Consider the following 71576-nt stretch of genomic DNA (forward strand, 5'->3'; position numbering starts at 1 on the left):
GCCTTCCCCTCCTCATTTGCATTCACACATGTGTATGAAAGCCAAAGATTGGTGTTGGACGTCTTCCTCTCCATCTTACTTTTAAAGATAGATCTCTCAATAAACCTGGGCATCATCATTTATTCAGCTAAACAGAGTGACCAATGAACTCCAGAAATCTGCCTGCCTCTATCTTTTCTCACATACACACACACACACACACACACACACACACACACACACACACACACACACAGTGTCCTGGGGATTATAGGTATGTGCCTAGATTTTATCCTAAATGGGTGCAGGGATCAAACTCAGGCCCTCATGCTTGCAAAGTGTGTACTTTATTGACTGAGCCATTACCCCAGCCTGGTGGTCATCTTATTAAAAACCTCATTACTTTGAACATTATTTTGCTATTATTATTATTATACATTACATAATTTGTCATCTTAACCATTTAAAGTGTACAGCTCAGTCATCTGTGTACTTAATCCCAGTACTCCGGTGACAGAGAAAGGCATTGCTCTGTGAATTTGAGGCCAGCCTGGTCAGCATAACCAGTTCCAGTCCAGCCAGCCAGGCCTATACAGTAAGACCATATCTCAAAAAAGACAGACAGACAGACACAAAGAAAGAAAGGGAAAAGAGAGAGACAGAAAACCACAAAACCACGCAGTTCTGTAGTATGAAGTCTATTTACCGTCTTATACCATAGATGGCTAGAAATTTTTCATTTTGCAAATATGAAATTGAACACAATTTCCTCAGTTTTTCCTTCCTAGTTCCCTGAGGCAGGATAGAAAGAGGAAAAAGTTAAAGCGACATGGACTGGAAAGATGCTCCTTTGCTTAAGACCTGGCCTGTGTCCTTGCTGGCAGAGCCAGAAGCTTCAGCGTGAAGTACAGAGCCAAAACAGCCTATAGAGATGCCTAAAGGCACCAACAAGGCTGTGCTGACTCAGGTCTTGAGTTTAACTGTATATAAACACCCTCTCCCTCTCAGCCTCACATCATAAACCACCTTACTATTTCATGTACCAAAGGAAATCCTTTAGGATAACAACACAAACCAGGGTGTGTTTTTCTCTTTCTTTCTTCCTTCTTTCCTTCCTTCTTTCCTTTTGCTTAACCTTACATGTTACTTAATTTTTATTTTTTATTTTATTTTTTGTTTTTTGTTTTTGAGACAGGGTTTCTCTGTGTAGCCTTGGCTGTCCCGGACTCTCTCTGTAGACCAGGCTGGCCTCGAACTCACAGCGATCCACCTGCCTCTGCCTCCTGAATGCTGGGATTAAAGGCCTGCGTCACCACGCCCGGCTTGTTACTTAATTTTTAAATGTTAATCTTTAAGCTTGGTTTTAAATTCGAGCAAAGTTACATACATAGAAAGCCACGGAGTTGCTGGGCGTGGTGGCACACGTCTTTAATCCCAGCCCTCGGGAGGAAGAGGCAGGGGATCTCTGTGAGTTTGAGGCCAGCCTGATCTAGAAAGTGAGTCCAGGACAGCCAGGACTACAAGAGAAACCTTGTCTTGAAAAAAAGAAACAAAAAACCAACCAAAGAAAGCCACAGAATCACTGCAAAGCCACCTCACGTGGCTTTTTCTCTTGAGAAGACTGACAGACTGAGTTGATTCCCTAGGCCCTACCCAAGCTGTCCTTCCTTTGTCCTAAACACATGCGTGCACACACACACACACACACACACACACACACACACACACACACACACACACACACACCACGGAACACACACACACACAAAATGGAATGTCTAAACATTGAAAATAAATAGTAGATGTCCATGCTTCACTGTGAAGGATGCATCACTACTTAGTACATTCACTAAGGTTGCCTCTGGCTTGTCCTGGCTTCGTTTCTGCAGTCCAGTCAGGGATCCAAGCTTCCTTGACCCGAGGTCACTAAGGGGGAAGGAACTTCTTTGGCTGTTGGTAGCAGTGCCAGGCTACCTCTTCTAGTCTCCACTGTCAACCCCAGTCCTTGGGAACCACTACGTTAGTTTGTTTCTAAGAAGAGATTATTTTAATCATATTTTACAAATCAAAGAAGCAGAGTCCGCAGCAGTGGTAACTGTACACACTAGCGCCGCACTAGAACGAGCCAGACAAAATCCCGACACAGCCGGAGGAGGGACTCATGAGGCCCCGCCCCTAGCTGAGGTGCTATTGGTTGCTGCCAGAGAAGTGTCAGTTTTCTTTGGGGAGGGGGATATGACCTCACAGTACAGTAGCCTGACCTACATCCAAGCGCATACAGGGAGCACTAAGTGGATTCAGTTAGTTAAAACAAAATAATAAGAGCATCAACATCAGTTAAGAAGGAAAAGTGAGACGGGGAGGGACGAGAGGAGGAGAGCGGGGACAGACTCGATCAAAATACATTATGTGTATTTATGAAATTCTCAAAAGAGTAAAAAAAAACAGTCATAAAACAAACCAGGATTCACAACATAAGTTATGGAACTCAGGACAAAATAAAAATGTTAAATTCTGTGTTGGGCTGGAGAGACGGTTCTGTGGTGAAGAGTACATGCGGCTCTTGCAGAGGACGGAGTTCGGTTCCCAGCACCCACAACAAGCTGCTGACACCACCTGGCACTTCAGCTCCAGCGGGTCTGAAGCCCGTGGCCTCCTTGGCCACTTGTACATTTGCGTGCACAGACCCAACTAAAACTCTGTTTACAGAATGTGCAGAGAATGTCAGGTTGTTTAGCCGCAGAGAATTGAGCCACACTCGAGGGGCCCTTCTGAATACAGTCACACAGAAGTCATGAGGCAAGGCTATGGACACCTAAAGCCATAAAAGATAAGTGACCTTCCTGAGGTCACACAGCAACTGGGGTGAAGATGCAAGCCTGTGAAGTCCTGTGACTCGGAGGTGGGGAATGCGGTGCAGTTGGTGGAGCTATCCTCCGGGCTTTGGTCCTCATTGCCACCCATACTGTCTGTGGTGATAAGCCCCTAGAAGGATCAGGAATTCAAGGTCAGCCTCAGCTACAGTGTGAGCGTCAGTCTAGCCTGGGCTACATGAGACCCTGTCACAAAGGAAGAAAAAAAATTGCCTGACTTCTTTTTTCTTCCTATGTTGGCTAATGTGAAGCTGCTGGTGGCATGCTCACACTCCAGGCCCCAGGCTCACTCACAGTCTCATGTCCGGTCCCATGTCTGACTTCAATATGAGCAAATGAGAATTCTACACGTCACAGCCTAGTAGGGATGAACACTAGGGTTGCTTTCCTGAGTTATAGATACCCTTAGGTCCTGTTTAGTACTTTCATTAAACTGCTGAACCCAGAAAGCCCCTCTCTCAAAAGTCTTTAAAAGTCGGGCCATGGATATGACTCAGTGGTTAAAGCTACCGAGGTTAAAGTGTGAGGGCTGTGGCTCGGATCCCCAGAATCAGCATAAATGCTGGCCAAGCTAGACACCCACCCATAATCCCAGCCTCAGAAAATACAGGCAAGGGCTCCAGGAGCAAGCTGGCTGGGAAGACTAGCCATATCGTCCAGCTCTGGGTTTGATTGAGAGAGTCTGTTTTAATGAATAAGGTGGAAGGGCCATATACAGGGTGATTAATCTGCCCCTCCCCCACCCCCACGTGCATGCCAACCCATGCAGGGCACCCCCACATGTGCCCACACACAATGCAAACATGTATACACATATAGCCCACCACACACATATAAAAGAAGAAAAAAAAGGAATACAGTCTATAAAATCAAATCGCTTGATCAAAGTACATTATATGTATTTCTGAAATTCTCAGACAATAAAAACAAAAAAGTTTTTTTTTTTTAATTATCATAAAACAAGCAAGGATCCAAGCATAAGTTATGGAACTCAGAACAAAATAAAAAATTTAAGCTCTGTGTTAGGCTGCAAGTCCTGTTTGTTCTGCAAGTTGGATCTCCTGGCTTCTCCCAGCGCCAGGGGCCTACGTCACTAAAGAGTGCCTCGCTTATAACCGGGCCCATCTCTTCTCTCTATAGAAGCACAGGGGGAATCTTTATTGTTTAAAACAAGAACCATATTTTGGGTCTGGAGATATGGCTCAGCAGTTAAGAGTGCACGTCGCTCTTGCAGAGGACCCAGGCTGGGTTCCCAGCATCTGTACTGTATTTCACCACTGCCTGTGACTCCAGCTCCAGAGATTTGGAGGCGCTCTTCAGGGACGCCTGCACACACATACACAGAGAGCGGAAAAGAAAACTTCAAAGGGTCAGATATTTTTTTTCTTTTTAGATTTAGTTTTAGTTTTAGTTTTGTTTTTTTTTTAAACACAGAGTTTCTCTGTGTAGCCTTGGTTGGCCTGGACTTTGTAGACCAGGCTGGCCTCGAACTCACAGACATTTGCCTGCCTCTGCCCCCTGAGTGCTGGCATTACAGGCGTGTGCCACCACGCCCAAAAAAGGGTCAGATTTTTAAATGTAAGTGAAAATGAATTTTACTCACGATTAAAGAGCCAGGCTTGATAGCAGATGCCTGTCACCCAGCACTTGAGAAGAAGAGGGTTCCAGGCTAAACTGCATAATACATGATACCCTGCCTTAACACAAACAAACAAAAAAACTAACTAGATTAGTTAAAATTAGTCTAAGCTAAATTAATTAGGCTAATCTAATCCTAGATTTAAGAAGCAAGGCTAATTCTACACCTTTGGAAAGGACCACGTTTGTGTGTGTGTGTGTGTGTGTGTGTGTGTGTGTGTGTGTGTGTGTTTGTGTGTGTGTGTGTGTTTCTGTGTGTGTTTGTGTTTCTGTGTGTGTTTGTGTTTCTGTGTGTGTGTGCTCGTGAGTGTGTGTGTTTGTGTGCTAATCTTTGTGAGGGCCCTTTTGGCAGTTGAGGAAGGAGAGAAAGAAGCATGACGTCAAATAAATGACTGACTCATGTTTCCGGTGGTGCTGATATGAATCCTTTGAGTGGGTTTAACTCACCAAACTAGGGTCTCAAAAACTCAACACCTACCAAAGCCACACAGAAGTGGCTTGCAAGAATTCCCTTTCTCACGTTCATGAAGAATAAAGAAACATGGACAAGAGGTAAATAAAGGCAACCTAGATTTATTAAGAAAAAGAGAGGGCTGGAGGGACCTATCAGCCATTAAGAGTACTAGTTGCTCTTCCAGAGGACCCTGGTTCAGTTCACAGCATCCTGCATTGGCTCACAAATGTCTGTAACACCAAGGGCTCCCATACCCTCTTTTGGTCTCCTTGGGCACTACAAATATGGTGCACAGACATACATGTGGGGAAAACACCCACACACATAAAATAAAAATAAATAAATCTCTGAAACTATTTTATCATATTTATTTATTTTATGTGTGTTAGTGTTTTGTCTGCACATATACTATGTGTACCAAGTTTGTGCCTGGTGCCAGAGGAGGTCTGAAGAGGGGGTGAGGGAAGGTCAGATCCTCTGGAACTGGAATTACAGGCTGCTGTGAGCCATCATGTGTGTGTCGGGAACTGAACCCAGGTTCTCAGCAAGAATTACAAGTGTTTTTAACCACTGAGCCATCTTTCCAATAGTCAGTCCAAATCTCTCTCTCTCTCTCTCTTTCAAAAAAAAAAGTGGAAAAAAAAAAAAAAACCAAAACCCTGGCAGTGGTGGCATACGCCTTTGATCCCAGCACTCGGGAGGCAGAGACAGGTGGATTGCTGTGAGTTTGAGGCCAGCCTGGTCTACAAAACAAGTCCAGGACAGCCAAGGTTACACAGAGAAATTCTGTCTCAAAAAAAAAAAAAAAAAAAAAAAAGTGAAAAAGAACACCCCTGAAAGCTGGAAGTGGTGTTGCACGCCTTTAATCCCAGAACATGATAGGCAGAGACAGGCAGATCTCTATGAGTTCAAGGCCAGCCTGGTCTACAAAGAGAGTCCAGGACAGCCAAGGCTACACAGAGAGAGCTTGTCTGGAAAAACAGAAGACAAAAAACAAAACACAAGAACACCCCTGAGGGTAGGAGCTCTTCCAAGATGGAAACACAAACAACACCTGTGCTGTTGGGTGGGCTTCCCTGAGGTATGGTAGGACCTGGATGAAGAGGGAGGTGACCTCTGTTGTTATATTATTTTTGAGTAAATCATAGGTTGAGCCAGTAAGGAATTCATACACCTACTTGTGTTGTTCCTTCACGTCAGCCAGATAATTCTCTGTGCATTTGGCGGAAGGGTCAGTTGTGCTCCATGCCGACTCAGGATCCACCAATTGGGCCTTGCTCTTTCTTACTGCCTAAGGGAGCTGGCTTTTGTCTCCTAATGGCATCGTGTCACTCTTGTTCTCTTCCTGTGAGTTGAACTGCTTAGTCCTGATTTTCAGTTAAATAATGAATGCCTGTGGCCCTACTCATCTGCCCAGGAGCAGATCCTCTGTGACAACACAGCTCCTGCGGGCTTCCCCCTGGCCATCGACACGAACTCAAAGGTAATTGCTATCCTGAAGTGCTTTTTAAAGTTGTTTTAAATGTGAACCAGCTTAGGAATGCAGTGTTCAGTTTTGCATGCCTTTGGAATTCATTAAAATATAGTTTCATAACATGTCATCTAGGGGCTGGAGAGAGAGAGCTTCCTCAGCAGCTAGGGGTTCTTGCTGCTCTCCTGGAGCACCAGAATTGGGATCCTGACACCAACTCACAACTGTCCATATCTCCAGTTCAGGGGGATCCGACGCCCTTCTCTGGCCAATTCCAGCAAGCGGTACACATAAAATCAACATACATGTACACACTTGAGCTTGTGCACATAATTATAAAACATATTTGTAATTTGTCATATATTTTTGTTAGGGGTTTTTTGTTGTTGTTGTTTTGGGGTTTTATTGTTTTTAGTGGTTTTATTTTGTTTTGGTTGTTTTGTTAACCGTAGCCCAGACTAGCCTCAGATTTTATGATGATGGTGATGGTGATGATGATGATGATGTTTTTCTGTTACACAGAGCACTGACTGCCCTGGACTCACTTTGTAGACCAGGCTCGAACCCACAGAGATCTGCCTGCCTTTGCCTTCCAAGTGCTGGGATTAAAGGCATGTGCCACCACGCCCAGGTTAGCCTCAGATTTATAAGAACCTCCTGGCTATGTTTTGTTTCCTTTTGGAGACAGAGTTTCACTACATAGCCCAAGCTAGCCTCACACTCAACATTCTTGCCTCAGTGGGTATAGCATGTGCTATACTCAACAGTATGCCTTCTTTGTTTGTTTGTTTGTTTGTTTGTTTTTCAAGACAGGGTTTCTCTGTGTAACAGCCTTGGCTGTCCTGGAACTTGCTCTGTAGACCAGGTTGGCCTCGAACTCACAGAGATCCAGCTGCCTCTGCATCCTAAGTGCTGGGATTAAAGGCCTGCGACACCACACCTGCTCAATATGCCAATTTGGGGGGGGGGGGAGAGTTCAAGACAGGGTCTCTCTGTGTTGTTACCTTTGGCTGTTCTGGGCTCCCTTTGTAGAATATGCCATTTTTTGATGCTTGTTTACACTATGCTTTTAATTTAAGAAGCTGGCCCCGACGTAGTAGAGCACACCTTTAATCCCAGCACTCAGGAAGCAGAGGCAAGTGGGTCTCTGTAAATTTGAGCCAGCCTGGTCTTCAGAGCCAGTTCCAGGATAGCCAGAGCTGTTACACAGAGAAACCTCATCTTGAAAAACCAAAAAGAAAAGAACAGAAATACGGGTTCAAGCCGGAGTGGTGGCACACACCTTTAATCCCAGCAGTTGGGAGGCAAAGGCAGGTGGATCGCTGTGAGTTCGAGGCCAGCCTGGTCTACAAAGTGAGTCTAGGACAGCCAAGGCTACACAGAGAAACCCTGTCTCAAAAAGAAAAGAAAAAGAAAGAAAAGAAAAGAAATGTGAGTTCAATACGGAGCTCCCTTTAGGGCCAGCACACAAAAAGATCACAAGGCAGAATGCAGCTAAGTTAGTGAGCTTATCACATGAGCAGAAAAGCCCGATGTGTTGTGAGGGTGGCTTCTGAGGAGGACTTTCCCTAAGTGCCGCAGCAGTAGCTATGGATATGGTTGAAGGGATTTAAAACTACTTAATCGGAGAGGTGGATCAGAGGTTAAGAGTGCTGTCTGCTCCTCCAGAGGTCCTGAGTTCAATTCCCAGCAACCACATGGTGGCTCACACCCATCTGTAATGTGATCTAATGCCCTCTTCTGTCATGCAGGCAGAGCACTGTATACATAATAAAATAAATAAATCATTAAAAAAGAAGGAAACTACTTAATTTACAACAGTGGCTTAGATATTAAGGAAAGCGTGTATTGGCATAGTTCGTTTTCCTTTACCAAGGATTGTTTTATAGCCAGGCAGTGGTGGTGCACCCCTTTAATCCCAGCACTTGGGAGGCAGAGGCAGGTTCAAGGCCAGCCTGGTCTACAGAACGAGTTCCAGGATAGCCAATGCTACACAGAGAAAGCCTGTCTCAAAAAAAAAAAAAAAAGTTTTATTATTTGTGTGTGTGTGTGTGTGTGTGTGTGTGTGTGTGTGTGTGTGCACGCGCGCGTGCGCGCTCATGCACATGTGGATGCAATTGCAAATAAGGGTCAGGTGACCATGGGGCTGGAGTTAAAGGTGCTTGTGAGCCACCTGACCTGAGTGCTGGGAACCAAATTTAGGTCCTCTGGGGAAGCACTGAGTGCTTTTAACCACCAAGCTAGCTCTAGACTTAAGTTACTTTTGTCTGTTTTTTGTTTTCTTTTTGATTTATTTATGTGTATAAGTGTTGTGCCTGCATGTATGTCTGTGAACTGCGTGTGGACCTGGTGCCCGTGGACGTCAGATGAGGGGATCGATTCCCTTGGAACTGGAGTTTGAGACAGCTGTGAGCTGCCATGTGGGTACTGGAAAATGAACTCCAGTCCTCTGAAAGGACAGCAACTGCTCTTAACTGCTGAGCTATCTCTCCAGCCCCAAGTTATTTTTCTTATCCACAGAATTCTGTCCTTGAAGAGGAGATTTTATTGGTGTATTGTGCAAGTCTAAGCAATCCTTCTTTTTTCACTTTTTAGACAGTGTGTCCTGAAGCCCAAGCTGATTTGAACTCCTAATCCTCTTGTTGACACCTCTGAGTGTCAAGGTTATAGGTGTTTGTGTGTACTCACACCTTTCTTATACACAGACTTTCTTTTTTTTTCTTTTTCCTGAGACGGGCTTTCTCTGTGTAGCCTTAGCTATCCTGCACTCACTTTGTAGACCAGGCTGGCCTCCAACTCCAGCCATCCCCTGGCTCTGTCTCCAGAGGTCTGGGATTAAAGGTGTGCCCCACCCAGCTCAGACTTTCTAATACATAGATTTAGACCATGGGTCCTCGGCCAGTTTTAGAAATTTTGAGAAACCTCATTTCTGAGCAGGGCAGTAGTGGCATGCACCCTTAATCCTAACACTTGGGAGGCAGAGGCAGGTGGATCTCTATGAGTTTGAGGTCAGTCTGATCTAGGTCAGCCTGATCTACAGAGCTAGTTCCAAGGCAGCCAAGGCTACACAGAGAAACCCTGTCTTGAAAAAAGAAAGCCACGTGTGGTGGCACATGCCTTTAATCCCAGCACTTGGGAGGCAGGCAGATCTCTGTGAGTTCGAGGCCAGCCTGGTCCATAAGTGAATCCAGGACAGCCAGGGCTGTTACACAGAGAAACGTTGTCTCGAAAAACCAAAAGAAAGGAAGAAAGGAAGGAAGGAAGGAAGGAAGGAAGGAAGGGAGAGAGGGAGGGAAGGAGGAAAGAAGGAAGGAAGGAAGGAAGGAAGAAATCTCATTTGTGATGTTTCTTAGAACAGGGAGCGTAGCTCACGCACAGTTGGCCTGGGTGATTTTGCTGAACCACCAGATCTCAGCACCGAGTGACAGAAATCAACCAGGAGAATGAGAAGGTGCCCATTCTCTTTTCTTGTCCCTTTATTTTCTAACTAGTTATCCTGTTTCAATATAGTGTCAATTTGCAACTAGTTTCACCAAGTGTGCTTTCTTTCTTTCATTTTCCTCTTTTGAGAGTGTCCCACGTAGCAGGCTGGACCCAAATCTGCTGTACAGCTGAGGATGACAGATGCCTGCGATGGTTATTCTTGGTTGACAACTTGACTACATCTGGAATTAATTAAATTTTATAAATGGAAGGCACACCAGTGAGGGATTTCCCACTCCCTGCCTAACTTGAAGGAGAACTATCCACTTCTAATCCGGATCTTTGTTTGTTTTGTTTTTCGAGACAGAGTTTCTCTGTATAGTAGCCTTGGCTGTCCTGGATTTTGGCCTTGAACTCACAGAGATCCTCCTACCTCTGCCTCTAGAGTGCTGGGATTAAAGGTGTATGCCACCATGGCAGTTTGTTTTGTTTTAATAATTTTAATTTTATTTATTTTATGTGCACTGGTGTTTTACTTATACGTATATCTGTGTGAGCGTGTCAGATTCCCCTGGAACAGGAGTTACAGACAGTTATGAGCTGTCATGTGGTTACTGGGGAATGAACCCAGGTCCTCTATAAGAACAGCCAGTGAGCCAGGCATGGTGGCACACGCCTTTAATCCCAGCATTCAGGAGGCAGAGGCAGAGGCAGAGGCAGAGGCAGAGGCAGAGGCAGGCGGATCACTGTGATTTTGAGGCCAGCTTAGTCGACAGATAATCCCAGAACAGAGAAACCCTGTCTCGAAAAACAAAACAAAACAAAACAACAACAACAAGAGCAGCCAGTGATCCTAAACCATCAGCCCCTTTAATCCAGATTTGAAAGTGGGAAGACACACCCTTAATCTGGGCCACACCTTCTGTTGGAAACCTCTGTAAACAAGGATGTAGACAAAGGAAGTTTATACTCTTTGAACTCACAGTGATCCGCCTGCCTCCGCCTCCCGGGTGCTGGGATTAAAGGCGTGTGCCACCACACCTGCCTATGAAGCTTAGTATAAGGTCTTAGCTATGGGCTTCCAAGCAAGTCTATTCCTTCGCTAGCGTCGAAGAGTCTACTTCTTTGGGACTACAATTTCTACTAAAGACCAGCCTTGTAGACTGAGCAACTTTTGGATTCTTGGACTTTCTGTTCACAGCCAGATGCTGCATTTATAGGCTGGACATAGCCTATAAAAGAGGGAGACACTTACTACTTATGAAAATTAATCTGTAAGTGACTTATTAAATTGTGCTTCCATTTCTGGGGTTATCTCTGATGGTTAACTAACAGATTATTGAATGGTTCGGGGTGGAAGCCGAGAAAACTCACCAGAAGCTTAAAATGAAAGCTTTATTTTCTGAGCTCAGGGAGGTGGCCAGTTCAGGATCTGAACTACATCCTCAAGGGGAAGTTGTATTTAATATTTAAAGGCAAAAACTGCAATTAGCTCATGGTGGAGGGGCGGGGGGCAGATGGTAGAACAGGGTGGTCAGCTCTGACTCAGGTTATTTTACTAACAAGAAGTTGTAGCTAACCTTGAAAGTGTGCCTGGCAGTGTTTAGGGTACATCCAAAGTGTAACCAAGTATGTAGATAGTAAAATATGAATTATGACATCATTGAATGATAGATAAGAAGGGTGCAGACAGAGTGTAGCTTAGTATAAGGTCTGCTTGACCCCCCCTGGCAGGGAATTTTGCCAGTTGGTGGTCTTTGGGGTGGATTTAGGCTGTTTCTAACAAAATGGGGTCTGACAGTTTTTAACAGGATTTCTTCAATTGTCACCGTATTTCTATAGGTAACATCAAAATGTATCTATTGTTCAAAAGTCTGTTAGCTGAATACCTACTGTATCCAGATACTCTTTTAAGACTTGTGGCCACAATTGGGGGAAAATCCATGTTCCTAGCTGAGAGAATGGGAAAGACCAAAAATAAATAAACAAATTAATTAATTAATAAAATAAACAGTAAACTGGACATTGAGGCAAGAAGATTGTGAGTTCCAGACCAGTCTGGACTACATAGTGAGATCTTAGAACAAACAGGAAAATAATAATAATAATACTAAAATACTAAATAATAATAATAATAATAATAATAATAATAATAAATAATAATAATAATAATACCACCAAAAAAACCAGACTTGGCAGCTAAGAAGAAAATGAAGACCAAAACTTATGCCTCTCTTAATAAGATGGCTTTAGGAAGGCTTCTCTGAGGAGATGATTGATTTAAACCAAGTTGCATCATAATTTGGGGGTGTTGGCATTCAGGAAGTTTCTGGAAACTGCCACCTCTTGGATGTATGATTGTGTTCTCAGTTACCCAACTTCTGAGCCTAGCCTATAAAATTCAGAGAGGACATAGGGCACTGTGAATGATAGTAATTGTATGATTTTAGAGTAATTTTTATTATTTATGAATGTATAAATGAAATATATCCCTCATGCCACAAGACGAAAAAGAATGTCAACACTCCTAAGAGACTTTGTAATTAAAAACGCGGTTAGGACCCCGCGATGGAGCCAACACTGTCTTCTTTAAAAATTCGAAAAATGCGCTTTAGGTTTCTATACTATAAAGTGGAGATAATTTTTTGCTGTTGTTAATTTGACATTTATCCAGCCACCCCTTCTGAGACACAAATGTGCCAGGCGTGATCTTAAATATGGAAATGTATTCATGGGTTTAATCCACGGCCACCCAGCAAATCCTTTATTCTCTGACAGCGTCTTTGGAGACCGGAGTTAGATTAAAGCCCCCAGGGCTAACTTCGGACCCAGGCAACTCGGCTCCGGAAACTTGCAAACGTCAGCGGTCAGAGCGGTGCTTAGCCCAAGGTAAGAGTCGGACACAACTCTTAAGATGCTGTTGGTGGGGGATGACGGTCCATTCTCGCTGGCCGCGTTTGAGGAGCTCGGGGTACAGTGTTGGGAAGGGAGCCGGCAAGCGCCGGCACAGCAGCCAGCCCAACGACGAGACTCGTGGGCGGGTGGAATGAGTTGGTCACCCCCTAGGCACGCCGCTCCGCAGTCTGAGACTGCGAATCGCGGCCGCGGGAGCGCCCCTTCCAGGCCAGCCCAGTGGGACGGCCCGCCTCCCCTTCCGCCCCGACGCACGTAGTTTCTCCCGTTCTCCGCGTAGCTTCTGGTTCCACGCTCCGAGTCACAAAGCGCGGGGTCACGTGGGCGGGCCGGTGCGCTTTGTGACGCAACGGCCCCGCCCCCGGCCCGCCTATCGGCGCACGCCCAAGCCCCGCCTCGCGTGCGCCGCCCGTGCAGTCCCTGCTTAAGAGACCCCGGAGTGGGGGCGCTCGCCCGAAGCCAGGCCGCGTCCGCCATAGTGCCTGGCGCGGAGGTGTCGCCGGCGCTGGGTGCGGGCCGGAGAGCGGCCGGGGGAGGGGGCAGAACAGAAAAGAGAAATAATAATAATAATAATAATAAATAAAGAGGGAATCCAGCGAAGCCCTTGCCGCCGCCCGACCGTTTCCGGGCTTCCCGACGCGGTCGTGGGCTCAGAGGCGACAGGAGCGGGAGCAGCGCGAGGAGCGGCAAGAGGAAGAGTCGGGCAGCCTCGGCGGTGTCCCCGGGGTCCGCGAAGCCGCCGGCCGGGGCCCGGGGTGGTGAGGAAGGGCCTCGCGCCCTAGCTGGGCCCCGCACCGGCTTTGTGTCAGGCGGCGGCGGGGGGGAGGCGGAGCCGAACCCGGCGGCCGCTGGAAGGCCTCTCCTCCGCCGACCGCGCGATCTCGGCCTAGGCCGCGGGCCGCTCGTGGCCTCCGGGGAGCAGGCGCCAGGGTGTGTGTGCGGTGGGGGCCTGGGCCTGGGGACGCCGACGCCGGTCGTCCGGAAGCCGGGAGGAGGCGAGAGGCCGCTCGTGGACTCCGGGCCTAGGCCCTCTCCCCGCAACCTTCTCCCGGGGCCTGGGTCACCCCCATCCACGGAGAGAGACCAGCCGGGAGGTGCGGCCGCTATGGACCCCTGACCCCGCGGGGTCATTCGGACTCTAACGTGTGGACTGACCGCTACTGACTGCACCGCCTGCCCCGTCTCCTGCCGGCCCTTAGCATGAGCGAGGGGGATCCAGCCGGGTGACATTGTGCCGGTTGGCGGATCCTCGATTGCCCCTTTTCCTGTCCTGCTCCTCCCACATGAAGCGATTCTGAGTGCGGGGGGGGGGGGGTTCCGGATTATTGTTCTCAAGAACCCCCGCTTGTGGTTGGGGGGGTATTTAATCTGAAGCCTTAGGGTTCTTCGTTGTCTTTTGAGTGTTTTGTGTGTGTACATATTTTGCTCTTAAGTTTATAAATATACATATATTGAGAGTGTCCACGTCTCCTCGCTGAACCTTAGGAATCATTTGCCACAATGTCCTGTGTGCACTATAAATTTTCCTCTAAACTCAACTACGACACCGTCACCTTTGATGGGCTCCATATCTCCCTCTGCGACTTAAAGAAGCAGATCATGGGGAGAGAAAAGCTGAAAGCTGCCGATAGCGATCTGCAGATCACCAACGCGCAGACGAAAGAAGGTAAGAGGCACATGGGCAGCAGATACTTATTGGGTCGAGGAGGGTATTGAAAGTTGCTTGTTACAGGCCTAACCTCCATTCTTTCCCGTTGCAATACACAGTGTTTCATTGAAAGCCAAGGATTGCAGCACCCGACCTTGGAGTTTTAACTGGCCTGCTTGTTTTCTGAATGCTGGGGTCATCTGTAGAAGGCTAACTCAATCATGTTAATCTAGTTATTCTCAAAAGTCGTCGTGTCCCCCACCCTTTAATTCCTTAAGGCTTTTTTTTTTTTTTTTTTAACAGTGGGGATGGAGTAAAAAGAGAAAAGGGTTGTTATCCAACTCTGTTGGGTGTTTGCCTTGTGGAGAGCCTGTGTAAGGTTTCCCGTTAGTAGATAGAACTTGTTCTATAACCTAGTAGTGTTTTGAGGTTGATAGCAAATTGCATACCCCTGTTTGTTTGTTTGTTTGTTTGTTTATTGGGGTTGCTTGTGGAAAAGGTGTTTTTGAGGATTTAATCAGTGTTGGAATTGGTTTTGGAATATAAAATGTTCCAAGATGAACACTGAGGTTGTAATTCCAGAATTAGTGATACTTACTCAAGAGTCAGCATTCTGTAGCCCAGACTGGCCTCAAACCCCACTAGCCTTCTGTTTGAGCTTCCCAAGCATGAGGAGTGCAGGTGTTAACTCACACCCAGCAGCAGCTAAAGTCACCACAGTAGCCAGTAGCAGTTGAGGAAAACTTCAAAGTGCAAGCAAGGCCCTGGCTTCTTAACCCAGTCCCACCACAGAAAACAATATATATAATCAGGTTTCTGAAAAATAGTGGACTGCTACCAAGTGAGCCACTGATTATAATCCTTGAGTTCATTTTATTTTATTTTAATTAATTTATTTTGGTTTTTCAGGACAGAGTTTCTCTGTGTAGCTTTGGCTGTCTTGGACTGCTTTGTAGACCAGGTTGGCCTAGAACTCACATCCATCCACTTGCCTCCCAAACCCTGAGATTAAAGGCGTGCACCACCACGCCCAGTTTCTTTTTCAACTTTTTAAAAATTAATTTATTCATATTACATCTCAATGGTTCACACCTAGTTTTTAAAATAATATGGGGACTCCTTTCCTTCCTTTCTCTTTTTCTTTCAAGACAGGGTTTCTCCGTAGTCTTGGCTGTCCTGGAACTGGCTCTGTTTACTAGGCTGGCTTCAGCCTCCCTAGTGCTGAGATCAAAGGTGTGGACCCATTTGAACTCGAGATCCTCTTCAAGTGCTACTTGGAACGCAAAGAATGGATGTGTCACAGTCAGCTTTTCTGACTATCAACTTGTTTTGGTTTCTTTTTCTCAGTAATGCTCATGGGTGGGTTTTATTAGCTCAGACTTCTGACATTTACTGATAGGATGGGAAGAAGTAGAGTTAGTTCTGAATGGTGTCATTTTGTACCCCTCATTGGCCTGGACTACGTAGATCAGGCAGGCCTGTGACTCACAGAGATCAGCTTGCCTCTGCCTCCTGAGTGCTGGAATCAAAGGCATGCTCCATCAAGCTAAATTTGTTATAAGATGTAGTATCCAGTTTTTGTTGTTTTTTTTAGTTGAAGTTTTAGGGCTTACCTCATCAGCCTGTATTTTGGTCGGTAGGACAACTTTTGTCATGTAGAAGACCAGTTTTTCATTTGTAATTTAAACATAAGCATAATTATAATACTAAAAGAATAGTTTTTTCTTAATTGGAAATTGTATTTTTCTGTAATTTTTCTCTACTTAGAAGAAAAGTTGTTTATGGCATAGACAGCTAAGAAATAACCAAGTCCACCAAAAGCAGCTGTTAGTGTTGAAGTCACTTTATAAAACACGTGGCTTTTTAAGAGTTTGTAGCTATATTGCTATATAAATGCACCTTTGTGAACAAGAGGAAAGGTAATATATAAATGAAATTAGGGAATAGTGGGCACTTAAAATTATCATCTACATAGGTTTCATTTTTATTACAGTACTATACAGTTGAAACAGCTTTACTGTAATTTTTCAGACTATAAGATGCACCTGATCATAAGATGCACCCAGTTTTTAGAGCAGTAAAACAAGAAAAACAGTAAAAACAGCAACTGGACCGTAAGGTACACCCTAATTTCTCCCCCACTTTTTTTGGGGGGGGGAAAGTGCTTCTTATGGTCCGAAAATATGGTATTTATTTTACTACCAAACAACAGTTAAAGGCAGCTTTCAGACTGCAGTACGTCTAGATTGAAAAAAATCCTTGTCCACAAATTGACATTTTGTGACTTTGCAAAGGGAGTTCTTTGTCCCACAGTATGTTTTCTTTTATATGTTGCTCTTAATTGAGAAAGTTTGATGTTTGGTGGGTTAAGGGGAAGAAACAGTTCTAGGAGCTTTCTTTGTTTTTTGCACTCAGATTGGGGGAGGGTGTTGCTCATGGTACAGAAACTTAAGGAGTTGGGGAGACTGCTCGGCACTTTAGAAGGTACTTACTTTTCTGGTAGAGGACCCACTTGTGTCCCCAGCATGGGAAGTCAGAGCTCTTAACATCCCTTCCTAGGGCTCTGATGCCCCCTTCTGGCTCCACAGGCACCAGGCATGTTTGTAGGCACAGAAATGGCCTCAGTTTTACAAGGCAGTTGAATAAGAATTCTAGTTGGTTTAGAACCATCTAGTGAGTTAAAGATTCCAAAATAAATGCTTATGACAGTTTCTTTGATTGCCTACATCCTACGCCCTTGATGAGAGATTAAGCTGGAGATTCTAGCAAGTTTAGATTATTCATCTACCATGTATCTGCAAAACATTCTATTAGTTCTGGAAATCTGTTAGGTATAGAGGACCATAAACCCTTGGTAAAGCTACAATCTCTTGTGTCAGTTCTGTTTTGGACTTAGCCCTGCTTGTTTCTAAACTGCTATTTTATGGTGAATTCCTCCAAGTGGTTTTTTACAGAAACCTTGGTTGTTTTTTTTTGTTGTTGTTGTTGTTTATTCCAGACAGGGTTTCTCTGTGATAACCTTGGCTGTTCTGGACTCAGTTTGTAGACCCAGGCTGATCTTGAACTCAAAGCAATCCACCTGCCTCTGTCTCCCAAGTGCTGGGATTAAAGGGGTGAGCCACCACACCCGGCTGAAACCTTGGTTTTTATACTGACCCTCCCATCTACAAAGTGGTTGATTTGGAAGCTTAATATGAAGGGGTTTTAGGGCTTTTTTGGGGGGTGGTTTGTTTTTTATCCTTATTCTGGCTATCCATTCCTCAAATTCATCTTGTTTTTCATTTCATCTCCATGACTTCCGTTTTCACACAGAATTGACACTGGTAAACCTATTTTTTTTCCCTTCCTGGTGCTAAGGCAGTGCTCTACCAGCGAGTTAAATCTTCAACCCCTGAGCCCTTTGACTCTAAGGAACTACTTGTTAATGATTTGTGTGTTAGACACTCTTGGGCGTAGGACCTCATGTAAATCCAAATACTTGTAACTGGCCAGCTAGAACCCTGTATTTGAGGCCTGTTTGGGCACCTGACTTTATTACTATAGTACAGCACTGTGTTGACTTAATCACTTTGACTTGAAGTATTTCTTCCTGTATGTAATCTAGGCTAGCCTTGAACTCAGCGGCAATCCTCCTGCCTCAGCCTTCTGAGTACTGGAATTGCAAGCCTGTTGTCCTCACCCTACCTAGCTAATAAGTTGTTTTTGAAAGGTTTTGTGAATATACTTGAGGGTTGTTACACGTGTAAAAAAACAAAACAAAACAAACAAAAAAACCAACCAAATGTTTGACACTTAAATTTGGGTTCTAAAATTATTAAACATTTAAAAATCCCCCTATTTTTTTTTCCAACTCATTTTGCTTGGAATTTGGAAGCTGTCCAGGATAATGATAGTCTTGCATGCCTACATCTAGGAAATTGCATCACTCTTGTTGGATGCCTATGAGTCATAGTCAACAACTGAAAACATACTAAAGAACTCTTGCTTGGGCAATTTGTTGTAGACCAAGGAATTACTAAATGCTTGATGACCAGCAATAATAAAACTGATGTACATTAAAAGCCTGAAATGTATGAAATAACTGGAGGCAGGGGAAAATTGGCTACTTTGTGTTGGGTTGTGGGAATAAGGGAGATTTTTGCATTAAAAAAAAGAAGGTTTATTTATTTATTATGTATACAGTGTTCTGCTTGCATGTACACCTGTATGCCAGAAGAGGGCATCAGATCACATTACAAATAGTTGTGAGCCACCATGTGGTTGCTGGAAATTGAACTCGGGGCCTTTGCAAAGAGCAGGTGGTGCTCTTATCCACTGAGGCATCTCTCCAGCCTAGATTTTTGCATCTCTTACATTGTGTTTTTTTTGATAATTGTCCTTGTTCCTTCCTTGGCTCTTTTTGCTACAATTATGGCCCACCTAATTTCATTTTTATAGAATTATTGTAATTATAGAGTAGAAAAATGTTACTCATTCCTTCTCTTGGTCTTCTCAAAAAGTGACACTAGCTTGGTAAAGCCAGGAATGAAGGAATTCACCGTGCCTGCTTCTTCTTTCTCCATCTTTGCAATATTCATTCAGCCCATGAGCAGCCTCCACAACATTTTGACTATAATACTGGCTATTACTGGGCCACAAAGCAGCCTTCTTATGACTTATTCATTTCTGATCATACAAATACCAGGGCAAGTCTTTTTGTGACATAATTGTCATTACTTCACATAAAATCCACTAGTTACTTCTCTGTTTCATGTGGAAACAAAGTATAAATTGATATATGGTTTATACTTTCCTACTTTATTTTTATGTCAATCTTTAAATTTTTTTCAACATTGTCTTCTTTGTGTCTTTTTTCTCCTCACATTGTTTCCCCTCTCAGTGACTATTATTCATTTAGTTGTTTTGCATGTGGCTGGCTTCTCAGTTTTTTCATTCATAAACTCAAGCCTTTCAGAGGGGCTTTGTTTAAAACAACATTCTATCCAAAATGATATCCACCCTTCATTCTTGATTTTAAAAAACAATAGATTATAATCTCATGTTTAGCCTGTCTTTTCTAGTAATAAGCAAAATGAGAGCAGAGGTCATAATGTTTAGGGACTAGGGAGATACACTCTGATTTCAAATAACCCCATAGTTAGCATGTTAAGAATTTCTTGGTTAAATGAGCTGCGAAGATTAAGTTTCACAAAGTTGAGGCCCTGGAGCCAAGGACCTGACTAGGATATTCCTTATAACAATCCTAGTAACCTAAATGTGTGGAACATGGATTTTGGTGTTGTACTGTAAGCTCATATTACATAAAACTGATGTTTGGTTGAAGTTTTCTCATTTCTGAGTACTTAGTCCAGATCCCTAAATAGAAATTTGACTGTTTTTGTTTACAGAATATACTGATGATAATGCACTAATTCCTAAAAATTCATCTGTAATTGTCAGAAGAATTCCTATTGGAGGTGTTAAGTCTACAAGCAAGACATATGTTATGTGAGTATTTATAAAAGCTTGTGCTTTTATTAAAATAGACCAAATATTTTATTAACATTAAAATTGTATCGTGCTAATCATGAAAACTGTAATAGTTGTTTTGGTTGCTTATTTTTCCCTCTGGCTAAATTGACATAGTTTGTAGTTAAGGGAGCTATTACTAGGGAACATTTTTGTTCCATTTGATTGTTTTTATCACAAAAATGATCATTTTATAGAGTTCTGTTTTACATATTTTGACAACATCGCTAGTTTAATGCCAATAGAAGCCTTTTGTCAGTAAGAGGCTTTGGCTCGAAGGCCATTGGGTAAATAAGATTCTTATTTAATAAGAGTGTAAAATGAATCAGGCTGATATTTTATTACATTTACTGTCTAATAATAATGTGACTTTGAATATTGTCTCTTCTCTCAGAACTTTTACCCACCTACTCTGTTTCTGCAATAATTACAGAGTAACAGGATCATAATTGCTTTACACCTGAGGATTAAACCTAGTCCCTTACTCATGTTAAGCAAGCATTCTACCACTGAACCACATCCATAGACGACTTCCTTCTTTTAGTATTTCAAAACAGGGTCTTCTTAAGTTGCTCAGGCTTGTGATGGTAGAATTGACTCTGTATTCCTAATGGCCTTGAACTTGATACCCTGCTGCCTCAGCCCTCTGAGTAGCTGAAATTACAGGTCTTCACCACTGGGCATAGTAATCTCAGAAGTTTCATATTGATAGCAGAACTATAATACATAAGTGAGTAGAATTGTTTTCTATGTTTTGACACGAAGTTACACTTACCATATATTTTTTTAAAACATGTATCAAACAGAGTGTAGCAGCACTTGTCTTTAATCCCACCATCAGGGAGCAGAGGCAAGAAGATCTACATAGCAAGCCTGGCCTAGATAGTAAGCACAGGCCACCCAGGCTGTATAGCTGTCGAGAAAGACTTTGTCTCAAGCCAACAAACAAAAACAAATAAATACAAGTATCAAATACTTCATCCCTGAAACTTTTTTATATTCAGAAATCTTGAGAAAAAGAATATTTGAAGTCCATGGCCATCTTAAGTTGTCTCATAGAAAATTGTTTATTACTTTTTATGTAGGTTTGTTTGTTTTTCATGATAGGATTTCTCTGTGTAGCCTTGGCTATCCTGGCTTTACAGACCAGGCTGGCCTTGAACTCAGAGATCTACCTCCCTCTGCCTCCTTGAGTGCTGAGATTAAAGGCATACGCTACCACACGCAGCTTTTATTAGAATTTTGATAATATGTTTGCCTCATAAAATGCTTCTCAGTTTGAGCAAATGCTAGAAAGTTCAGGTTATTTTTGTCAGTACTTAAAAATCATGTGTGAACTGAAACATTCCTTTTAGGTGCTGTCTAGTATTTCTCTACAGTAAACTTTGGCCATTTAAAAGACTATCCTTAGGATCTCCGCTCCAGCCCACCTTCTAGCTTGTTTCAACTAAAGACATTCTGGATTTGTTTATATGTTCTTCTAGCAACAATCTGTCCAGTCATACATAAGCACGAGATGGATTTTAACATACTTTCAAACTATGTTGTGTTTTTCAGAGACCTTAAATTTTGTTCAGTACTTGGTTATTGTTGGGAAATGTTTGTTTGGTTTTTGAGACAAGGTCTGTCTGTGTAGCCTTGGTTGTCCTAGAACTCACTGTAGACCAGGCTGGGCTGGAATTCAGATCCGCCTGCATCTGCCTCCTGAGTGCTGGAATTAAAGGCGTGTGCTACCACTGCTTATCTTTAAGATACTTCCTAAATTAAAATAATCATCACCCTCTATCTGGATTTGAAAGCTAGTTTTTGAGCACTGCAGTCTGTCAAAGATCTCAGTCATAAATGTACTGGCAGTGGTCTTCTTAAACTGGGTACGTAGGAATTTATATCCAGCTTTACCAAAAAGGAATGACTACTTTTTCAGTTCATTATAACTAAACCACAAAGTTTATAAATATAGTAGCTTTCAGAAATAATATGTCATAAGTAATAAGTTTCTTTTAGAATTCAATATGGCATTTTTTTAAAAGAAACTATGAAAGTATATTAAAACCATTTGGAAATAGCAAATAGTGATCAAAGTTGTTTATTCAATACATCAGAAATTGATTATATTAAACCTTTGTACCAAAAGATTATATTCCTAAAGATGTGAGATTAGAGAGATATATATATAGGGTTATTAGTAGTCAGTCACACATTGTGATACACACGTATTATTCCAGCACTTGATGTGGAAGAGGCAAGAGAATCTGGCCTTGGCTGTATAGTGAGTTCAAGGCTGCCCTAGGCTGACTGAGACTAAAAACAGACACACACACACTTGAAATTAATAAATAGCTAATGATAGGTTTTGTTTCTGTTTTATTTTTTAGAAGTCGAAGTGAACCAGTGATGGGAACTACAAAAGCAGTATGTAAAAACACAATCACCCTTTTTCTACACAATTGCTTTTACCTTTATAATGTTTCAGTGAAGTAAATAATTTAGAATACCCACTGACCATAGCATACACTGTAAAAAAAATTGTATTTTGATGACAGTTCAGTTGAATATGGATATATATATATGTGGCATAATTTGCAGTTCATATGTAGAAATGGGTAATTTGTACCCTTCACTGTTTCATATTAAATATGACAGCACTCTCCCTGTATGACACTGTGTTGTACAGTAATGTATGATCCTTTTTAGATGGTGTAGGTTTAACACTGAAGAACATGACAACATGTTCTGCATCTGTCTGTCTATAGTTAGTATTTTGTATGTATGTACAGGCTGTTTTGTGCTTTTTGTTTCTTGCAATAAAAAATTGTTTGGAGTGTATATTTTTGCCATTTTCACGTTGTTTCACTCAGTTTATTAGTTTTTTTTTCTTTCTGCCTGATTAATGGCTTACAAAAAGGGATTAGCAACATGCAGAATTTACATTATTATTTGATCCTTTCTCCAAGGTCAAACACATCACAGAAGAGAGCTTTTGAGCGCTCTTGCTTTATTTGGCACTGAGAGCTCCTGTTCTTTGTGTGCCCTGTATTATGCAGTACAGACTGAGGTTTCATCTCCACAGCTTAGAGTGCATCACATGTCAGGGATTCTCATGGGTTATATACAGTTCATACACAAGCTAGTCTGTTCAAATCAGAATGTTTCTCTTTCTTATAAGATGTTAAAATGCTGTATTGTACAGTATTGAAAACTGTATCTTACCACAAATAACCCTCTTGACTGGGGTAACATCTTTTTATAATAGATTAACCTATAGTGTGACACTATTTTGACTTTGAACTTTTAAGTAAAAGCACCACTTCTAGTTGTGGGACAGGTGCTGCAGAACACTTAGCTGTCTTAATTGGGCTCTGTGAACTTGAGGATTCACCAAACATTTTACTGCTCAGGCTTAATACTTGTACACAAAAACATGGTGTTCGAAATTTTCATTTAGAAATCAGGGGTACTGCTTGCTGTTGCATTTTATTCTTTTTAAATACTACTGATATTTGTATATGAGGCATTTTACTAACCTTGGATCATTGGATCTTAACCATGATAAGTAGCATATCTCAACTTTGAACTCGTTCTCTAAAGAAAACAGCCTTTAGTTCCGGTCTAAATGCAGTGATTGAAACAAAAAGTCAGTGTTTGGGGCTTTCCCTCACTTTTGGATGAAAGAGGTTTTTTGGTGGGTTGGGGGTTTGTTTTATTTTTGGGGTTTTTATGTTTTTTAAAGCATAATGCTGTAAAAACTGTCCAAGTTTCTGTTTTGCTGGTGATTGGTTTAAAACTGATTTTTATGTATCCAAATGCTAGCACAAATTAGAAAAACTGTCCCGGTAACTGTAGTAGTAAATGTAACACATTTGTATAAACATTTTTATATAGTATCTAAATTAACTCAGATGAAGTTTTATTTCTTGAAAACAATTATTTCCTTTTTGTTTATTAGCATGTGTATAAACACAAATCACATGTTCATAAATAAAGTTAACATTCTTTTAGCCTTGTGTGTTCCCTGGCATGTCTGTATTACACTTATAAGAAGTTTATTGTAAGCTTATTCAGATTTCTCTTTTCCTTTTAGTACTTTAAACAGTTTTAATTTTTAGATAGAAGGAAGTGAGATAGAGACATAACATAATCTGTTGTCTCTGTCTTTTTGCTTGGGTGCTTTGACATTTAGGATCACGGAAACATGTTCCTTGACTAATTAGTATTCATAACTTAGCAATAAGGACGGTTTAACTATATACATTAGCAAACAAAATAGAGATCCTGGGCGAATTTTTAAAATTCTGATTATGAAAGAAAAATGTTTGTATATACTTTGATTTTTGTATTTTGAGACAGGCTCTCATAGCCCAGGCTAGCCTCTGTATTGGAGGCTGCCCTTGAACTCATGAGTTTTGCCTTGCCTCCTATGTACTGCGATTGCAGGCTTGTACTATCATGCCCAACTTGGGGTTTTTGTTTGTTTGGGTTTTTTTTTGGTTTTTTGTTTTGGTTTGGTTTTGGTTGTTTTTGTAAGGCATCAAGCAAGGTCTTGCTGTGTAAACAACTCTAGCTGATCTGGTACTTGATATGTAGCCCAGACCAGCCTTGAACTCACAGCAGTCTTCCGGCCTCAGCCTCTCACATAGGGGTAAAACGGATGTGGACCACCACACACCCTGTGCATTTTTGGTAATTTAAGCCAAATCTGACCAAAGATGACTGTTTATTCCCCTAAGCCTTCTTAGTCATCCTTCCTGGTTGGCCTGGTACTCCAAAGCTAGATGTTCTTGCTAACTAAACACTGGGATTACATTGTAGGGTGCATTTAAATATAATTGGCCTAAAAAGATGTCAGGCCCTTGCTCCCAGAAACAAGGCCCTAATACAACGGAGGGCTAAGCTTAGTGGTGTCTGTAATATGCATCATTTTTTGAAGACCTAAGTGTGGCAGATTTAACAGTATTTTGCTGAGAAGTCACTTTTTAATTGATGTTTTAGATACTATAAGGTTGGAACCATTTTTTAGCTATACTTTGTGAACATTTTTTACTCATCTCTTAATGCCCATATTTAAAATTGGGTACCTTTCTAAATTTTTGGTTCACTTGATATCTTAGATTGTAAGGTCTTGAGATGGTATAAAGATTATTTGGTGGGGAAAACCGTAAATAAGAAGATGCAGTTTGTGTGGGAAACCACTTTGAACTCAAGAAGTCCATGATAAAAGTAGTGGAAGAAAGCAACAGGGAAAAGATAAGAAAACAAAGTGACAGCATTAATATTTTGTTACAGAGTGGATTTGATTGGGTTAGCAACAATTTCGTCAGACTTTTGTCACCTATATTTCTGGTAGCTTAAAATGTCTTTTTAAAAATAAACTTGTATAGCTTAGACTTTCTTGTAGATAAGAATATATTTTTTTCCCAATTTCTTCTTCTTGAATTTAGTCTTTAAGTAAAAGTATTTTAAGAGTAAACAAGAGAGCTCTATGCATTAGTGGTTATGCATTAGAAATGTGAGCTAAGTACACTGAACTCTACATGGTGCAGAACAAAGAACCACTTGTCTAAAACATGGGAGTAATAATGCCCATCAGGCTAAACCCAAGACATTTGTAAGATTTATTCTTACGAAACTGTCTTGCCACATAAGTCATGTTGACCTCAAACCCACTGTGTAACCCGGGTCTGGAGCTGTGATCCTCCTGCTTCAGCGCATAGGCAGCAGGCACCACCGTGGCTAACTAAGATGCATCTTCAATTTAGCCGATATAACTCTTGTACTTACCAAATTCATTCTATAGTCAATATTGGCAAAGAACTTAATATTGAATCTTGTTGCATTTCAATTTTTGTGTTTTCAGTACTTTTAGGGGGATATTTGAAAACCTTTCCTTTTGAGCCAGACATCCTACTGAAGTCTGTCCAATCCAAAGAATTCTGACCATTAACAAACGAGAAGCTTGTAACATGAATAGGAAGCTAAACAAGGGGCCCTAAGGAAATCTTGTCCAGAAAGTACTAAAATGCCCTTGTGTGCATACATATAAGCACCTTTTAAAAAAATGAAATCATTTAATGGGATCAATTGAACGAGTTTTTAAAATGTTAACGTCTTAAAATACAATTTTAAATCCCTCTTATGACATATATATTTATCCTTGCCCTGTTTGGTTAAATTGACTTTTCTCCAAATACTAAAGTCCATCATTGTGTGTGACAGCTCTTTGACACTTTCCCAGGTTACCTTTTTAAACTTTTTTTTCTTTCTCTTTTTATTTTTATTATTTTTGTTAAGTTTCTTTTGGTTTGTGGGTGGAGTTGGCTTAGCAGTCTTTGCCTTGATAAAAGAAACCTGTGGCTTCTTGACAAGGGGAACTGCTTGTTACTCTTTTGCACGCGAGGAAAACCAGCCTGAGCAGTTGCTGTTCAAAAAGGAAAACAGTGGGAATTACCTGGGAGCTGTCCCGCCCACAGCAGTTATCTGAGCCCTAAAGTGCTCCTTTTTTCTATACTGTTTTCCTCAATAGCGTTGGGGAAATTAGATTTTGTTTTAAAAATTCTTTGGCAGTGTATATTGTTGTGAACGTTACTAAATTTAGAGATCACTGAGCAACATGGGACTTAATACGTAGTACTGATTTTATCACCACTTTTACCCTCTGATTTTTCACTAGTCTTTAAAACTGGGTATTAAATGTAGACAAGATAAAAATAACTTGAGCATATTTTCAGGCTTCAAACAAAATAGAACATTCTTAGAAAAGTAAGAAAATGCCCAATATTTAACATTAAGTGACTTAGGGGCTAAATAATCAATTTCAGCTGTTTTCAGTGTGGAACTTGAATGTGTGTTTAATTTTTTGTGAACAGATTGATGACTCTTCTGCATCTATTTCTCTGGCCCAGCTTACAAAGGTATATATACATATATATTCTTGAAAATATAAGTCTTCTAACAGTTTAAAGATGTGGAACAGTATTGTTTTAAGGTGGGTGGGGGCGGATGTATGTTGTGGCCGCATTGTACATACTGTTACTGCCATGTAAAGAGTAGTTGCCGTCCTGAGAAGATAGGGAAGTAACTGGGTCAGTCCCCGCATAACGGTCATCTTCAAGACTGAAGAAACACAGGAAGCTACACCTAACCATTTTTTCCCCCTTACACCATTTTGTTTAATTAGACTGGAAACTAACACAAATCTGGAGGAATTCCCTGGTTTTGGCTGTGAATTACATGGACTCCTTTTAAAATAGCCAAAACAGAAGATTTCCTTTACATGGACAATTGTGTGGTTAATTCTTGAAATTTTGAATTGATCCCACCAAGTTCAATATTTTAAATGTGGTATGGTTGTTTCCTTATGCTTTAGACTTGTAGTCTGTCTGAATTAGAAAAACTTTAAACAGCCTAATTTGTTTGAACACAGACTACTCGAATTGTGTAAGCGTACCCTTATGAAGATGTTTGCAGGAATCTGAGTGTATGTTTGGCAGAGGGCCAACCAACTTGTTACCTCCTGAAATCACTGTATACACCATGGTGTTTGACAAGGTTGCTTACATTTATCTCAACAATGTGTATCTTCTGTTTGGGAAAGCACAAGTGATGGAGTCCCCCCCCCCCCTCCTTTTTTCCTTAGACAATATATTTTAGATTGCAGAGTGTGTCTTTGAAAGAACAGAACAGGTAGACTTGAGGGATCAGAAGTAAGCTGTCCAGCTTCCCAAAAGATTTTTCCCTGCTATCAGAAATGTAAAGTCTAATTTAGCAGCCAACATGATAAGTGAAAATGAAGGAAAGGGTTATCCATTAGTGCTGTCCCTATCTTGTCCTTGGCTTTGTTGTGTCCTTTTTCCTAGGATCTTTTAAGGATCCTTAAAAGATACCCTATTAACAAATTAATTGCTACTTAAGCTCTAATGCTAAGAAAACTAAACAGTAAGATTAATGATCCTAAACAAAATGGATGAACCATCCTAGTCTATCATTTTCTAATGCAAAGTGGTTTAGCAGAGAGTTCACATCTTTGGTAGCTTATAGTATATACTGTTTATTCTTATGTACTGTAAGGACCGGATTTGAGTTCTGGTCTAATTCTACCATTGTTACTTTGCTGGAAAGAGTGGGGAAGTTTTGGGGGTTTGGGTTTTTTTGGGTTTTTTTTTTTTGTTTTGTTTTTTGTTTTTAATCTATTTGTAAAATAATGTTTGGGTTCAAACAGATTAGTTGTTAAACATCTGTAATCAGTTTTCTGTAACTGTTAACTGTTGTTCCAAGCTCTGTTAATGTTAAGCATTCTTTGTATATAAAATTACAATAAAGTGTTAAAACTGGTTGCTTGTTTTGTGGATGAATGTAAAGATGAGACCCAACGAGTGGCTGGTGTGAGTGGTAGATGCTTGAAGATCCAGGTTTTAGAAAATCACTCCCTTAGACCCTGTTTATATCTAGGCTTATATTTATTAATGGTAAAAGTTAAATTTATCTGGAGTTTAATTTTTGAATGCTTAATGCATACCTTTGAACTTAATGTAGAAACTGACACCACTAAGCAAGCCTTCTGACGTGTAATATGTAGTGATCCTGAGTCATTTTTCCCACCCCTACCTTCCAAGTTCTAAATGTAAATTATAATCTCAATGCTGTGGCACTTGACATGTTTTTAAGATTTGGCAACATCAAGTGTTTCTCTTTTAACTTAATCTCACCTGGCTTTTAATTCTTAGAACAATCATGTGTACAGATGTTAATGTAAGGTACAGACAAGGTCTAAGGTTTGAGTACCTCCAGAAAGACTTCTTCAGCCTCCCCAGCTCCCCCAGACAGTTATGCAGGGATTCCCAGTGCTTTCTCCACTTTTTACATGTAAATAGCTACTGTGAAGCACAGCTCGTTTAGATGGTGCTCTGTGTAGGATGCGTGTGTTGTCTTTGCTGTGTGGTCCTAATGTGTTTCTAATGTGTGTGTCAAATAATTACCTGTTAAACAGACTGCCAATCTGGCTGAAGCCAATGCTTCTGAGGAAGACAAAATTAAAGCAATGATGTCGCAATCTGGCCATGAATACGACCCAATCAAGTAAGTTCATAAATATTTGTATGCTAATAGGAACTTGGGTGTGTTTCCCCCACATTCAGAAGCATTTTTCTCAAGTCTCTATGTACATATGAATTCTCCTTCCTTTTCAGTTACATGAAGAAGCCTTTAGGTCCACCACCTCCATCTTATACCTGTTTCCGTTGTGGTAAACCTGGTCATTATATTAAGAACTGCCCAACAAATGGGGTAAGTTCCATGTAGAATCTGATGCATCTAGTTTTTCTTAGAAACACTTCTTAACCATACTTGCCATGGTAAAACTCTTCTTCATTAAATGGCCGATGAGCACTTCTGAAGTCTAGGTTGCCAGGCCCTAAGTCTGAACAGAGCATGTTACTTGTCTCTAAGTCTTGTTTTCTCTGACATAGAAGCAGTCAGTCCTTAGCTGACATGACAGTTTTTGAGAATTAAATAAGTTGCTGTGTGTGAAGCATCAGGTGTGCAGATGTTACTAAAGATGGTTTTGTCTTCTCTCCTTTCCTCCAAATAGGATAAGAACTTTGAATCTGGTCCTAGGATCAAAAAGAGCACTGGGATTCCTAGAAGTTTTATGATGGAAGTGAAAGATCCTAACATGAAAGGTGCAATGCTTACGAACACTGGAAAATATGCGATACCAACTATAGATGCGTAAGTATGTGGCTTAGGTATGACCTGTGGGAACCAGGCAGTCCCAGGGTATAGTGTTTCAACTTGGGCTACTTGGATTCCTTGGGAAGTTTCCATTCCAGAATTGTTCATTGCCACATGTTACATTTCTGTGTTAATTCTGAGAGGCTGCAGTCTGCTCCATTTATGCAATTTTCAAATGAATTTGGGGGTTTTTGTCATTAGTGAGTGCCACTTCCCTTGTAGTCTTCTAAGTTTTTCTTTCTGTCATTCCTTTCTTCCTCATTCACATACGTGCTCCCACATGATCTTACATATTTTATTTCCATTTTCTAAGTGAATAAAACAGATGTAGTCATTTTACTGTGAACTTTATTGATGGTATTCAGAAAGTAGGGCTCCCTGGGCTGCTCCTGTCATTCTGGGGTCTGGGATGGAAACTGTGAGGGGAGCTGCTCAGTGTCAGCGGCTGAGTCAGGAGAAACAAAGAGCGCAGCAGGATATCAAGACAGATGTGTGTAAGTGCCAGGCATAAATGAAATACTGAGGGCGCTTGGCGAGGTTTGGATATATCACATCATCTTCAGTCTAAAGTAGGGCTTATTTTACAAAATGCTATTCAGTTCAGCCAGCTCTTTGAGATGCCTTAGTGCTTTTTATTTTTTCAAGATAACCGTTCAAGGTAATCTCAAACATGTACTCATTCTGCCTCAACCTACCTTCCTTATTTTTGGTGTTACAGATGTGTGCCAGCATACCTGTGTTTAGTGTCTATTTTTAATATGCTTTCAGATTTTATTTTTAAGCCAGGCTTTTTTTTGTTAGTAGGGGGGTGTGTGTGTGTGTGAGAGAGAGAGAGCGCGAGAGTGCATGTATGAAGGTCGGTACATTTTTGTGTAGTTGGTTCTTTTGCAACTTTATCAGGCAGTCTGGCAGCCAGAAGAGGGCGCCATATCTCATTACAGATGGTTGTGAGCCACCATGTGGTTGCTGGGAATTGAACTCAGGACCTTTGGAAGAACAGCTAGTGCTCTTAACCTCTGAGCCATCTCTCCAGCCCCCATAAGCCAGTTTTTAGCAAACATGAAAATCTGGTGGTCTGGTTCAACTTAGTGTCTCCTATAGATCTACTCTTAATCATGTGCTTGGCTACCTTCTTTTACTATTTTCTACAGTTTGAACACACAGGTACGTCGTAAGCGTTCCTTTAAGCTGTGATTTTTAGCTTCTCTGCCATGAATCTCCAGTTTTTATTTAGAAACTGATAAGATCCCGATTCTACTTTTTTTTTTTTAAATTTATTTATTATGTATACAGTGCTCTGCCTACATGTACACATGCAGGCCAGAAAAGGACACCAGATCACTTTATTGATGGCTGTGAGCCACCATGTGGTTGCTGGGAATTGAACTTAGGACCTCTTGAAGAGCAGTCAGTGCTCTTAACCTCTGAGCCATCTCTCCAGCCCCCTACTCTACATTTTTTTTTTTTTTTTTTTTTTTTAAGATTTATTTATTTTTATTTATTGCATATGAGTGCTTTATCTGCAGAGGAAGGTATCAGATTACATTATAGATGGTTGTGAGCCACCATGTGGTTGCTGGGAATTGAACTCAGGACCTCTGGAAGAGCAGGCGGCGCTCTTAACCACTGAGCCATCTCTCCAGCCCCGACTCTACATTTTTAAGCTAGCTTTCCAGATCACAAAGTTGAGATCTTACAACATCCTTTGATGTTTAGAGGTTAGGTGTCACGTTCTCAGTAATAGATTGGTTTCCCTGCCTTCACACATGAAGTTGACGTGTAGCGAGACGAGCAGGTGGGGTTGATGCTGAAAAGATGAAGCATTTAGGGATGTGTGCTGTAGTGTACAGATGATTTGCAAATAAGAATGATTTCCCCTCCACTCCAGCCCTGCTCACATGCTCTGCTTCACTCTACTTTCATCAGCCGCCATCCTGAGTTTTCTGTGGTTCATCTTACAGCAGTCTGTTGTTATGCCGTATCTGTCAAATTCAGAGACATTTCATACATGCTGTGGAACAGTTTTAAATTGGAATTGATTTTTGCAGTCAATTTAAGAGCAGACTGCTTCATCTATATTATGTAAAAGTTCTTAGTGAGTAGAAGTTTGTGTTGAAACAGTTAACATCACCTGTGAACCCTAATTAGTAATTCATTGCTTTTGAGTCTTGGGGAGAAAAGCCCATTTGTGTCAGACACACAGCCCATACTGGGGAGAGATGGGAGCCCAAATACTTTAAGTGAAACATTCACCCTCTCCACTAACACCACTGATAAGCAACTCAGACTTCTTCTTCTGTTTCTTTTTCTATCCTGTTTTCTTCCCTTCCCCCTTTTTTTGTTTTTCCCTTTTTTCTTTTCTCTTGGGCAGTGGGAGACTCCTCTTTCACAAATTGGGAACAGTGGGGCATAAGCAAATTGATACTTATTTGTGGAATCGTGGTGATGTCTATGGAGCAGCTGCAACACAAATAACACACCTAAGGTACACTCCCCCATCCAGCTAGACTATCTCATTTCAGCACTGAGATGAGCACATCCTGTCCTTAATGAAACAAAGGTTTTATCTAAGAATTACTATGGTTTACAAGTTTGTTTGAGTGTAGAGAAACGGGGGTGGCGGGTGGAGCAGTAGAGGCAACTGAGAATATCTTTTTGTGTGTTTTTTAATGTATTTAATTCCCACCATTCCTGGAAAGTGCATTTCTACAAAAAACTGGACCCGGAATGTGAAATGATGTGTTCTTTCATATTTGTGTAATGCATTCTGATCACTAATGATGTTTAATTGACTTGGATTAACCTTTTAAAGTAGTTACCGGCAGATGGCTAGTTACATAGTCGGCTGGATGGCCTGGTTATAGAAAATACAGTTCCTGTTCATTTGATGTCTGCATGGGTATGACAGAATGCTCTGGAATGTGGGAGGAGACTTTTTGGGTTTTCTGTTGGTTTGGTTTGGTTTTGTTTTTTTAAGAAACGCTTGGTAAAGGAAAATTGTGATTTAGCATATTTTCCAAATTTAAATTCTGTCTGACATTTACGTAGAAATTCTTGTAGCCTAACATGTTTTACCTCTCTGGCCTTTAGTTCCTAGATTTAAGGAGTCCAAGATCCTTTCATGTGCTTTTAAAGTGTTTGCTTACTTTTGTTTAATGTTTTGTAGTTCTGTTGTGTGTCTGTTTAGGATAGATAGAGCTGCCCCTTACTTTGGAAGACATGCTTATCTAAACTCACTGTCATTGCGTTGGGGTTGATGTGTTCCTGTAACGATGTAGTGGGCTGAGCATAGAGCATGGACCTTCTGACCGTCTTCACATGCTGGAACTGTCTTACAGAGAGGCCTATGCAATTGGGAAGAAAGAGAAGCCACCCTTCTTACCAGAGGAGCCATCTTCATCTTCAGAAGAAGATGATCCTATCCCAGACGAGCTCTTGTGTCTCATCTGCAAAGACATTATGACTGACGCCGTTGTCATTCCCTGCTGTGGAAACAGCTACTGTGATGAATGTAAGAGTGGGAACCCTTTTAAAGATTATGTATTTGTATTTGCTTGGTGAATTATGAAGTGTTAGTTAGCACAGTGATGGTTGAACAGTATGAGTGGTAGTTGTTTGGGTGGGTCTTTTTGGCTTTTGTTTCTTAATTTGCTTATTGTTTGAGCTTCATCTGGCCTTCAATGTAATATCCTTACCTGACCTTTTACCATTACTTTTTAGCAAGACTCTTAAGGTGTGTGTGTGTGTGTGTGTGTGTGTGTGTGTGTGTGTGTGTGTGTGTGTGTGTGTGTTTGCTTTGCCTGTGTCTGTATACTGTGTGTGTGTGTGTGTGTGTGTGTGGTGACTTGGAAGCCAGAAAGGAATGGTATGGGATACCCTGGAACTTGAGTTAGAGACATCCATGAGCTGCCATCTAGGTGCTGAAAACTGAACCTCAATCTTCTGTAAAAGTGGTTTTGTTTTGTTTTTGTTTTTTGGGTTTTTTTGTTTGTTGTTTGTTTGTTTTTTGTTTTTCAAGACAGGGCCTCTAACTCACAACAATCCACCTGCCTCTTCCTCCCAAGTGCTGGTATTAAAGGTATGCACCCAAGCCCGGCTGTAAAACTGCTTTTAACCACTGAGCCCCGTTTAGTTTTTTGTTTACTTTGTTTTGTTTTTTAATGTCCAGTTTTTGTTAGGTCATTTCAAAAACTAAAGACATAAAATGATACTCTTTTCTCGACTTAGTTCAGTTTTTTTGTACAATATTTTGATTAGTAGCCAAATAAAGATGAGTATTTGATAATGCATTCTCTGCCTGTTTAAGCATTTGTTTGATGTCCAGGCATGGTGGCATATGCTTCTCACTCAAATACTTGGGGGTATTTGAGGTAGTTCAAGGCCAGCCTAGGTTACATAGTGAGACCTTGTCTCAAAAAAACATATTTTGGGGCTGGAGAGATGGCTCATCCATTAAGTGTGCTGTTTCGGTGGACCCAGGTTCATTTCCCAGTACCTACATAGCAGCTCACACGCATCTGTAACTCTAGTTCTAAAAAGTCAGACCTCTTCTGGTCTCTACTAAATTGCTTTCCTGGTTGTTTGCTGATTCAGCTCTGGGAGCTATAGGCTGTCTTTATTCATTATGTCAACATCAAGTTCCTACTGTGCTGCTTCATGCCTAACATCTTATCACACATAGGTATAAGAACAGCACTCCTGGAATCAGATGAACACACATGTCCAACGTGTCATCAAAACGATGTTTCTCCTGATGCTTTAATTGCCAACAAGTTTTTACGACAGGTAGGTAGTCTTTGTACCTTTTTTTAACCCAAGATTATCTTTACATTTTCACTGACTGAACTCATTTAAATAAATCATACATTACATATTCTGCATTTTTATGTTTGATGTCTATAGGCTGTGAATAACTTCAAAAATGAAACTGGCTATACAAAAAGACTTCGAAAACAGTTACCTCCACCCCCACCCCCAATACCACCACCAAGACCACTCATTCAGCGGAACCTGCAACCTCTGATGAGATCTCCCATATCAAGACAGCAGGATCCTCTGATGATCCCAGTGACATCTTCCTCAGCTCACCCAGCTCCCTCTATATCTTCATTAACTTCAAATCCATCTTCCTTGGCTCCTTCTGTGCCTGGAAATCCATCTTCTGCTCCAGCTCCAGTACCTGATATAACTGCAACAGTATCTATATCAGTCCATTCAGAAAAATCAGATGGGCCTTTTCGGTAAGTCTGTATCTCTCATTGAAACAAGCAGAGGTCAGTGCTGTATTTGATAATAGTTATTTTTGAGATAGGGTCTCACTATGAAGACTGAAGCTGGTCTCTAAATTTGCAGACATTTGGCTCTGGCTGTATCCTAATTGTTAGGATAAACTTTCTTTTTTTTTTTTTTTTTTTTTTTCCCTAAATTTTTTATTTTATGTGTATGAATGTTTTGCTTTCATGTGTGATGTGTCCACAGTAGCAAAAGGGGAGATTGGATCCCTAGAACTATAGTTATAGACAATTATGAGCTGTTATATGGGTGCTGGGAATCAAACCAGGGTCCTCTGGAAGAGCTGCTGGTGCTTTTAACCACTAATCCATCTTTCCAGCCCTTCAAGTATTAATGTCTTTAGTGGACCCCTGTGTTTACTGAAATACTAAATTGTAGCCTAGATGTAGTGGCCCATGCCTTCAATCCCAGCACTCAGGAGGCTCTTTGAATTCCAGGACAGACAGGCCATACAGAAAGCCCTTGTCTAGATAGATGTTACCCCACAGGGGAGAAAGGGGGCTGGGGGAAGAAAGAGAAAGTAGTGGTGACACGTGACCCCGTCGTGAAAGCAATATTGGATTTTGCTCCTACATGTAGTCTTTTAAAAATCAACCAACTTTTAAAATATGAGTGTCGGTTATGTTTCATACATACTAAAGGAAGACTTTTGGTTTTTTGAGGCAAGGTTTCTCTTTGTAGCCTTGGCTGTCCTAGACTCACTTTGTAGACCAGACTGGCCTCGAACTCACAGCAATCCGCCTGCCTCTGCCTCCTGAGTGCTGGGATTAAAGGTGTGCGTCACCACGCCCAGCTCTGAAGGAAAATTTTAAGGATGAAATCTTTACGTATATAAAGTATCCTACTGTTGTAGTTTAGCCTATTTATTTAGTCAGTAAAGGAAATGAGGTTCTACAGAGAATTCTTTTAGAGCAGTGGGTCTGACTTTTTTGGGGGTTGACTGACCCTTTTATAGGGGTTGCCTAAGACTATTGGAAAACATAGCTAGTTACATTATAATTCATAACAGCAAAATTAGTTATAAAGTAGCAACAAAAATAATTTTATGATTGGGGGTCACCACAACATGAACTGCATTAAAGGGTCGAGGCATTAGGAAGGCTGAGAACCATTGGCTTAGAGTATAATCCTCCCGAAGAGTGCCCTCTTTGTCTTTATTTTGAAGTTTATGTTTTTGCACTTATTTTCTATCATATGTATCATGTAGTACTTAACGCAATTATATCTTATTTAGTGTATATATGTATGTGTGGGCATGCAGTTTGTGTGCTGGCTCAACCGTGTGTGTACAGCTAGAGGACAGCTGTAAGGACTTGGTTCTCTAGTGCCAGCTTGTAGGGTTTGAGGGTCGAATTCCAGTTGTTAGGTCTACAGGTCTTTTCATAGGCCCATTCCTTTTACTTCCTCAGAAATTATCATTAACTCATTTTAATACAGGGTATAGATAAGCAGTATTAGTGAATGTTGCCATTTTACTCATTATCATCCACTGTGGTCACATTTTGTTGTTACTTTGTTTTCTAGGGATTCTGATAATAAGCTATTGCCAGCTGCCGCCCTTACATCAGAGCATTCAAAGGGAGCTTCCTCAATTGCTATTACTGCTCTTATGGAAGAAAAGGTAGGTTTTCCTGGTTATAACTAAGTTAGGGGTGTATGTGTGTGTTGTGTGTGACTTTTTAAAACTTTTAGAAACTATATCCTGGTTTGTTTCTTTGTGTTATTAAAGGGTTACCAAGTGCCAGTTCTTGGAACTCCATCTTTGTTGGGACAGTCATTATTACATGGACAGTTGATCCCCACAACTGGTGAGTAAAATTACTTTGATTTGAATCTTTTTCCCTTTAGGAAATAATTAACACTGATTTTTTTTTTTTTTTTTTTTTTGATTATTCATTGTCTTTGCTTATTTTTTGTTCATAAGGTCCAGTAAGAATAAATGCTGCTCGTCCAGGTGGTGGTCGGCCAGGGTGGGAACAGTAAGTACATGATCAAAATAACCTTCAGATACTTGCCTGGAAGTAAAAAGTGGGGACTAGACATCAGACAGGCTCTTGCTGAATGCCTTTTATTGTAAACGCCTGTAAACATGCCAGATTAGTATAGTTTTTATGTCACAAATTCAAATGTATATGTTGAATTATTTTTCTGAAAGAATAAATGTAGTTGATGCTTGAAAAACCTGGGGGCTCAAAACACTGACATTTATACAAGTGAAAATGTACATACAACGTGTGTGGTATGTATGTTGCTGGAAGTTGAACCCAGGGCTTCGGCATGCTAGGGAAGTATTCTGCCCTGGAGCTTTGCACCCAAGCACATCACTTTTGATTCCTTAAAAGCTTTACTCATAGTCTGTTGACTGACCTTCCCCTAGTAACATAGTTGGTTGACTTCTTATGGTAGAAAATCTTTGTTACCCAATTTATCAAAGGCAAACTGAATAAGGAGATCATTAGGACCACCCAGTGTTTTAGGTAAATGCTTAGTAGCACATATCAACAGGAGGTCCTTCAGAATCACAGTGGCACTATGTGCATTATTATTTTATCAAGATTTGATCTAATATGGCATCTTTGACTTCTTGATTGGTGCTATGTGCAGTCTGTATAAGTTCAATACATTTTAACTTTATAAGGTTAGATGCTGTTGTAGTTTGTTTGTTTGTTTGTTGAGACAGGGTCTCTTTGTTTTAGCCTTGGCTGTCCTGGACTTGCTTTGTAGACCAGGCTGGCCTCGAACTCATAGTGATCAGCCTGCCTCTGCCTCCCAAGTGCTGGGATTAAAGGCGTGCGCCACCATGCCCTGCTGCTTTTGTGGTTTAAAAAAAACAATAAAATAGACTTTTAGCAATATTTTATGTATTCATAGCACACTTTCCTTAATTCTTTCACTAATTTTAGGCTCTCTGGTGTGTCTACAAATTTTTCAGATTGTCACAAATCTCAAAGAAATCCACATTAAGTGGGCTCATGAAGGTCAAACCCATTTCAAAAGTCACTTTGTAATTCTTTTCCAAAACAGTAAAATACAAACACCACTTCCTTTTCTGTCTTTAAAATGTAGGGATCTTGACAAGACCTCAAATTAGTAAGTTGATTGCATAGTTATATTTTCTGGATTCCTGTTTTAATTTGGATAACCAAAATTAAGTTTAGTAAATAAACACATTGTAAGATTAATGTCTACAACACAGACTTTCTCATTTATTTCCTGACATGTTAATAGTTATTAAAATCTATAGGATGTGATTTTTTTTTCCCCTGTCCTGACACACAAAGTTTTTTGGGTTTTGGTGGAGGTTTTTTGTTTGTTTTGTTTTGTTTTCTCAGTGTAGCCTTTGCTGTTCTGACTTCAACTCACAGAGATCTACCTGCTTGTACTAGTATTAAAGGCGTGTGTCACTACACCGCCACTGACAAAAGAATATTGATGTCAGTAGGATGCTTTATCAAATTAAAAATTACTAGATTTGGGCTTGATCTGCCAGAGGACCTGGATTCAGTTCCCAGTATCCCTAGCCTTCTGAAACTCCACAGCCACCATGCATGTACATACATGTAGACAAAATATTCAACATTTATAAAATTAATTGTTTTTCAAATTAATATTCTAATTTTATAAAGACATTCTTGTGAACTATATTCTAAAATCTTTGATCTTTTTGTTTGAAAGATAAGCCAAATTTCTTGTAGAGAAAATAGACTTATAAGAAATTAGTAGAATATATCAGTAGAAAGAGAATAAAATTTAGAGTCTGGTGGACCTGTGTTTGAATTTAGAGACAGACACACCTGAGTTGTCATCTGTTTACTGGGTACAGGACTGTGAGTGGATAGGTTTCTTCTTGGCCTCTATTTTTCATCATTTACACTCAGAAAGTATACTACTTAAGTATGTAAATTACCTACATAAAGCCTTGCAAAGCAAAGGGCTCCTTTTTAAACAGTAAGCTTGTAATTTGTACAATGCTAATGAAAATATTGTGTATCAACACTACATTAACCTTAAAGTTAATTTTAAATAAATAGGATATTTACGTAGGTCTTTTTTTTGAAGAAGAGCTTAAGACTAGGGAAATGTTTTTAAAACAAAATAGATATCTTAAATACGAGCACTGATAGGTTGTATAGTATATCTAAGGAAAAGCATTAAATCCTGTTTTGCTCTTTTTAAACCTTGCACAGTTCCAACAAGCTTGGGTACCTGGTTTCTCCACCGCAGCAAATTAGAAGAGGAGAAAGAAGCTGTTATAGGTAAGAATGCTAAAAACTCTTGGAAAATAACCCCCATAGCCCACTGGGAACTATACAAAGAAATAACACAGGAGTGGTGAAGGAGACAAAGCAGCTGTCCTTAAGAAAGCTGTGAGCCTGCAGGGTGCAGTGAGCACACCTGTAATCCCAGCACTCCAGAGGCAGAAGCAGGCTGTTGTCTGGTCTACACAGTGAGTCAAGGACAACCAAAAACAAACAAAAAACCAACAAAACAGAAGAAGAAATCTGGGAACTGGGTTAATTATTGCCTAGCCTATGTAAGGCCCTATCAATCCCCAGCAGGTGCAGAATAAGGTCTCATTTGAAGATATATTTACAAAAACTTCTTGCTAAGTGTAGTGCATTGAGAAGTTGAGGCAAGAAGATTCTAAGTTAGAGGCTAGCTTGGATGACGCAACAAGACCTGTCTGGGGAAGGAGGCAGGGATAAAAGGAGGGAACATAGGAAAGCATAAGTTACATTTAACATCATGACTTTTAAGTCTATCTGCATGTTTATAGGGGCACAAGGAGAAGGACGTCACTCCATGACTTATTCTAGGTCAGCAAGCCCCGGCACTCCTCCTGTCTCTGCCCCTCATAGCACTGGGTTAAATGTAGGCATGCATGGCCACACCTAGTTTTTATGTTATTTTGTTTGTTGGTTTTTCTGAGACAGGATTTCTCTGTGTAGCCGTGACTGTCCTAGAACTCACAGAGATCCGCCTGCCTCTGAGTGCTGGAATTATAGGCATGGGCCATCCCCAGTGTCACACCTAGCTTTTTATGTGGATGTCGGGGGACCGGACTCAGCCCCTTGCACTTCATAGCCCCCCAGGCTGTGTCCTTTGTCTTCCTTCCAGTGATCATTTGGTCTGTACCAGTTCATGGCAGAATATAGCTTATGAAAGTTAGCCAACTCAACTTCCAGATGGGAAAAAGCATTCTTTGTTCCAGTCTTTCCTGCCTTCGGTTTTCCAAAAGAGGAGGCCAGAAGATTTGTTCCAGCTCTTAATCTTACCAACAGTGTTCACTTAAGAGGCCTAGGCTTTACTATGGTGGTAGATACTGAAATCAGGATGCAGAGACTTTTAGATTTTTTTTTTTTAATGGACTTTCAGATTTGATATGGCTATAACTGATCTTCTAGTGCTCTGTTCAGAATGGCTAATCTATGACAGCTGCCTTTTTTTTTTTTTTAAACTAGAGTGCACTAAAAGAAGATGATGTATACTGATTCATGGTTCTGAACAGGCTTAAATCCAAACACCTCCTGATGGGGTCATATGCCATTTGCCCGTTGTGTAGAAACCATTAGTTCAAAAGCACACTGAAACTCTTCGACACAATAGAGAAACTTTACTTCTGTTTAACCTTTAGAGCGAAAATGTTGATCCTTCAGTTTTGATTACAGCTATTGGAACTAGTGTGATTCTGTTTTGTTTGATCTTCCCCCACTTCCTTCAAAAGGAAGTTACAGGGGTTTTTGTTAATGTAAACTTTGGGTCTAGAAAGGCCTTTAGAGAAGAACTAGGTCATTACATTAACCTGTCACTTCCTTCAAAATCTGTTTCCTGTCAGTTGCTGAATGTCCTTAAAAATTAGAATTTTGGATCTGGAGAGGAAGTTCAGTGGTTAAGAGCGCTTGTTGTTCTTGTAGAGGACCCAGGATTTTGAAATAAACTTGTTGAGAGGTTTTTGTTTTGAGCCAACTTCTTGGTATGTTTGTTACCCAAGCTGGTCTCAAAGTCAAAGACTCAGTTTTGTCCAGCCTGCCAAGTAGATGGGCTGCAGATGTCTATTACCTTACCATACCTACCATACCTACCATTCCATACCATACCATACCTACCATACCTACCATACCATACCATACCATACCATACCTACCATACCATACCATACCATACCATACCATACCATACCATACCTACCATACCATACCTACCATACCATACCATACCATACCATACCTACCATACCATACCATACCATACCATACATACCATACCATACCATACCATACCATACCATACCATACCATACCTACCATACCATACCATACATACCATACCATACCATATCATACATACCATACCATAACCATACCATACCATACCATACATACCATACCAACATACCATACCATACCAATACATACATACAACTACCATACCATACCATACATACCATACCATACCATACCATACCATACATACCATACCATACCATACCATACCATACCATACCATACCATACCATACATACCATACCATACATACCATACCATACCATACCATACCATACCATACCTACCATACCATACATACCATACCATACCATACCATACATACCATACCATACCTACCATACCTACCATACCATACCATACCATACCTACCATACCTACCATACCATACCTACCATACCATACCTACCATACCTACCATACCTACCATACCTACCATACCTACCATACCATACCATACCTACCATACCTACCATACCTGGCCTGTTGAGTGAATGTATACAAATACTTGTTAACTGCATCTGTACTAGAGTAGTTGATTGTATTGCATATTTTGTGCTTTGAAAAATAATTATAAGCAGAAAAAGACAACCTCATTTGTCTCAGATGAATTTGATTTAAAGGTGTAATACCTTGGAATTTATTTCTCCAGAAGCATAAACCGCGGGCGACACCACAGCGAGCGCTCACAGAGGACTCAAGGCCCGTCACTACCAGCAACTCCAGTCTTTGTGCCTGTTGCACCACCTCCTTTGTATCCGCCTCCTCCCCATACGCTTCCTCTTCCTCCAGGTGTACCTCCCCCACAGTTTTCTCCTCAGTTCCCTCCTGGCCAGCCTCCACCTGCAGGATATAGTGTCCCTCCTCCAGGGTTTCCGCCAGCTCCTGCCAATATATCAGCACCTTGGGTGTCATCAGGAGTGCAGAGTGCTCATTCAAACACCATCCCCACAACGCAAGCACCTCCTTTGTCCAGGGAAGAGTTCTATAGAGAGCAGCGACGGCTAAAGGAAGAGTGAGTATCCTAACTTGAAATTACCATACACTTTTCATTTTCTGATATAACATTAAATAGGTATTTTGGAAACATTTTCCAGTGTTTCCAGTTAGTAAAGAAAATTCACCTAAAATTTAAACCAAAGCCATACAAGCAACTTCCTCAGGGATACCTAGTTATTTATAGTTTTAAAGTAGAAAACTAATGGCAATTTCATTCATTTCATTCATGATCTAATTACATTTGTCTTGTTAGTTTTCTTAAATGGTTTTTGTTAACTTTCACTCTTTAACTTTATTTTACTAGGGAAAAGAAAAAGTCCAAGCTAGATGAGTTTACAAATGATTTTGCTAAGGAATTGATGGAATACAAAAAGATTCAAAAGGAGCGTAGGCGCTCATTTTCCAGGTTAGTGTTTTGCAAGCCTTCACAACAGAATTACAAATGGGACTTTGAATATCCAGGGATTACCTATGGATATAAATAACACTGCACTTATGAGATTTTTCTGATTCGGTCTAGTTTTATAGAATGGAGGAGATGTAGCTTATTCCCCAATATGTCCATTAAAATAATGTCTCAGTGTAAATTCTATTGTGTAGAACTAGCATTTATGGGGACTAAGTTATCCTTGTCCCTTGAAGTTACTCATAATATGAAACAAATGGGAAATGTTTATGGAAGGAAAGACATAGGGGACTAGCCAGAGAGCATTCTGAGGGCCTTTGCCATAAGGCTACAGCTTCTTGCTGGAACATTAACCTGTGTGATTAAAAAGTAGTGGTAGAATACATGTCGCTGTATTGATAGAAAAAAAAAAACGAATTACAGAAGTTCCCTGGAAGTTTGTTTGAAGACTGTTTTTTAGACTTACACTTAAAATGTGGTTCCTTTTAAAGCTAGACTGTTGGCTAGTGTAAGATAAAAAATAGACTCTTACCTAAATAATTAGACAGGAAGTGAAATTTAAATTCAATTGGCATTTGTTTGATGTTAATAAGCTCATAAAACTCACGGTACATTAATGCACTCCACTCTGATTGTCAAGACTTTTGTTTTGTAACAACTGATTTGTGTACTTTATTCCATTCCAATAGAGGTTACTGTACCTCTTTAACCATCTAAGATGAGACTTGATGCAAAGAAAGATATAAAACCGTGAGAAAAGACTACTGAAATCTGTCTATTTTTACTTGTATATATTTCTCAACCATCAACCGTGTTTTTGTTTTTAGGTCTAAATCTCCCTATAGTGGTTCATCGTATTCAAGAAGTTCATATACTTACTCAAAGTCACGGTCTGGCTCCACAAGGTCTCGTTCCTACTCTCGATCCTTCAGCCGCTCACACTCTCGCTCCTACTCACGATCACCCCCATATCCCAGGAGAGGCAGAGGCAAGAGCCGCAATTACCGTTCTCGGTCCAGATCTCATGGGTACCACCGATCTAGGTCAAGGTCACCTCCATATAGACGCTATCATTCACGGTCCAGATCTCCTCAAGCATTTAGGGGACAGTCTCCCACTAAACGCAATGTACCTCAAGGAGAAACAGAGCGTGAGTATTTTAACAGATACAGAGAAGTTCCACCCCCTTATGACATCAAAGCCTATTATGGGCGGAGTGTCGACTTTAGAGACCCATTTGAGAAAGAACGCTATCGGGAGTGGGAGAGGAAATACCGAGAGTGGTACGAGAAGTACTACAAAGGGTATGCTGTGGGGGCACAGCCTAGACCCTCCGCCAACAGAGAGGACTTCTCTCCAGAGAGACTCTTACCTCTTAACATCCGAAATTCACCCTTCACAAGGGGGCGCAGAGAAGACTATGCTGCTGGACAAAGTCATAGAAATAGAAATCTAGGTGGCAACTATGCAGAAAAACTTTCAACAAGAGACAGTCACAATCCAAAAGATAATACAAAATCAAAAGAGAAGGAGAGTGAGAACGTCCCGGGAGACAATAAAGGAAACAAGCATAAGAAACACAGGAAGCGAAGGAAAGGGGAAGAGGCTGAGAGCTTCCTGAACCCGGAATTGTTAGAGACTACTAGGAAATCCAGGGAATCATCAGGTGTTGATGAAACTAAGACAGATGCACTGTTTGTTCTCCCAAGTAGAGATGATGCTACACCCGTTAGGGATGAGCCAATGGATGCAGAATCTATCACTTTCAAATCAGTGTCTGAAAAAGACAAGAGAGAAAAAGATAAGCCAAAAGTAAAAAGTGACAAGACCAAACGGAAAAGTGACGGGTCTGCTACAGCCAAGAAAGACAATGTTTTAAAACCTAAAGGACCCCAAGAAAAGGTAGATGGGGAGCGGGAAAAATCTCCACGCTCTGAACCTCCACTTAAAAAAGCCAAAGAGGAGGCTACAAAGACAGACTCAGTAAAACCTTCATCATCCTCTCAGAAGGACGACAAGGTCACTGGAACCCCCAGAAAAGCCCACTCTAAGTCTGCAAAAGAGCACCAGGAGGCAAAGCCAGCCAAGGAGGAGAAGGTGAGAAAGGACTGCTCGAAAGACATCAAGTCAGAAAAACCAGCCAACAAGGATGAAAAGGCCAAGAAGCCTGAGAAGAATAAACTACTTGATAGTAAGGGAGAAAAGAGAAAGAGAAAAACTGAAGAAAAGAATGTAGATAAAGATTTTGAGTCATCTTCAATGAAAATCTCTAAAGTAGAGGGGACTGAGTTAGTGAAACCATCACCAAAGCGCAAAATGGAAGGTGAAGTTGAAAAGCTGGAAAGGACCCCAGAAAAGGACAAGATTGCATCATCAACTGCCCCAGCCAAAAAAATTAAACTCAACAGAGAGACTGGAAAAAAAATTGGAAGTGGAGAAAATACATCTACTACAAAAGAACCATCTGAAAAATTGGAGCCAACGTCTAGCAAAATTAAACAGGAAAAAGTCAAGGGAAAGGCCAAGCGGAAAGTAGCTGGTACTGAAGGCTCCAGCTCCACGCTTGTGGATTACACCAGGTATGGGGGCCAGGGCGTGGGGGGCCAGGTGTTCCTTTTGGCAAATAATGTCTTTTGATGTTACCCATGCAAGTACCCTTTCGGATTTACACAGACTAGTCTGTTTATAGCATTGTTTCATGTGGGAGGAGAGGTGAGCCACCCTGGTTTTTATAGTTTGATCCTTCCTCATTTATTTATTTATTTATTTATTTATTTATTTATTTATTTATTTATTTATTTATTTATTTATTTATGTTTTTCGAGACAGGATTTCTCTGTGTAGCCTTGGCTGTCCTGGACTCTGTAGACCAGGCTGGCCTCGAACTCACAGAGATCTGCCTGCCTCTGCCTCTCAAGTGCTGGGAGTAAAGGCATTTGCCATCACACTTGGTTCATGTATGCCTTTCTTAGGGCACAATAATTTTAACTTTTTCGTGAGGCAGGGGCTTAAGACAGAGTTCCTCTGTGTAGCCGTGGCTGTCCTGGAGTCATTCTACTTCACAGAGCAGGCTGGTCTCAAACTCACAGAGGTCCACCTGCCTCTGCCTCCCCATGTGCTGGGATTTCAGGCATGCTACCACCATACCTAGCTTAATTTTAACTTTTTAAAGCTAAAAAGATATCCTAAATATTTTATTAGTCATAAACTTTTCATTAATTAAAAGTATATTTATTTTTTTTAGTACAAGCTCAACTGGAGGCAGCCCTGTGCGGAAATCTGAGGAAAAGACAGATACAAAGCGAACAGTCATTAAAACTATGGAGGAATATAATAATGATAATACAGCTCCTGCTGAAGATGTGATAATTATGATCCAGGTTCCTCAGTCCAAATGGGATAAAGATGACTTTGAATCTGAAGAAGAAGATGTTAAAGCCACACAGCCTATACAGAGTATAGGGAAACCATCTAGTATTATAAAAAATGTTACTACTAAGCCATCAGCTACAGTCAAGTACACTGAGAAAGAAAGTGAGCATTCAGAGAAAATTCAGAAGCTTGCCAAGGAGGTGAGCCATGAGGTGATGCAGCACGAGGTCAAAAGCGCAAAGGGCTCTGCGTGCAGTGAGAAGGGGAGAACCAAAGATCGGGAGCACTCAGCGTTGGAGAGGGAGAATCCTGACAGGAGGAAGAGCAGCGCCCAGCCGGAGAAGGACAGCAGCGCGGACCGGCTGAATGAACAAGGCAATTTTAAGACACTGTCCCAGTCTTCCAAAGAGACCAGGACTTCAGAAAAGCATGAATCTGTTCGTGGTTCCTCAAATAAAGACTTCACTCCTGGTAGAGACAAGAAAATGGACTATGAAGGCAGAGAGTATTCCAGTTCCAAACGAAGAGATGAGAGAAGTGAATCAGCCAGAAGGAAGGACTCTCCTCTTCGGAGTAAAGATGCTTCATCTGGACAGAAAAGTAAGCCGAGGGAGGAGAGAGATTTGCCTAAAAAGGGCACAGAGTCCAAAAAAAGCAGTTCTAGTCCCCCAAGAGACAAAAAAACTCATGATCATAAAGCCCCTTATGAAACCAAACGTTCATGTGAAGAGACAAAGTCTGTAGATAAAAGCTCTGGGAAGGAACGAGAAAAGCATGCTGCTGAGGCTCGCAACGGCAAAGAGTCCAGTGGCAACAAGTTGCCATATATTCCTAACCCACCAGACCCTCCTGTTGAGAAAGAACTGGTCGCTGGACAGGTGGATAAGAGCACCATCAAGCCAAAACCCCAGTTCAGTCATTCTTCACGGCTTTCCTCTGATCTAACTAGAGAGACCGATGAGGCTGCCTTTGAACCAGACTATAATGAGAGTGATAGTGAAAGTAATGTATCTGTGAAGGAAGAAGAAGCTATTGCCAGTGTTCCCAAGGACTTGAAAGAGAAAACCACAGAGAAAGCAAAAGAGAGCTTGACTGTAGCAACAGCCAGCCAGCCAGGTGCAGACAGGAGCCAGAGTCAAAGTAGCCCCAGTGTTAGTCCAAGTAGAAGTCATAGCCCTTCTGGGAGCCAGACCCGCAGCCACAGCAGCAGTGCCAGCACAGCGGGGAGCCAGGACAGCAAGAAGAAGAAGAAGAAGAAAGACAAGAAGAAGCACAAGAAGCATAAAAAGCACAAGAAACACAAGAAGCACGTGGCCGTGGAGGGGGACGCAGAGAAGAGCCAGAAACACAAACACAAGAAGAAGAAGGCGAAGAAGAGCAAAGACAAGGAGAAGGAGAAAGATGACCAAAAAGCGAAATCTGTCACTGTGTGAAGGACGGATGTTTTAATTGACTTAATTACTAAGTCATCTGTATTAAACTCTGTTATAATGTAAAGAGATTCCAGCCTTGTAAATAATGAATGGAAGACCCTGTGCTGCACTTAAAGTATTTGCTGCTTGATTATTTCATTTTTACATCAGAGCTTTATAACGAACTTTTGTACAGAATTGTGAGTTGTGACCATGGAACATGAGAGGTTTTGCTAGGGCCTATTATTTTTAACCACCATTAATTAGTTGGGGTGGAGTTTACTGTACTGTGAAATTTTCACATTTGAATTTTTTTAATTGCCTGGCAAATGCTGGTATCAGTTCAAAAATATCAGCAGAATGATTTGCTGAACTCATTACAGCCCCGTTATGTCACTTTTTGATTACAATAAAAGTTTTCAGTAAACTTTTCGCATGTTGAAGATGTACATTATTTAAAGACAGTAGTGTCTCACTTCGTCTCTTTCCAACATCCTTCAAGCCTGTAAGTCAAGCAGAATAGACAAAATTCTAAAAATTGAAAATACACTTCAGAGGGGGCTGGTGGAAGATCTTTGTTTCTAGTAGTTAGAAGGTGAGTTTCTAAAAAGGAGCGTGTGAGGTGCCTATATCAGCAATGAGTAATTGGGCTTTTCTAGCCGTATGATTTTCATGGAATTCTAGGTTGATAGTAACTTCCCTGGTGAAACAATTTATTCAAGCCTATTTGTCCTCTGTGCCACTGGCAAAAGTACGTGGTAGTGTAAGACTAGCAGGGGTCTCTCTCACTGCTGCTTCAGGAACTCCATGAGGGCACTGAAAGGATGTTGGGGACAGGTTTTGAGTCAAGACACTTGAGTGAAGCCAGGCATGGTGGCGGTACATGTCTTTAATCCCAGCACTTGGGAGCCAGAAGCAGGTGGATCACTGAGTTGGAGACCAGCCTGGTCTACAAAGCGAATTCAGGACAGCCAAGATAACACAGATCTTTGTCTCAAAAAAAATTAAGTGATGTCCTTTTTTTTCTACTGTAAAGTGTATGTGTCTGTGGAGGCAGAAGAGAGCACTGGCGCCCTCTGTAGCAGCTGGGAGTTGTGAGCCACCTGATGTGGATGCTGGGAACTAAGTTCAGGTCCTGTGTAGGAGGAGCACGCATTTGTCACTACTGAGCCAGCTTTCCAGCCTATAATCATTGCCTTTAAACCAAAGCAGCTTTGCTCTGATGGCTCAGCTCTGCTGTGATGCCAAGCACATGCTGGTTCATTCGCACACACCTGTTGTCAGCCCACATGCAACAAACTGCCACTTGTTCTTTGAGACAAGCCAGCTACAGTTTTCAGTAATGATGTATACATTGTATTGATTTTTTTCATTCATGAGATATTTATTAAAGTAACACCTTTAGGAAAAAAATCAGTACAATAAATACATCATTACTGAAAATTGTATACCATCATACAAAAAAGGACTTTATTTTGGGAAATTAATTTCTAATTTATGGCAAGTTTTACTTTCAGAAATAAATCCATAGGACAACACATTCTAGTTCACCCTTAAAGACTGGCATGCTGAGCAAGGAATATTCTTGTTCTTTGTAGGAGTTCCTTCTTTACGTTGTCAAGTACCAGCGCTCTGCCTTTTGGAGTGATTTCAGCCACCAAGTCATCAACAGTAACATGTTCTAGTCCTTTTTAACTTCTTTACAGTGTGCCTTCAACCAATCCTTCCAGCGCACTCAAATCAGTTTAGCTCTCAGCGACTCCTTGAGGCATTCTCTTTCTCCAGTTTCTATTAACTTTTGGTTAATCACTGCTTTCTCATCTGCGCATCTTTGTTCATCTTGCTAACCACACCCTTCGGCTGCCCGGACTTAGACCCTCAGTAGCTCAGGCACCTAAGTGCACCTACATTATATTCTTAATCCTGCTAATCAGAGCTGTAACTCTAGATCCTGTTTCTCACGTTTACTAAAGATTTAGTACACAGAACTGTCAGATCTTACCTGAGTTGCTCACGTTATTGGACTCATCAAGCTCAGCTGACTTTCACTTTACTTGCAGCTCCACTCCTATGACCGTTTCCTAGCAACTGATCAGTGTCGTTCCTTTGCAACGAGCAGTCTCCCAGCCTTATCTGTTGGTGTTAGTTTCTTTGATTGTGTGTGTGTGTGTGTAAATTTTCTTGTAGCCTATAGCTTTCCTTATGCCAACATCCACAGAACCCTTCCCCATGTAACCCTAAAACTACCTGTATGCTAGTTGCTGTTTAACAGAATTGAAAGTCTTGAAATTAAAGAAACAGACAAAGGTTCAGTGAGTTAAATGCTTCCACAAGCCTGAGGACTTGAGCTCAAATCCCTAGAACCCAATTAAAGCCAGCTGCTGCCTCTGTGTCTAACTCCAGTGTTCTTACCGTAGCGAGATGGAAGGTAGAGACACTGACTCAAGATGGAAGGGAAGGTGCAACCCCACAGTCGGTCTTTAACCTCAACATACTTGCTGTGGCACATGTGCACCCACACCTATAAACATACATGCTACAGATTGTGTTTTGTGTGTGAATGTAGAGTTGGATGACAACTTGAACTATCCTCCAATAAAAGCATCTTGTTTCGTTTTAATTACTATTTGCTAGACACTGCCAGGTGCTTTTTTCAGTACACTCTGTAACTGTTGAGCCATCTTTCCTGCCCTTTCGGGTTTGTTTTGTTTTTTCCAGTCTTACTGTGTAATCCAGACTGACCTTGAACTCTTGTTTTGTGAGTCTGCTTTGTTGGTGTGTTTTGTTTTGTACTAAAGATTGAACATAAGGACCTTATACATGCTAAACATATGTTCTCCCAGTGACATATAGCCCCGACCATCAGACTGCCCGTGAACTTGTAGTAATCTTCCTTCCTGCCTCTGCCTTTTTTTAAAGCTTTCCCCCCCCCCAATTTATTTATTTACTATATATAGAGTGTTCTGTCTGCACATATACATGCACACCAGAAGAGGGTGTCAGATAACATAGATGGCTATGAGCCACCATGTGGTTGCTGGGAATTGAACTCAGGACCTTTGGACACACACACACACACACACACACCCCGCTTCCTTTTAAGTACTGAGATTATAGGTATGTGCCAGCACCTGCCCCCTGCCCCCACCCGTGTGTGTGTGTGTGTATACTCAAATCCTAGTTTTATGAAATCTGTGGCACATTATTGTTCAGTATAGTCACTGCATTATGAAACAACACACCAAAACTTGTTCCTGCCAAACTATAACTTGATAACCACTGTCAATGCCCCAGCCCCACTCCACAGCACTGCACCCTTATCTGTAAAATCAACATTTTATGTTATTTCTTGATTTTTGGTTTGAGACTAGGTTTCATACTCTACCCAGGATGCCCTGGTTACTTGATATGTAGCCCAGGCTGGCCTCAAGCTGAATCAGCTTCCAAAGTGCTGGAACTGCAGGTGTGAGCTGATGGATCAGATCAACCTTTATATCCTCATGAAGGGTGTGGGCAGAGTCTACATGACAGAGGAGACCCAACTCAAGCAAGCTGTTCTTGTATCTCCACACGTGCACCCTTTGCTCATGCATGTCACATGTATGTACACAAGATGTAATAAGAAATTTAAAGACTGTTTAAGGGTACCCACAAATTCCAAATGCCAGGGTTTCATTCCTTTTATGACTGAAAGTTACTCTGTGTATAATAAGTACTTTATCTTCTTTATTTATTGGTCAGTTGATGGACACAGGTTTTTTTCTTTTGTTGGTAGTGCTATTTGTGAATAATGTTAAAATGAAGAGGGATTATAGGGTACTTTTTGCTTTGCTTTGCAAATTGATTTCGTTTCCTTTGGATATATAGACCAAATGGGATTCCTGGACCAAAGGGGCAGGTTTCTTAATATGGTTTTAGTATGTAGCCCAGTCTGGCTGTAATTCACTGTAGAGTCCAGTTGTAGCCCAGGCTGGCTGTAATTCACTGTAGAGCCCAGGTGTAGCCCAGGCTGGCTGTAATTCACTGTAGAGTCCAGGTGTAGCCCAGGCTGGCTGTAATTCACTGTAGAGTCCAGGTGTAGCCCAGGCTGACTGTAATTCACTGTAGAGCCCAGGTGTAGCCCAGGCTGGCTGTAATTCACTGTAGAGCCTAGGTGTAGCCCAGGCTGGCTGTAATTCACTGTAGAGCCCAGGATGGGCTCCGTCATCATCCTGCCACCTCTGCTCCAGAGTGCTCCATTACAGGGATGTCTCACTGTGTCCAGCTAACTCTTCTTGAGATAGAGTTGCCATGTGGCCTGGCCTGGCTCTGCACTCCCTGGCTCACGCCATCTTCCTACCCACCCACCTCTGCATAGTGAGTTAGTGCAGGTACAAAGCACTGCACCAGCCACTTCTAATCTTTTGAGAAACCTTCATATTTTCTTTAAAGGGCTGTGCAAACTTATTTCCTGCCAGGATGTACAAAGCCTGTGGTGCTCACATACTGACCAGCAGCTGACGCACTGGCCTTGAGAAACAGAACAGTGGAGCTGAAGAGGTGGCTTAAGTCGGAGGGCATGAGTGCAGAGCCACAGAACCCGAGAAAAACCAGACAGAGGAGCACATGCCTGCAACCCAAGCACTTGATAATGAGATGGGAGACAGAGACAAGAAAATCCCTCACAGCTCACAGACCCCCTCTCCTGACCAATGCAGAGAGGTGAACAGCAAATGGCCCTGGCATACTCAAGGTGGAAGGGGACGACTGACAAGGTTGTCACCTGAGTGCCACCTGTGCATAAGCACACTTAACACATGAATATGTGCACACTAAAGTCACAGCGCTGCCTCGTGAATGACAACAGCACACTAAATACAGGAGAATTGAGATTTACTGGGCTATTAAAGATTTTAAAGTAATTCTTTCAGTATAAGCAGTTTATCAGAACTTTTTATCTTTTTGCTGAGGCACTGCCTGAGGTATCCCAGGATTGCCTCTGTCTCAATTTGTAGGCCAAGAGTGAACTTGACCCTCTGATCCCCTTGGCTCAACTTCCCAAGCTTGCAGATTTTGGTTTTTGTTTGGTTTTGGTTTTGGATTTGTTTTTGTTTTTGTGTGGAGTTTGTTTGTTTGTTTTTGGGTTTTCGAGACAGTATTTCTCTGTGTAGCTTTGGCTGTCCAGAATTCGCTTTGTAGACCAACCAGGCTGGCCTGGAACTCAGAGATCCGACTGCCTCTGCCTCCCGAGTGCTGGAATTAAAGGTGTGCGCCACCACACCCGGCAGTCTGCAGTTGTTAATTTCTTTCTACACTAATTTTTAAAAAATCAAAACAAAAACAGAAAACCCTTAATGGAGCTACACAGATGGCTCACGCTTGCTGTCCCAGAGTATTAGAGCATCGTAGGAGCACTACAAGTTCAAGGTCACAGGAGAGAGGCCCTGACCCAGGCCTTCAATCCCAGCAGAGCTCTAGGGCAGCCAGGGGCACACAGAGAAACCCTGTTTTAGATAGATAGATAGATAGATAGATAGATAGATAGATAGATAGATAGATATAGATGATAGCATTAGCGAAACGCAAACAATGATCTCATTAAAACCAACATGAATCTAGCTTTTTGCTTAAAATATGACTGATCTGTAATTTGCTTGAATTTTACCTTTTCCCTTGAAATGTGATTTTTGTTTTAGTAATTTGCTTGAAGATGTCATGGCCAGGATGAATCTTTTTCAATTTAAAATTCTATTTTGGCCGGGCGTGGTGGCGCACGCCTTTAATCCCAGCACTCGGGAGGCAGAGGCAGGCGGATCGCTGTGAGTTCGAGGCCAGCCTGGTCTACAAAGTGAGTCCAGGATGGCCAAGGCTACACAGAGAAACCCTGTCTCGAAAAAAACCAAAAAAAAAAAATAATAATAAAAAAAATAAAATTCTATTTTAAAGTCTTTAGTGATTTTTAAAAATTCTAATATAAGATTAAGCGTACAATTTAGGATTCAAAATAATTTCTGTAAACATTGGCACCTTCATAAAATGTAATTGTTTAAATGTGTTATCCAAGGTTTACTAACAGATAAAGCTGGTAGATTGTTTTTCACTTCCTAAAAACAAATATAAGGAAAGTTACCAGAGAAGGCGTCACAGGGTGGAGAACCAGAAAGGAGAGGGGGCACCTCTGACTCACAGCCCCTCATACGGCAGCTGCCTATCAGAAGCATCGTGCACTGTGTGCCAATAGCCTGGAGCAAAGGAATAAGGCATGCGCAGGTGAGGGGTACTCCTCTCTGCTTCACTGAGATGGGGTCTTGCTGCGTGGTCTTGACTGGTTCTGAACTCAAAGATGTTTCCTGCCTCAGCTTGTGAGGCTGGAACTGCCACTGTGTAGCACCACACCTGGCTGGAATTGTGTCTTTCTTTTTCTTTTAATATTTTATTTATTTATTCATATTACATCTAAATGGTTAGCCCATCCCTTGTATCCTCCCATTCCTCCCTCCCTCCCACTTTCCCGCTACTTCCCTCCCCTATGTCTGTGACTGATGGGGACCTCCTCCCCCTGCATATGCTCATAGGGTATCAGGTCTCTTCTTGATAGCCTGCTATCCTTCCTCTGAGTGCCGCCAGACCTCCCCATCAAGGGGACGTGGTCAGAAATGGGGCACCAGAGTTCGTATGAAAGTCAGACCTCACTCTCCACTCAACTGTGGAGAACGTCCTGTCCATTGGGTAGATCTGGGTAGGGGTTTGAAGTTTACTGAACGTATTGTCCTTGGCTGGTGCCATAGTTTGAGCAGGACCCCTGGGCCCAGATCTGCCCATCATAATGTTCTTCTTGTAGGTTTCTAGGACCCTCTGGATCCTTCTATTTCCCCATTCTCCCATGCTTCTCTCACCTAAAGTCCCAATAGGATGTCCTCCCCTCTCACCCACTTTGCTGGTAAGTGAAGACTTTCATGGGACATGCTCCTTGGGCTAGTGTCTAGATATAAGTGAGTATATACCATTTGACTCTTCCTGCTTCTGGGTGAACTCATTATGATCATTTCTAGTTCAATCCATTTGTCCACAGATTTCGGAAATTCCTTGTTTTTAATAGCTGAGTAGTATTCCATAGTGTAATGTACCACAGTTTCTTTATCCATTCTTTTACTGTGGGACACTTAGGCTGTTTCCATGTTCTGGCTAGTATGAATAAGGCCGCTATGAACATGGTTGAGCATATTGGAATTGTGTCTTTCAAATCACAGTTAAGGACGAGGGAGATGCTTCACCACACACGTGAGCGAGAACCCATATAAATGCCAGGTGGATGATGTGGCTAGCCTGTCATTCCAGGCGCAGAAGGCACATCCTCAGAACAAACTGGCTGGCTAGAGTAGTCATATCTTCAAAGCTCTGGGTTTGACCCAAAGACCTTATCTCAAAAGGTAATGCCTGACGTCAACCTTAGACCTACAGAGGCCTCAAACACATTTTCCAAATACACACCACAAACATGAGGTCACACATAGTCAAAAACATGCACATGGGAAAATGAATTATATAATCATATTTGATGGAGATTTAACAAGGAAAACAGGAAACAAGGGCTATAGTGACTAGGGATCCAGGGACGATTTAGGCTAGGAAGGAAGCTAGGCCACACATTTCATCCCATGCTATTGAGAGGGAACTTTCATAGCATTGTGTTATTACACCAGAATTGACATACAAGTTCTCAGAACTGAACAGGTCAAAAATTGGGCTAAATGTAAAACTATCACCTATAAACTGCAAAGCTGTATTGTGTATCTACATAAGCAAGTGTAAAAAGTACAAAGTTGGGTTTTTTGTTTGTTTGTTTTGGTTTGGTTTTGGTTTTTTAGAGACAGGGTTTCTCTGTGTAGCCTTAGCTGTCCTGGACTTCCTTTGTAGACCAGGCTGGCCTCAAAGAGATCCACCTGCCTCTGCCTCCCAAGTTCTAGGATTAAAGGCGTGCACCACCATGCCTTTTTTTTTTTTCATTGCACTTTGGAAAAACACTTTTCACAGTGGGCGCGGTGGTGGCACACTCCTGTAATCCCAGCACTTAGGAGGCAGAGGCAGGCAGATCTCTGTGAGTTCAAGGCCAGCCTGGTCTACAAAGCAAACTCCAGGATAGCCAGGGCTACACAGAGAAACCCTGTCTCAAGGGGAAATTTTTTTCACTTCTTCAAATTTCAAATATTTTTATCCAAATTTTCATTACATGTTCCTTGGTGTTGGTCACTTCCCATTTCTAGGATCATCTCATCAATTTACGCTTTTTTTTTTTTTTTTAATTATTATTTTCTTCTGGTCTTCTCGCTATTGGAGCATCCCAGTGTTCACCAATGTTCTAGCAATTCTCTCTTCCTTCTAAGACACATCCGATCATTTTGTGTGCATACTCCATCCCTTTACCCTGTAACTCATCACCTTCTAAGCTGAAATTAGTACTTTCCTCAGCTAAAGAGACAGGTCCCAAGATGTACCGTTAGAAGCAGCTGCAGACGGTGTTTTCCAACAGCAACGTTTCCTCTGTCTGCATCTTGTTAAAATTTCAGCCTAAGCCAAACAGAAGTACAAATAGCCACTTGACTTGTAAATGTTAAGTGTCACCGATAGCAAAACAAAAATGCCGATAGAAGTTGTGTTATTGTCAGGTCGTGGTGTGCGCCTTTAATTCCAGCCCTTGGAATGCAGAGGCAGGAGGGTCTTTGTGAGTTTGAGGCTGCCCTGGTTACATGGGAAAAACCTTATCTTGAAAAAAGGCTGACTTATCTTCGTAATTTAGATTTACAAGGGCCCAAAGCAACACTTCGAAGCTCCTCTCCCCATGGCCCCCTCAAGTACAACTTTCACACTAGCTTAAATCAAAATGGGCTTGTACAATGTGTATGTGTGAAGCGTCTGGTGTTGAGAGCCAGTGAGATGGCTCAGCATCATTAAGCTTGCCTTGCAAGTCACATGACCTGAGTTCAACCCCTGGAACCCATATGAAGGTAGAGGAGAGGACAGACGGCACAGAATCGTCATTTTACCATCCCACGAGTACCTTGGCATTCATGCAACCCCAATCCTCCCCAGACACGTTATAAACACTACAGTAATAAATACTGTAAAACACCTCAAAATTAAGTAATTTTAGATCCCAGAGATAACGGTTTCCTTTCAGTACATTCAAATGAGCCAAGGGTTCCATCCATTTAAATTTTCTCTTTCCAGTTGGGCTGTTCAATAGCCTTTTTCTTCCTACTGAGCAAAACCAGGCTGCCCCACCAGACTGCCACAAAGCCATATCCTGCTAGCTCCTAGGGACTCACCCTGATCTCTCACATCTTCTCATCAAATCATCATCGCACCCAGTATCGTCTCTGTTTTTAAGGTATTTTTTCTTTTTTTAAATTAAAGTTTGTTTTTTTCATACAATATATTCTGATTGTTCTTTCCCCTCACCCAGCTTCTTCCAAATCCCCCCTCTTCCCCACCTACCCAAATCCACACACACACACTCTCTCTCACTCAGAATACAAACAGGCATCTAAAAATAGTAATAAGATAAAAAAAACAAACACACCAGAATAGGATAAAACAAAATGGCATCTCTTATCATTTGGAGTGGGGAGGAGCATACATATTCTAATGAATCCCTGTATAGAGCTCACAGAAAAACATTTAACCCTGTAATGTCATAGATCCTCTTCCCCTGTGGACTCTGTATGAAAAATTATTTTCATTCATACTTGAACATGGTTTTCTACTACAACTTCTGACATCAGTAAGGAGTTCAAAGCCATTTCAATTAATCCATTTCTATACAGAAATCGTATTTGAAGTACATTTGTTTTCACATTCTCTCTCTCTCTCTCTCTCTCTCTCTCTCTCTCTCTCTCTCTCTCTCTCTCTCTCTCTCTCTCTCCTGTGTGTGTGTGTGTGTGTGTGTGTGTGTGTGTGTGTGTGTGTGTGCGCGCGCGCATACAGGCACATGCATGGGGTAAGGGTGGAGGGGGAAACCAGAAGACAACTTACACCATGTGTGTCTTAGGGATCGAACTCACATCATCAAGCTTGGTGGTAAGTACTTTTTTTTTTTCCTGCCTAGCTACCTTGCCAGCCCCTATGTTTGTTTCTGAGTTGTATTAAACAGTTGATCAGTTGATGTCTTGATCTCTGTGGGGAATTTGATCACCATCATGATGGTATAACTGAGCCAGTGGACCATCATCATTAACTGGTCCATTTTCATGACAATGCTGTTGGGGAATCAGCTCTTTCTGCAAAGGATGGAGAGCAAGGCCTTTGGTCAGTGTGCATATTCTTCTGTCCTTCTGCATTAGTTGAGTCTATTAGTATCTTTATTCTTCATAGTATTTACCTTCCAAACCCTAGTTGTCATTGGTTTTCACTTTTTCTTTTCCTTATTTTTCCCTTTCCTCCTCTTCTTCCTTTTCTCCTCCTCCTCCTCTTCCTCCTCTTCTTCTTCTTTCTTTTTCTTTGATAAGTTCTCTCTATGTAGCTAGCTCTGGCTATCCTGGAACTCACTGTGTAAACTCACATAGTTCTGCCTGCCTCTGCCTCCCCAGTGAGTGCTGGGTTGAGGCATAGGCAGCCACCACCACTCACTGGTCCTGCTTTGTTTTTAACCTTAGAGTTTTCTTTTGAATTTAGCTGTGGATGTCTTGGTGGTTTTGTTGGTTTGGAGCTTGCTATGAGAAACACATTGCTGGACTTTGGTTCTTGGCACCCACCTTTGGCGCCCCCCACTCACAGCTGCTCCCACTCCAGGTGAAGCCATCTTCTAAATCAGTTTGTAAAGCTTAAGAGGCGCCTTTCCAGTTTTGCACTAGAGCCTTTTCCATCTGGAAAGCCATGTCTTTTAGCTGTAAAAACAAAACAAAACAAAACAAAACAAAACAAACAAACCATGACTCGTGGATAATATTTCTCCTTTGTTTTTACAATTCTCTTTCAATTGTTTTCTGGAACTCATTATTAGGATTTATATTTCCTGGACTGAACTTCTAAATATTCTTATGCTTCTCTCTCTCGGTTTTTCGAGACAAGGTTTCTCTGTGTAGCCTTGGCTGTTCTAGACTCACTTTGTAGACCAGGCTGACCTCGAATTCACAGTGATCCGCCTGCCTCTGCCTCCCAAGTGTGTTTTTCTTTTAACTTCATCTTTTTAAAATTTATTTATTTGTGTGTTGGGGGGCATGTCACACCGCATGTGTGGAGGTCAGAGGACAACTTGAAGGCGTCAGTTCTCTCCTCTACCATGTTGGTCCTAGGGACCAAACCCAGGGCCTCAGGCCTGGCAGCAGGTGTCTGTTCTTACTGAGCTCCCTCGTCTGTTAGAAAGTTTTTTCAAATTTTTCCAGTTTTTATTTCTGCTGACATAGTATAGTTTCTCAGCGTCCTGCTGTTTGGGTTTTTTTTTTTTTTTTTTTTTTTTTTTTTTTTTTTTTGCCATCTCCTTGTCATAACAGCCTGTTCTCTTTCATGGCTGTAATAGGGTATGTGAAAATAGGGTATGGTTTTCTCTCTCTCTTTGTTTCTCTGTTTCTTCTCCTTCCTTCTTTCTTCCTTTCTTTGGTTTTTTGAGACAGGGTTTCTCTGTGTATCCTTGGCTGTCCTGGAACTTGCTCTGTAGACCAAGTTGGCCTTGAATTCACAGAGATCCACCTGCCTCTGCCTCCCATGCTGGGATTAAAGGCGTGCACCACCATGCACGGCTGTTGTATTTTATTTTTAAAATATAATACGTTTTTAAAAGGGATTCTTGGAGCTGGAGAGATGGCTCAGAGGTTAAGAGCACTGTCTGCTCTTCCAGAGATCCTGAGTTCAATTCCCAGCAACCACATGGTGGCTCACAACCATCTATACCCTCCTCTGGCATGCAAGTGTACAAGGAGATAGAACCTCATATAAATAAATAAGAATTTAATAATATTTTAAAAAAATAAATAAATAAAAAAATAAAAGGGATTCTTCATACCCCTTGCATTGGAGGCGTGTGGGTGTGAGTTTATCAGGTGGCTTCTGTTATTGGGGGTCCTTATGAATCATTTTACTGGAAGTTTTTCCAGGCACTCTCCTTGCTCAGAGAGGAATCCTCTGCTCCAGAATATGGAGTGGAAAAGAGGAGACTGATACCAAACTTCCCACCAGGAGCTCGGGGAGCCAAACAGGCCTTATTTGGAGACCTGAATTGACCACTAGTGTTATGAAACCTCTGCTCTGCTTGTGCAGCGTCCTCAAGTCCACAGTCCTGTTCAGGAAGGCTTAAAAGGAGACCTCATACTGGGACCACCTGAGAAGTTTACAAACTCCTGAAGCCTGGTTGGATGCCGCCTCCAGAGTCTTTACTTCCAGGACACATCTGGGATATCTTCTACACATTGGGATTTGAAGATCTTTAGGCCTAGAAGGTAGGGAGTAATGTAGCCTAGACTGGTTTTGGTTCCAGCTGTGTCTGGTGTGCATCCAAGATCAAAGCCAGAGCTCTGGTCGAACCTTCCAGTGCTGGGTGAACTCCCTGGCATTCTTTTTTTTTTTTTTTTTTTTTTTTTTTGGTTTTTCGAGACAGGGTTTCTCTGTGTAGCCTTGGCTGTCCTGGGCTCACTTTGTAGACCAGGCTGGCCTCAAACTCACAGCGATCCGCCTGCCTCTGCCTCCCAAGTGCTGGGATTAAAGGCGTGCGCCACCACGCCCGGCTTCCTTGGCATTCTTGCTCGTAGAGTTACCTTCTACCCGTTAGTGGCCGGTGTCTAGACTGGTCATCTTATTCAGAGTATTAGAAAAGAGGGCACACAGATTTCAAAGTAGCAGCGAAGCAATGGTATAGAACAGATATGCTGTCAGGCAGTAATGGTGCACACCTTTAATCCCAGCACTCACTTTATATGTATGTGCATTTTACATATATGTGCACCAGGTTCAAGGTGCCTGAAGAGCAAGAAGAAAACATCAGACTCCCTGAAACTGGATGACTGTGAGCTGCCCCGTGGGAACTGGGAACTGAACCGGGTCCTCTGAGAGAACAGCTAGTGCTCTTGGTGACTCAGCTAGGTCCCCAGCACCTTTGCCTTCTTTTAAAGACTTTCCCCTCAGCAGTTCAGACTTTTCAGGCTCGGGTCCATCAGTCTGATGAGCTCCTCTGTCTCTCGTCCACTGATCTCCACCAGCTCAGCTCACTTCTCTGGGCATTGCAAATCTCCCCTAGAAATACCAGTTACAAGCCGCCTCTTCATGAGACTTCTCTGCTCAGGCGTGCAGGCACCATGCACCTCAAACACAGCCCTACTAGTGGATAAGATGGTATCTCCTGGTTTTGATTTGCATTTTCCTAACAAAATGAAGACCAAAACTGTATTTCCAGTGCTTGTTGCCTATTTGCCTATTTGAGGGAAATGTCTCTTTTAATCTTCTACCATTTTTGTTTTTGTTTGTTTTTTGAGACAGAGTTTCTCTGTGTAGCACTGGCTGTCCTAGACTTGCTTTGTAGACCAGGCCAGCCTTGTTTCTGAGATAGATTTCTTCCTATAGCTTAGGCTGGTTTGAATTCACAATGAAGCCTAGGTCACCTTTGAATTTGTGGCAGGCCTCCTCCTGCCTCATCTACTATGCTCAGCTTTGGTTTTGTTTGTTTTATTTTTTGATGAGGTCCCAGGAGGTTTCCTCAGATGGCCTTGAGTGCTTGCACTCAAAGGCTCTTCCTGCTTCAGCCTCTGAGTAGCCAGAATAACAGGCACTTGACATTGTACCAAGCTTCTTCCAAACTTTATTGGACTTTATCCTATTTGATCTGTATCCACATAATCTGTATGGAGAAAACTCTCCTTTCAAACTGTGGTGCACGCCTGTAATCCCAGCACTCAGGAAGGCAGAGGCAGGTGGATCTCTGTGAGTTTGAGGCCAGCCTGGTCTACAACATGAGTCCAGGACAGCCAAGGCTACACAAGAGAAACCCTGGCTCGAAAAACCAAAAACCAACCAAACAAACAAATAAAAAAAAGTCACCTTTCAGACACTTTATTTACAAATATGTTTCCCATTTTGTAGCCTGCCATCCCATGTGTTATCTTTCAACACATAAAAGTCTTTCATTTGGCCACATACATGCAAATCAATAAAAAGGGTGATATTGTAGACGTCGAGGCAATGGGCACTGTTCAAAAAGGAATGCCCCATAAGTGATATCATGGCAAAACCGAAGAGTCTACAACGTCACCCCGTGGGAAAGATTAAGCTTTGTCACAGCTGGAAGCAATCTTGGCGGGCTTTACCCTTGGGGCACCCCATGAACACCTTGTGACAGACTGAGTGGAGCCATCTTGGGCCTGGAATTCAGGAAGCAGATCTGGGAACCCCAACTGGGCTATTGTCTTCCTAATGGACCCTCACCGGGAGAAGGAGACCGCCCTTCCAATGTGACTCAGGCAGGTGGGGAGGAAAGAACAACAGGTCGAGCCCGGGCTTGGGTGCGTGTGGAGCAGCGAACAGGCCGGACCAGCACGCGGGCCAGAGAGACACCTAAAGACCCGTCCGTGGAACGGATACCGGAAGGTTCACTCTTTTGTTCCTTTAACCTTTTTTCCTTCTTGTGTAAGCTAGTTGGGTTGTATAATAAAATTTAATTGTTAAAGAACAGAGCCAACATCACCCAGCATGCTGCGGGCATCATTGTGAGTAAGCAGGCTAAGGGCAAGATTCTCGCCAAGAGAATCAATGTGCGCACTGAGCACATCAGGCACTCTAAGAGCAGGGACATCTTCCTGAAGGGCGTGAAGAACGACCAGAAGAAGAAAGCCAAAGAGAAGGGCACCTGGGTTTAGCTGACGCACCAGGCTGCGCCACTTAGAGGTGCACACTTTTTGAGGACTAGCGGGAAGGAGTCTGAGCTGCTGGAGCCCATTTTGTACAAATTCATGGCCCAATGAACAAGAAGAAACAAAAGACCTGGACTGTAAAGTGTTTAAAAAAATGTTTATGTAGTCGGGCAGGGTGGCACATGCCTGTAATCCCAGCACTCGGGAGGCAGAGGCAGGCAGATCTCTTGAGTTCGAGGCGAGCCTGGTCTAAGAGTCCAGGACATTCTGAAGCCCAGTCTCAAAAACCAAGAAGGTTTTATGTGTTTTGCATGCATGCAGTACCGAAGGAAGCCAGAAGATGGCAGTAGGTCCTCTGGAGCAGGAGTTACCAATGGTTGTTCAGTCACCATGTAGATGGAAGGAACCAAATCTAGATTCTCCGAGAGAGCAGCCAGTGTTTACTACCGCTGAGCCATCTCTCCAGTTCATCTCCTAAAACAGTTTGAAAGATTGTTTTAAAAAAATGATATAAAAGAAAGGCTGGGCGGTGGTGGCGCACGCCTTTAATCCCAGCACTCGGGAGGCAGAGGCAGGTGGATCACTGTGAGTTCGAGGCCAGCCTGGTCTACAAAACGAGTCCAGGACAGACAAGGCTAACACAGAGAGACCCTGTCTCCAAAAACCAAAAACCAAAACAAAACCAAAAAAAAAAAAGATTGTTTTCGTTATTCTCGGCCCCTTACATTTCCATTAGATTTTAGCCTCATCTTGTCTATTTTTTAAAAAACAGTGGCTGAGATCTTAGTAAAAATTGAATTAAATCTGCTTCAGGTAGCATCACTATTTTAGCATTATGTGTTCCTAACTACAAGCAAGACGTGTCTATTTAGTTAAATCATCTTTGGGTTTTTTGGTTGGTTGGTTTTTTTTTGTTTTGTTTTTTTGTTTTGTTTTTTTCTGTTGTTGATGTTTTTGTTTTGTTTTGTTTTGTTTTGTTTGAGACAGGGTTTCTCTGTGTAGCCTTGGCTGTCGGGTCATGGTGGACTCCCTTTGTAGACCAGGCTGCCCTCGAACTCACATTGATCTGTCTGCCTCTGCCTCCTGAGTGCTGGGATTAAAGGCGTGCACCACCATGCCCGACTCAATAAGTTTTGTAGTTTTCAGTGTATACATCCTTTGTTGATCCAAATATTACTTTGGCATGAGCCTGGTTTTTACTTTTAAAAATTCTATTTTGGCCGGGTGTGGTGGCGCACGCCTTTAATCCCAGCACTTGGGAGGCAGAGGCAGGCAGATCTCTGTTAGTTTGAGGCCAGCCTGGTCTACAAAGTGAGTTCATGACAGCCAGGGCTACACAGAGAAACCCTGTCTCGAAAAACAAAGAAAACAAAATTCCATTTTGTGTGTGTGTGTGTGTGTGTGTGTAAACACGAGGGCTCACACATGTGCATGTGCCATGACAAGTCAAAGGACAATTTGATTTGTCAGGAGTCCGTTCTCTTTCTCTACCATGTGAATCCCAGGGATCCATCTCGGATAGTCAGTCAGCATGGCAATAGAGCCCTTTCTCAATGGCTCTGTCTGTCAACGGCACTGCACAGGTACACATGGTGTTCTGTAGGCCTGGAGAACTGTCTCAGCAATCTCGGGGAGCTGGGTCCAACTCCCAACACACACACACATGCACATGTACATACACACACACACACACACACACACACAGCAGCAGCAGCAGCAGCAGCACACCCCTCTGTAACTCTAGTTCCAGGGGATATGAAGTCTTTTCTGGCCCCTGCAGGCACAAAACATACTAATGAGTCACAGATATGCATGCAGACAAGACTCTCATACACATAAAAATAAAATTTGTGGAAAAAATAACACTCCTTTCTACTCATTTATTGAGTGTTTGTATTATGAAAAGATGGTGGGTTTGGTCCATCTTTTCCTTCAGCTGTTGACGTGGTCATGAAGGTTTTATCCTTTTTTGTTAACAGAGAGTATTGTATTCATTTGTTTCTTTTTTTTTTCTTTTCTTTTTTTTTTTTATTTGTTTTCTTAGGTTAAGCTAACTGTATGTTTCTGGACTAAACCTCACTTATGTATAATTCTTTGCTCCGTGTGACTGATTCAGTTTGCTGGTATTTTTTGTTTTGGTTTTGTTTTTGTTTCCTTGAGACAGGGTTTCTCTATGTTAGCCTTGGCTGTCCTGGACTCACTTTGTAGACCAGGCTGGCCTCGAACTCACAGTGATCCACCTGCCTCCCGAGTGCTAGGATTAAAGGCATGTGCCACCATGTCCAGCTCAGTTTGCTGGTATTTTACTCAGGCTTTCCCTCCATCTATAGAGATACTGCTTTCTGGTTTTCTGTAGTGTTGTTATCTGGTATCAGGCATATGTTGCCCGCATACAAAGAGCTTGAGAGTGTCTGAGTGATTGTTTTTGAGTTCATGTGTATGCATAATGCAATGTCCTGCTCAGAGCTCTCCTTTGACATATGCAAATTAGTTGTGTTGTTGCCGCCATTTGTTTAAAGGCCCTACTGTGTACACTGTAGTGCCTTTTCTGTTGTTGGCCATTGAGTCTCTGTGAACTCTCTGGTCCCCCTATTCTTCATCTGCCTTTGCATTTTCCCTTGTGCCATCTTGATTCTTTATCCTCCAAATCAGTTTCACTCAAAGTTTTATCTTTATTTTCCACATCCTTTACTTGTCTATGAATTTTAGAATCCATGTCTCAATATTTTGACTGCAATAATTTATATAACACAAGATTTCTCATATTAGTCATTTTCTGATTGCTTGTCACAGTGGCTTTATGAACACTGACACTGGAAGCTGGAGCGATGGCTCAGTGGTTAAGAGAGCTTACTGCTCCTCCAAAGACCTGGTTCAGTTTCCACCACCCATGTCTGGCAGCTCACAACAACCTGTAACTCCAGTGCCAGGACTCCCTCTTCAGGCCTCTGAGAGAACTGCATATACAGGGCACACACACACAGGAACACATACACAAATGAAAGTGAAATTTGGGAAAACATTCACATTGGCATACGAGCATAGACAGCATCTCCCTTCAGAACTTCCTTATTCTAAGGGAAACTCCCATTGAAGAATTCTGTTTTCCCTTCCTCCAAACTCCTAGAAATTAATATTTAGTTACCTCATTCAAGTAGGAGCTCTTACAATGTTTGTCTCCTTGTAACTGACTTATTTCACTTTATAACAATATCTTCGAGTTCATTGAATATACATGCTGCCAGGATTACCTTCTTTTTGAAGGTTAAATAATATTTTTTGTATGTTCATACCACATTAGTTTACCCATTCATGTTTTAGTTATTTCCACTTTTATTTATTCAAATTTTCTTTCTTTTTTCTTTTTCTTTTCTTTTCTTTCTTTCTTTCTTTTTTTTTTTTTTTTTTTTTTTTTTGAGACAGGGTTTCTCCGTGTAGCCTTGACTATCCTGGACTCCCTTTGTAGACCAGGCTGGCTTCGAACTCACAGTGACTCACAGTGATCTGCCTGCCTCTGCCTCCCAAGTGTAATTCAAATTTTCAATGGCAAAGAAGAAAAAATATAGGTATGAAATATGCCTTTAGGGCTGGAGAGATGGCTCAGAGGTTAAGAGCACTGCCTGCTCTTCCCGAGGTCCTGAGTTCAATTCCCAGCAACCACATGGTGGCTCACAGCCATCTATAATGTGTTCTGATGCCCTCTTCTGGCCTGCAGGTGTACGTGCAGACAAAGCACTGCATATATAATAAACAAACAAACAAATAATCTTAAAAAATAAAAAGAAATATATCTCTAATCGCAGAACTAGGAAGGCAGAGGAGGGCAGATCTCTGAGTTTGAGGCCAGCCTGGTCTACATAATGAGTAACAGGTCAGCCTGTCTGAAAAAGCAAAACAAAACAAAAAGAAAAAAAGAGGAGGAGGAAGAGAAGCAGCATGAGGAGATCTCTACCAGCAGATGGGATTTTAACTGGTATTGCAGAGTCAATAGGCTGACTTAGGCGGCGATGGGCATCTTAGCAAACTATGCTTTCTATGATAAAACCCTTGAATCTCAGCAGTGTTTACTTAGTCTCAGCATTAAAAAAAAACTGACAGTTTTTGATAGATTTATCCTCAAGTTTTCCAAGTAACAGTCTTAGTTACTGTCCTACTGCTGTGAAGAGACACCATGAGTTCAAGGCCAGCCTGGGCTACATAGTGAGTTCCAGGATATCCAGGACTACAGAGAGAAACTGTCTCAAACAGAAAGCAATACATAGATAAATGATAGATAGATAGACAGATAGATAGATAGATAGATAGATAGAGATAGATAGATAGGTAGATCGAGATAGATAGATAGATAGATAGATAGATAGATGATGGATGATGGATGATGGATGGATGGATGGATGGATGGATAGTAAATCTTGTGAGAGGTGGGCATATCCTATTCTGTCAAATCTTTCTCTGATTCATTACTTTTTCTGCCACTCAAACATCACTAGCAAACATGGGTGCTTCCTTCTACAAACTAACTTTACCTCCATGGTCTGGGATTAAAAGACATGTACCACCACGCCTGGACCTAAGCTTTTCTTTATCTGAAACTTGCTCTATACCAGGCTGGCTTTGAACTCAGATCTGCTTGCGAGTGTCTCCTGGATTAAAGGGGTGTTTGTATTCCAACAGGATCACACAGACCTAGAAAGTCTTTGGATGTGATCTCTTGCCAGAGCAGCCATGTTCTGAATTAAAATTCCTTTATGTCCAAAAGTTCCATTGACTTTGTTTGGCGTTAGATAGCCTGTTGCTTAGCACGGGGCCTACTTTTAAGCATGGTTTTTATATCCAGTGTATATGTTTTAAGAAGCCTTTACTATATTAGGTTTCCATGTGACCCCTAAAATGTCCCTTCATTTTAAGCTGTCTCTCCCCGTATACTCTCCATTACTCCCTTCTTTTACCTTCCTGTTTGATTCTCCCATTCCAGTCCCCCGCCCCCCCAGCCATCCATAACTATCTCTCCTATTTCCCCTTCTTAGGGAATATCCCTTCCCCCTAGACCTTTACTCTACATATTCTCTGCGAGTCTATGGATTGTAGGTAGCCCGCTTATCAAAGACTTAACAACTTAACACCTATAGGCCAAGACATACCATATTTGTAGTTTTGGATCTGGGTTACCTCAGGAGGATTTTTTTTTTCTTGCTCCATCTATTTACCTGAGAATTTTATATTATATTTTGTACACATACCACCTTCTTCTTATCCATTTATCTGCTGAGGGACACACAGGGTGTTCTCAGTTTCTGACAATTAAGATTAGAGCAGCAATAAACACCATTGAGCAAGTGCCTCTGTAGTCGGACGTGGAGTCCTTTGGGTATGTACACCTGCCAGCTGGGCTGTCACTTGTTTTGTTTATCTTGGCCATTCTGAGTGAGTATGAAATCTCAAAGCAGTTTGGTTTGCATTTCCCTGATGGCTGAGGATGTTGAACATTTCTTTAAGTGTTTCTCAGCCATTTGTGTTTCCTTTTTTTTTTTTGAGAACTCTCTGTTTAGATCTGTACCCCATTTTTAATTGGGTTATTTGTTTTCTTTATGTCCATGGTTTTGTTTTTTAGTTCTTTATGTGCTTTAGATATCAACCCTCTATCGGGTTGTGTAACTGGTAAAGACCTTTCCCCATTCTATAGCCTGCGACTTTGCATGAATGACAGCGTTGTTTGTTATACAGAAGCTTTTCAGGTTTCTCTGGTCTTCTTTATTAATTGCTGTTCTTTGTTTTTGTTTTTTGTTTTGTTTTTTCGAGACAGGGTTTCTCTGTGTTAGCCTTGGCTGTCCTGGACTCACTTTGTAGACCAGGCTGGCCTCGAACTCACAGCGATCCGCCTGCCTCTGCCTCCCGAGTGCTGGGATTAAAGGCGTGCACCACCACGCCCGGCCTTAATTGTTCTTAATGCCTGTGCTATCAGTGTTCTGTACACAAAGTCTTCTTCTGTACCCATGAGGTCAAGGCTGTTCCCCGCTTTCTCTCCTATCAAATTCCATGTATCTGGTCTTATGTTGAGTCCTCGATCCATTTTGGGGTTGTTTTGTGCAGGGTGGTAAGTATGGATCTGTTCACGTTCTTCTACATGCAGACACCCAGTTTCATCAGCACCGTTTGCTAAAGACGCAAAGTCTTTTTTCCCAGCGGGTTTTCTGGGCTGCCTCTCCTCCTTTGGGGTGGGGCTCTCTGTTGTGTCAGGCATGAGGGGCATGAGGGGCCTTCTGTAGCGCTGACTGTGTCTCCCTCTCAGTATACCTTACAAACCCCATCAGCATCCCTCCACATCCCTGGAATCAGCACACTGTCTCCTGTCACCAGCGTCATCAGAACTGTTCTTCCCTGTGTTTTGTTGTTGCTGCTGCTGCTGCTTTGAGCAGCAGGGCACATCTTATTCCAGTTATTTCATTTTTTTAATAATAAAAATTACACCATTAAAAAAAAAGTCAACGCAATTGTTTTATTATGTGAAATTTACATGCATCTCCTCTCACTTTTCTGTATACTAATGTATATAAGTGCTCCATTTGCATGTACACCTACAGGCCAGAGGAGGGCATCTGAGAATTGAACTCAGGATGTCTGGAACAGCAGCCAGTGCTCTTAACCTCCAAGCCATCTCTCCAGGCCCCTTCTTGCAGTTCTAAAAGCTCATTTAAAAGACTGCCAGTTCGGGCTGGGTGTGGTGACACCTTTAATCCCAGCACTCAGAAGGCAGAGGCAGGCGAATCACTGTGAGTTCCAGGCCAGCCTAGTCTACAAAGTGAGTCCAGAACAGCCAAGGCTACACAGAGAAACCCTGTCTCAAAACCCTCCCCCACACCCTTCACAATGACTGCCTATTCTATTTACGCAGAATTTCTGTACAGTGACTTAGATGAATAGGACAGCTGTGCAAACTCAGGTGTGAAAACGATATAGGTTTATACCCAGACCCAATTCCTACCAAAAGCAGACTTTCTGGTCTGTGGGAAACATTCTATTATGTCCTTATCAAAACCAGCAAGGGTAGGCATGCCTGCTCTGCTCTCATTGTATAGGACAGTGTTGGAAGCAGGCTGCCCATCTGGTCTGTCACACAATCTCCTGAACTGCCAAGCGGCAGTAAGTCATGCTGCCCCCAAGGAGAAGAGCCCATGTTTGCCTACTTGTTTTATATGTGGGTGAGAATCAGAGGCTAATGTTAACTTGTGTGTGTGTGTGTGTTTGGTGTGTGGTGTGTGTGGTGTGTGTGTGGTGTGTGTGGTGTGTGTGTGTGGTGTGTGTGTGTGTGGTGTGTGTGTGTGTGTGTGTGTGTGTGGTGTGTGTGTGTGTGGTGGTGTGTGTGGTGTGTGTGTGGTATGTGTGTGGTGTGTGTGTGTGGTGTGTGTGTGTTTGGTGTGTGGTGTGTGTGGTGTGTGTGTGTGTGTGTGTGTGTGGTGTGTGTAGTGTGTGATGTGTGTGTGGTATGTGTGGGGTGTGTGTGGTATGTGTGGTGTGTGTGTGTGTGTGTGGTATGTGTGGGGTGTGTGTGTGTGTGGTATGTGTGGGGTGTGTGTGGTGTGTGTGTGGTGTGTGTGTGTGTGTGTGTGTGTGTGGTGTGTGTGGTGTGTGTGTGTGGTGTGTGTGTGTGTGTGTGTGGTGTGTGTGGTGTGTGTGTGTGTGGTGTGTGTGGGGTGTGTGTGGTGTGTGTGTGTGTGTGTGTGTGGTGTGTGTGTGTGGTGTGTGTGTGTGTGGTGTGTGTGTGGTGTGTGTGTGTGTGTGTGTGTGGTGTGTGTAGTGTGTGATGTGTGTGTGGTATGTGTGGGGTGTGTGTGGTATGTGTGGTGTGTGTGTGTGTGTGTGGTATGTGTGGGGTGTGTGTGTGTGTGTGTGTGTGTGTGTGTGTGGTGTGTGTGGTGTGTGTGTGTGTGGTGTGTGTGGTGTGTGTGTGGTGTGTGTGTGTGTGGTATGTGTGGGGTGTGTGTGTGTGTGTGTGTGTGTGTGTGTGTGGTGTGTGTGGTGTGTGTAGTGTGTGATGTGTGTGTGGTATGTGTGGGGTGTGTGTGTGTGTGTGTGTGTGTGTGTGGTGTGTGGTGTGTGTGTGTGGTGTGTGTGTGGTGTGTGTGGTGTGTGTGTGTGGTGTGTGTGTGGTGTGTGTAGTGTGTGATGTGTGTGTGGTATGTGTGGTGTGTGTGTGTGGTGTGTGTGTGTGTGTGTGTGTGTGTGTGAGATCTCCAGTTGACTTGTAAATCGAAGCAGAGAAATCAAGCAGATAATTGGAGGAGAGGGGCGTGCTGGGGGGTGCAGGAGATGCAGAGGAAGTTTCCTCTGTTGAGCAATTTGGGGGTGGAGATGGGTTGGGGACAGAAGCCAATAGAAGGTTTTCATAGTGCGTTTGTGTGGGCCTGCCATTGGGGTCTGCCACATCTGTTTGGGTTTATGTTGCCTCTAACAGACAAGATGACTGTCAAGGACAGAGCTCCACACCATAACCCACCCCCATCCATGTGTGCCTGTGCATGTGCATGTGCGTGCATGGGTGTGTGTGTGTGTGTGTGTGTGTGTGTGTGTGTGTGTGTGTAACTGTAGGTGAATAGGCACCCTGCGAGGGAGCTTGTATAGGGAGGATCAGAGTGTGTGAGCAAGCGAGCATAAAGGAAGGAAAATGTGCAGCGGATTTTTAAACACAATTTGTGTTTTGATCTGGACTGGGAAACAGGAGAGAGCCACAGGACAGACAGAAAACGAAGGTCTCCACCCACAGAGGTCCCAGAACCAAGTATAAAAGGAAACATTGTAAGCAGAGAGCCAGCAGGCTCCACCTGACTCAGACTGCGGCTGAGGGGTGGGACAAGGACTAGAAGGTTCGGCAGCAGCCAGCTCCTCTTCTGCAGGTCTCACTCCCCCTCCCAGTACCCCCCACCGCTTCCACCTCCACAGTTAGTGAAGCTGTGGGTAGGGGAGGCAGCCATCAAGCTCGCCAGAATGAGGCAGGTTGGTGTGAGCTCCAGCGCCCTGCATTTGCTGGGGCAGCGGTGGCAACACTTGGTTATTCAAGGCTGGAATTCAAATGAGTCTGGCACTGCTCCAAGTCTCAAGGCTTAGGAGAGAGAGGCGCATTAACAATTCATCAAGATCAGCCTTGCGGGCTCAGCAACCCCCCCTCCCCGCATCGGCATCCCTCCCTCTGTCACTGATTTGGGGCTGGGGGGGGGCTCTTCCAGAGCACTTCGCCTGTCAGTCTATGAGCAGGGGTGGGGGTGGGGGTATCTGAAGTTAGGCAGATTTTTCTCATCACATGATGGGGGACCTGTATCATGTGATGGCTCCGGTGATGTTGGAGGCGGCATGTGACTCCCAGGGCTACGTGG

The 71576-nt window shown here is 42.1% G+C and overlaps 2 protein-coding genes and 1 pseudogene across 6 annotated transcripts in view; 2 read left to right on the forward strand and 1 right to left on the reverse strand.

Moving 5' to 3' along the window:
- Window positions 1-13555: 13555 nt before the first annotated feature.
- Window positions 13556-47960, forward strand: Rbbp6 (RB binding protein 6, ubiquitin ligase). Of its 3 annotated transcripts, XM_051145186.1 has the most exons (19): window positions 13556-14417; window positions 19787-19886; window positions 22283-22319; window positions 26771-26815; window positions 28891-28979; window positions 29090-29186; window positions 29491-29630; window positions 32005-32118; window positions 32972-33144; window positions 34315-34418; window positions 34536-34873; window positions 36450-36546; window positions 36655-36733; window positions 36850-36904; window positions 39113-39181; window positions 41862-42224; window positions 42513-42614; window positions 43442-45193; window positions 45859-47960. In XM_051145186.1, exons 1-19 carry the CDS (start codon window positions 14252-14254, stop codon window positions 47417-47419), a joined length of 5481 nt encoding a protein of 1826 aa, XP_051001143.1. In that variant the 5' UTR covers window positions 13556-14251; the 3' UTR covers window positions 47420-47960. The 3 variants fall into 3 exon arrangements, with proteins under 3 accessions (XP_051001143.1, XP_051001141.1, XP_051001142.1); XM_051145184.1 differs by lacking the exon at window positions 32005-32118 and having other exon boundaries at window positions 45859-47957; XM_051145185.1 differs by lacking the exons at window positions 32005-32118; window positions 42513-42614 and having other exon boundaries at window positions 45859-47957.
- Window positions 47961-48885: 925 nt separating this feature from the next.
- Window positions 48886-49243, reverse strand: LOC127188867 (transcription and mRNA export factor ENY2-like; annotated as a pseudogene).
- A 22314-nt stretch (window positions 49244-71557) lies between these two features.
- Window positions 71558-71576, forward strand: part of Tnrc6a (trinucleotide repeat containing adaptor 6A) — a 162979-nt gene continuing 162960 nt past the window's right edge. The window contains exon 1 of one of the 3 annotated variants that reach the window (XM_051145181.1): window positions 71558-71576. This exon is cut by the window's right edge and continues 222 nt beyond it. The gene's annotated coding sequence lies outside the window, so the exon portion shown is untranslated. The other 2 variants (XM_051145178.1, XM_051145183.1) reach the window with 2 other exon arrangements.

This window comes from Acomys russatus, chromosome 5 (genome assembly GCF_903995435.1).
Source record: "Acomys russatus chromosome 5, mAcoRus1.1, whole genome shotgun sequence".
Classification (NCBI taxonomy): Eukaryota; Metazoa; Chordata; class Mammalia; order Rodentia; family Muridae; genus Acomys; species Acomys russatus.

Coding starts and splice junctions, on each gene's coding strand:
- Rbbp6 (XM_051145186.1), top strand. CDS start 14,252: ATGTCCTGTGTGCACTATAAATTTTCCTCTAAACTCAACTACGACACC. Junction 19,887..22,282: donor ACAAGCAAGACATATGTTAT/GTGAGTATTTAT, acceptor TTTATTTTTTAG/AAGTCGAAGTGAACCAGTGA. Junction 36,547..36,654: donor CTGCTCTTATGGAAGAAAAG/GTAGGTTTTCCT, acceptor GTGTTATTAAAG/GGTTACCAAGTGCCAGTTCT.